At 40.3% G+C, this 72089-nt stretch overlaps 1 protein-coding gene across 1 annotated transcript; it reads left to right on the forward strand.

The window, feature by feature from the left end:
• The first annotated feature begins 15866 nt into the window (after positions 1-15866).
• On the forward strand, positions 15867-58831 carry cxxc4 (CXXC finger 4). Its single transcript, XM_079863722.1, has 3 exons — positions 15867-16101; positions 17380-18318; positions 58645-58831. The coding sequence occupies exons 2-3, from the start codon at positions 17494-17496 to the stop codon at positions 58687-58689; spliced, it is 870 nt and encodes a 289-aa protein (XP_079719848.1). The 5' UTR covers positions 15867-16101; positions 17380-17493; the 3' UTR covers positions 58690-58831.
• The last annotated feature ends 13258 nt before the right edge of the window (positions 58832-72089 follow it).

The following is a 72089-nucleotide window of genomic DNA, read 5'->3' on the forward strand; positions in this document are numbered from 1 at the left end:
CCGGTGATCGTGCCTTTTCTGTTGCTGCTCCACATCAGTGGAATGATTTGCCGGAGCACTTAAGGCTGTCTTCCAATGATGATAGCTTTAAATCCTCATTGAAGACTTCAATGTAATTTTAGGAATTTGTGTGTTCCTGTCAGTTTATGTATTTATGTATTTTGTCTAAAGTTGTTAAATTTTATAGCACTTTGGTCAGCAGTGGCTGTTTTAAATGTGCTCTAGAAATAAGTGCCTTGCCTTCCAACAGGACAACGACACTGGGCACACAGCCAAGATAACAAAGGAGTGGCTACGGGACAGCTCTGTGAATGTCCTTGAGTGGCCCAGCCAGAGCCCAGACTTGAACCCGATTGAACATCACTGGAGAGATCTGAAAATGGCTGTGCACCGACGCTCCCCATCCAACCTGATGGAGCTTGAGAGGTTCTGCAAAGAAGAATGGGAGAAATTGCTCAAATAGGTGTGCCAAGCTTGTAGCATCATACTCAAAAATACTTGAGGCTGTAATTGATGCCAAAGGTGCTTCAACAAAGTATTGAGCAAGGGCTGTGAATACTTGTTATTTTTAATAAATTTGCAAAGATTTCAAATTAACTTTTACGTTGTCATTATGGGGTATTGTTTGTAGAATTGAGAAATAATTTAATCCATTTTGGAAAAAGGCTGTAACATAACAAAGTGTGGAAAAAGTGAAGCGCTGTGAATACGGATGTACTGTATTTTTTCACAGACAAAAGAACATTGTTTATTTGAAATAACATTTTGGTAACAATGTAAAAGTCTTTATAATCATTTTTGATCAATTTAATGCATCATTGTTGAATAATTTTTTATTTAAAAATTAATAAATTAGTTATTTATTAAAAGCAAATCTTTCTGACATTTGAATGGTGGTAGTGTAAATTGTGTCGGCTGAGCATGTATGGCAGGAAGGCTGCAAGTTCCTTAAAAGGGCATTATAACAAAGTAAATTTGTTATAATGTGTTTATAACATATTTGTGCATATGTTTGTGGTCTTGGCATCCCCTACATTATGGGGACCAAATGTCCCCATGCACAATTATAGTGATACTAGTAAATTTTGACTTTGTGGGGACAAATTTTTTTTTATCCCCATGAGAATACAAGCTTATAAATCCTACAGAATTATCTTTTTTTTTGAAAATCCAAAATAGCAGAACATTTTTTTATGAGTAGGGTTAGTGTATAGGGATAGAATATACAGTTTGTACAGTATAACAACCATATTTTCAAGTCATATTTATTTATATAGCGCTTTTTACAATACATATTGTTTCAAAGCAGCTTTACAGAGATAACAGGAAAATAATGCAAAAAAGTTTGTTTCCAGAAGAAAATAGTGTCAAAGTCCAGCTTAAGTAAATTCAGTGGTGTTTTTTTTTTAAATTTTTTTTTTTAAGTTATTAATTTAGTTCAATTGTATATATGTATAGCCGCTCTGGAGTAAACCGTGGTGTCATCGTCCAGCTCAGCTCAGTTCTTGTATAATAGTGTCAATGCAGGCAGATCAGTATTATTGTTGAATATTAAATTAAATGTTAAATGTCCTCAACTAAGCAAGCCAAACCAATTTGCACAGCGCAACTCTGCCCCACCGCATGGGTATAAAAGGAGCAGCGCAGCAATCTTGCATCATGTTATGCTGAGGAGCCGAGACTGAACTCCCGGCTGTTCCAGCGGTACAGTGGCTGTGGCAGGGGGACGTAACGTCTCCATTCCCTCTTCAGGGAACGAGGGTTACATACGTAACCGAGATGTTCCCTTTCGTTCAGTCACTACGAGTTACGTCAGTGAATGACGAAATGGGGGTCCCAATTCAATCATGCCACAGCGGTTGTCTTCCAGTGCCCTGCACAAGTCTGAGCTCCCTGTCATGAGACTAGCATGGACAAAGGTCTAGGCTGAACGCAAGAACACCAAGGTACACTGGGTGGCATATCCCAGGTGGAATATGTAACACAGCACCTACCCATAGGGAGGACTTAAAATACACATATAACCCAAGAGCGGTCTCGTAGAACTCTCGTAGAAAGACGTGCAGAGGAGTGAAGAAAACTCTTGGGTCTGAAGCAAAAACATGATGCCAGATTACTGCGCTGCTCCTTTTATACCCACATGGTGCAAATTCCGCAGACCCATGGCATTGTTTTGCCTTTGGCTCATTTTCTAGAAGAATTCACCAAGAGGAAATGAATGACAATAAAATTATATTCACCATGACAATAAAATTATATTTGACAAATTCAAAAAAAATCTCAAACTTCACATTTTTTTCTGTTTCAATTAAGGCGAGACACCCCAGGTGAATAGGGTAAAAAAAAAAAAAAAAAAAAAATATCACTATACTTCACCAGTTGATTGATTGCATTAATAATTGCAAACATTTGTTGTATAGAGAGCCTAAGTCCCTCCCCTTCCGGTCGACCACCATGGGACCTTATTTCGGAAAAACATTGTATGGTAGTCAATGGCGAGAGACAACAAATATTTTGATCTCGTTTGAATTGTGCCCTGATTTACACATATGATGTTTGTCAATTTAAAAGATACATTTTAAAGTCAAGAAAGTCGCAGCTTGATATAAAACTGCTGAGGTATAAGACTGTGAAAACACGTAATTACAAAGACTACAAACCCAGAAGGCGCAGACGCGACGTCATACCTTTTCTCTCAATGAATGAAGCTAACTTTACTGAAGCTAACGTCAGTCATTGTTTCTATAGTCTTACATTATAATGGTAACGTTACGCCGTCATGCCTGAGTGTTTTGAGCCAGAATACATACATACGAGCAACGGATCTTGTGACGCACATAGTGCGAGACGAGAGATGTAGTTCATTGAGCGATTTTCACATAAAACTAAACGTTACTCTTCTGTTTTATGACAAACTGCGACTTTCTTTACTTTCATAATTACCTTTTAAATTGGCAAACATCATATGTGTAGTTCAGGGCACAGTTCAGACGGAATAAAAAGATAAGTTATCTCTCGCCATTGACTTCCATACATATTTTTTCCGAAATAAGGTCCCATGAGCCGGAAGCGGAGGGGCGGGACTTAGGCTCTCTATTACAAGTTTTCTGAAATGTTATGTTTAAATATGCAAATTAGGCGTTATCTAATCTGAACATTGGATGAAGTCAGATTTAAAATTCTTGTTTCATTTTTTGGAGTGAATATTAATACATATTAGTGCATTTTAGAGTCAAAGGTTTTTACAGAGGGGATTTTGGATATCTCTTTATTATGGAAGCCCGTTTCTATGGAAGCCCGTTTCCGCCACATTGAGTAAAAAAAATAAAGATTCTTTAAGTCATAATAATGAGAAACTTTCTCGTAATAATGACTTAACATCTCGTAATAATGAGAAACTTTCTCATAATTATGACTTAACATCTCGTAATAATGAGAAACTTTCTCGTAATTATGACTTAACATCTCGTAATAATGAGAAACTTTCTCGTAATAATGACTTAACATCTCGTAATAATGAGAAACTTTCTCGTAATAATGACTTAACATCTCATTGTTCGGTTCTTTGGGTCACTAGAAAAAATATATTGGTAAAATTCATGGTTATAAAAAATTCTGCTTAAAATATTGGGAATAGTAGGATTTAAATATATATATATATATATATATATATATATATGTATATATATATATATATATATATATATGTATATATATATATATATATATATACAAAAGGGATTTATTTAAGCAAATTATATTTAGTTCATAATGATTATTTGTTGCGTGATGGTTATTTGGGTATGAGTATGCGCAGTTTCGCCGTAAGCTTCATAAAAAACGTAAAGGGAGTAGCGACGCGTCCATTGTTTATTCACAACCCATCGTCAGGAGCACACAGCCCGTTGGTATGTAGCGAATTTAGAACCTTTTGAAATGTTTACCATGAGCTACGGTCTGCTGTACTTTAATTTAGGAATGTTTAAAGTTTCGTACTTGTGTAATTGTTGACATTGGCTGCGCTTAGTCCGTGCTGAGAGACTTAATTTGTAGTTTAAGTTAGCGCGTGTACTGTTCAGTTCTCTCGGTTTGCGATATGTTCGAATGCTGGATAATTAACAAATTACCAAGTAAACTAATGTAGCAGTCGGCTGTGTGGTAGGCGACGGAGTTGCATTTAGTAAAACATTGAATTGAAGTGTTATAATGATTATTGCACTTTGCCTGCTGACTCGTGTGATAGCTGTACTCTGCGCAGGTGCGCTGAAATGCATGATGGGAAATGTAGTTTCAGCGGTGTTCTGACGCAGCTCTGTAAGACTGTATAGGAGATTATATAATAGTGTATTCTTATTTACAGCAGAAATAGTTCTAGTTATTTTATTGTAACTACTTCGTTTGTTTATTTTGCATTATATTCAATGGATATATTTGTAACACTGGTTTATTTCTTATTTCAGGTTTATGACCTGTGGTCTGTTGTAAATAAAAACAAAAATACAAGACTAATGACAAACACGAGTCGTGCCATGTGTGCTGCCTGTCACTAGCCCATTCGGATGGCTGAAGAATTAAAAAGATCCGAACAGTCATAAACCATTAGGCCTGCCATTCAACATTGTGGCCCTGTTCTGAAGCCAAAACAAAGCCTGAAGACGAGAAAATAAATCAGTGACTGGTTACCTTATCTAGTTAAGTTAAAAGCCCATCTATACTGCCTATTCACTTGCTAGTCTGCAAACCTAAAAAGAAAGCAAATTAACAAGATGGCAGAAAAGGAGAAAATAGAGAGGTTACGGCAGAAGCGTTCAGCAGCCCAGACTGCGTTCACTAAAAGAGCCAACCATCTCACCTCCAGGGCCAATGCACTAGAAGAATGGGATCTAAAGGCTGAGTGGAGGGAGTTCAAAGGAGACCATACCAGAGTGGAAGATGCAGGATTTGAGTATGCTATGGCCCTACGAGAATTAGAAGATGAAGAGGCCACAAAAAAGGCAGATCAGGTTGACGAGAAAACATTGGAATGCGACCGCAAGTTTGATGCAGTTAAACACTTCATCCAAAACAGCTTCTGGACCAGATTTGCTGAGGAGCAAATCTCCACCCTCGTAAAAGAGGCTAACTCAGCGCTGGATCAGGCCGAAGCAACCGACCATCTGCAGCTGTCTAGGAAGGAGTGTGAACTGATGAATAGAAACCTTGAACGAGAGGTCTGTGAAGTCAACAGTCTAGTAACTGAGTGGACAGAAATGATCCCTCATGCCGAGCTAACGGAATCTAGAAACCGTAGCAGGATGATGAGAAAGCGTCAAGAGAGACTGAGGGATAAGTGGGCATGGCGATGCAGTACTTGGTCTGATGACGAAGAGGAGCAGAAAGAACTGGTGAAACTGAAAGTTACTGGAAAGAAAGACGAAGACGAGGAAAGCCAAACCGGCGAGCAAGCCGCGTCTATTAGTTCTTCTCCTAACCTGTCCTGTCCCGTAGACAGTCACACCCCTATAAGCGAAGTTCGGCATATCCCGCCCATCGCTCCCACCTATCTCAGTTATGGTGGACTTCAAAATGTTACAAGCACGCCATTGCAAGTCCAAGATGCTCCTAACATGTACCCAGGGCCATTCCATTTCAAGCCCCAAATCATGCTGGAACGTGCACGCCTGCCTACATTCTCTGGTAACATGAGAGATTACTACCGTTGGAAAGCTGAATGGGAGGACCTTCAACAGCTGGGGAACCCTCATGGTTTGGAAAATATAAGAAAGTTCCATCTTATAGGAAGTCTAGACGACAAAGTCAAAAGAGACCTCGTCTTGTCCAGCTGTGGATCTGCCACTGACGTGTTCAGGCTTCTAGACAACAAATATGGAAACAAGCCAAAAATAGTGCTACTTATCTCGAAAGAAGTACATGACCTACCGCCTGTAAGGGGAAACAGCCCTAGAAAGACGATCGAACTAATTCAAGCTGTGGAAAGAGCTCTTCGTGACCTCCAAGTCCTGGGGGAAGAAGATGCTGTGAAAAATCGGTTAGTAGCACAGTCGATTGAGAGTAAGTTACCAGACTCCCTGAAAGAAAAGTGGCTAACTCATAAGAACGACCCTGCAAGTGGCTTTTCACCCAGAAACCACTTCGATTGTCTAATGGAGTACCTGAAAAAACAGGAGGACATTCTTGAAGAGTTGGATCAACTGCAGCCTAGCTCTAAAGACTATACTGAGAGGTCACGGGAGAAGAGTAGAGAAAAGAAGGCATTTACCAAGGCTACATCTATCCAAAAGAGCTCTCATCCTAGTTCATGCATAACCTGTGGGGACGAAGGGCATGCAGGTAGATTGTTTGCTTGCAAAGCCTTCAAGAAGCTCAACCTGTCAAGCAAGAAAGCTCAGTTAAAGAAGTCAGGAGTATGCCCCAAATGTTTGCGCATCCATAATGAGGACGGCAGCTGCACTGAAAGGTTTCTATGCTCCAAAGAAGACTGTCAGAAAGGAGGGTCCTCAGACCACAACTACTTACTCTGCCCGTTGCCACAGACGAAAAAGAACGATAAAAAGAATGAAGAGCAATGCAAAGCCAAAGTAGAGAAGAAGAGACTTGGATTGACAGACAAACAAGAGGAGGTTCTTGCCAAACTCTCCCCTGAGCTGAAAGCAGAGGTCAAAGAAGCTTTTTCAAATAAGATTTCAACAACAGTGTGCACTAGTTCAGACAGTGAGCCACTAGAGTACCCCGTAGTAATGATGCTACTCTCCGTGACGACTAACTCGGGCCAGCTAATCGGTACACTTATCGATCTTGCGTCAGATACCAATTATATCTCAAATGAAGCCGCTGAGCGTCTTAAGCTGAAAGGCGAAAACATCAAGCTGATTGTGCAAGGAGTTGGAGGAATGGAGAAGATAGTTGCTACCAAAAGGTATACTCTGAAACTAAGAGTAAAAACACAGAAGGGTACAGTGGCGGAGCACAAGCTCCTATGTTACGGCCTGGAGAACATTGCAAAAGTGAACCAAGCAGTCACGCCACAGCAACTACTGAAATTCTTTCCTAACATCGCCGCTCACGACTTCGTCCGTCCAGAGAAGATTGACCTACTAATAAGTCATAGGGAAGGTCGCCTGGTCCCACAGCCAATCAAAGTGGAAGGAGACCTTGTTCTCTGGGACGGTCCTCTGGGAATAACGGTCGGTGGAGCTCATCCTGACCTCTTCGAGAAAGTAGACTTAGCGGTGCACAGGTCCAAAACTCATTTTGCACGTTCAATGAGATCAGCTTCGAAGGCTAATAAAGAAGTCCTTATTGACCCAACTGAACTTACCAAAGCTAAAGTGGTTGATGGAGAAACAATCCTCAGGAGTACTGCGGTCACCAACAAAGAAATTTTCGATTGGTTCAAGTGGGACAGCGTCGGCGCTGCCTGCGACCCTCTATGTGGTGGCTGCAAATGCGGTAGATGTCCCCCTGGTGGGAAAGAAATGACACTAGGAGAGGAAAGAGAAATAGAAAAGATCAAAGAATGCCTCACCTATGTGCAAGCAGACAAGCACAGCAGGTCTCCTCACTGGGACGCAGCTTATCCGTGGAAAGGAGACCCTGCGACACTGCCAGATAACAGACGTGCAGTGGAGGCGACTTTCCTCAACACTGAGAAACGCCTCGAGAGGGAGCCGGAGTGGAAGGCTGCATACGGGGAGCAAATCCACGAGATGATCTCAAGGGGAGCTGCAACCAAACTCACTCAAGAAGTACTTGATAGCTGGAAGGGACCGAAGTGGTACATCAGCCATTTAGTCGCACCCAATCCACACTCATCCTCTACCCCTGTAAGAATTGTATGGAACAGCAGCCAAGAATTCCACGGGGTGAGTTTGAATGACCTTTTGTACAAGGGACCAGACGTCCTAAATCAGATCAGAGGAGTCCTTCTAAGATTCAGGACTGGATTGTACGCAGCCTTAGGCGACGTGAAGAAAATGTATAATTCTGTCTGGCTTAAAGACAAAGAAGTTCATCTCCATCGATTCCTCTGGAGAGACAACCCAGAGGATGAGATTCAAACCTTCGCTGTCGTCAGGGTTAACATCGGGGATAGGCTTGCTGGCTGCATTGCCCAGGTCGCTATGAGGGAGACTGCTAATCTTCCACAGTTTGCAGCCATGGTTGAAGAACGCCGTGTTCTGGTAGAAGACAGCTATGTCGATGACATATTAACATCCCACAATGACATCAAAACACTGGAAAAGATCACCAACGGAGTTGAAAAGATCTTGGAGGCTGGAAGTTTCTCCCTAAAACCGTGGGTTTTGACAGGCCAAAGTGGGAGGTTAGAAACTGAAGCTAACTCCAGTAACAGTGAGACAACTTTGTTCATGCCAAAGACTCTGGTGTTGCCTAATCAGATGCGAGACGAAGAAAGTAAAGCACTGGGTGTCGGCTACGAACCAGAGACTGACAAACTTCGGGTGTTGACATCCATCAATTTCTCAAAGAAGCGAGGCAAAATGAGGACGGGAATTGATTTGAAAGAAGATGAAGTAAGAAGTGGAACTCCAAACCCCTTAACTCGTCGAGTACTTCTAAGTCAGGTCGCTGGGTTCTACGACCCTATCGGTCTTGGCACTCCAGCAAAGCAGAAAGGAGTAATGCTCATAAGGGAATCCTACCAAGAAGCAAGTATAGGCAATCCACCTAAAGATACTTGGGATGACCCACTGTCGCCAAAAATCCGGGAGGCTGCTATTAGACTCTTTGAAGAGTACGTGAGACTTGGCAAGATAAAGTTCGAAAGAAGTCTCACACCTTTTGGAGCCATGGGCCGCCCTATGGGCGTCACGTTTTCGGATGGGAGTGAGGCTTCCTACGGCGCTGTGCTTTATCTCCGCTGGGAAACGCAAGGAGGAGTTGTTGTGAGGTTTGTTGAATCGAAAGCCAAACTTACTCCTCTCAACCAAAAAGGGGACGTGATCAAGGCAGAGTTATGTGGCGCTGTCTTCGCAACCCGGTTGAAAAGGTACTTTGAGAAGCACTGCCGCCTTGAGGTCGAATGCTGGGTCCACTTTGTGGATAGCCTAACTATCTTAGGGGCGATCCAGAAGGATAGTTATGGCTACCAAACATTCTTCTCCAACCGAATCGGTGAAATACAGATGGCTGGGCCAGTGGATGACTGGAGGTGGGTTGACGGCAACCTCAACATTGCTGACATCGTCACTAGGGGAGCAACTCCTGAAGAGCTCGATGAAGAGTCAGAATGGCAACAAGGCCCCGAATTTCTAAAAAGACCTAAAGTTGAATGGCCTGTAAAGATGGCCAGCGAAATTGTGACCAAAGTTGCTGATAAGGTAAAAAAGTTACAAAGAAAGGCATTCTCAGCTGTAACCACCAGAGCTCAATCGCAAAAGATTTCAAGACCCTGCAGCGCTGATGATGGCGCTAGCGTGGGAGTTAATATACTCCAACCACTGCCAAAAGACCAAGGTCCAACTCAAGCAATAGAAAGGCAGAGAAAGAAACTTTGGGGCGTGGCTCTTGTGCGTCTGGTGGAGCCCAAACGGTTCAGTAGCTTATCAAAACTATGTGGAACTGTCGCTTGGGTTCGACGAGCTGCAGAATCTTGGCTAAGTGTGAAGTACCGAGCCTTGAATTCAGCAAAGTGGGAGGCAAAGAGTTCTAACCTGTCTGTAGAAGAGAGAACAGTTGCTTTTCAAGACTTAGCCCTTGCTGCCCAGGATGGCTTGAACTTTAAGACTACAGCCTTGAACCGCCTAGTTGTAACCAAAGATGAAAACACAGGACTCTTGCTTTGTGGTGGTAGAGTACAATCTTGGAGTGAAGACGGTAGAGCGGTACCGTTGATCCCTTTCCAGTCATGGTTGGGGACTTTGCTGGCTAGAGAAGCTCACGAGGCCAATCATGAAGGTGTTGCTGCTACACTGCTACGTACAAGAAGAAAAGCTTGGGTCATAGAAGGCCGAAGGATAGTCAAGAAGATTATTAACGAGTGCGTTGCTTGCAAGAAGCAAAGAGCAAAGCTATGCCAACAAGTAATGAGCGACCTTCCTCATGAGCGTACTAGCAGAGCAAACCCTTTTGAGTATACCACTTTGGACCTCTTCGGTCCCTTTGAGGTCAGAGATGCAGTAAAGAAACGGACTAAGAAAAAGGTTTGGGGAGTTGTATATTGTTGCATGGCTTCCAGAGCCATCCACGCGGACCTCGTTGACGACTTGTCTGCTGAGAGCTTTCTTCAAGCCTACTCCAGATTCACTGCCCTGAGGGGGCACCCTCGGAAGTTATGGTCCGACAGGGGCACAAATTTCGTGGTTGCCAAGTCTGCTCTGAGAGATCTACACAAGCACTTAGCATGCTTACAGAAGGTGGCTGTTGAGGACATAGCAGCCAAAAATGGAACCGAATGGCAGTGGGATTTCCATCCTGCGGACTCGCCCCACAGAAATGGAGCGGCCGAGGCAGCTGTTAAACTTATCAAAAGAGCTCTCAATAGCCTCGGCGGAACAACCGGCAGCTACACCTGGGGGGAGTTCCAAACTCTTCTCTACTCAGCAGCCAACCTAACTAACGAACGACCCATCGACGCCAAAGCGCAAGAGCAAGAGGATACAGTAGAGTACTTGACTCCTAACTCCCTCATCCTGGGACGCACCGGACAAAGAGGAGATATGCACAGTATCGACTTAGAAACCCACTCTTGGCGTAGGCTAAGGGCTGTTCAAGCGGGAGTTGACAAATTCTGGTCAAAGTGGAGTGAACTAGCGGGACCAAACTTGTTTATCCGGCATAAGTGGCATAGAGTGGAAAGAAGTGTCCAGGTTGGAGATCTGGTTTGGATCGCAGACCAAAATGCCCTGAGAGGACAGTTACGGCTCGGTCGAATCGTCGTCACCTATCCGGACAAGTCTGGAGTGGTCCGAGATGCTGACGTGGCAACCTGTATAGGCCTTCCTGCCTCCCTTGTTGCTAGGACCCGGGCAAAAGATTCTACCTTACCTTCTACTATCGTCCTTCGCAGGGATGTGCGGAGACTGGTCGTGTTGCTTCCTGTTGAAGACCAGCACAAAGTATAAAGTCCTTACCATTGGGTACCCAAGAGACATTTATTTTTTAGCTAGTGGGTAACCCTGGGAGGCGGCTGAGTGGTTCAAGGGCAAACCTACACTCAGTAGGAGGCAAGGTGGTGGGGCCTACCTCCTTAGTGAGCAAATGATAACATTGAAAAGCATTTTTTTTTTTTTTTTATTTTTTTTTTTTTTACTGAAAGACTCAAGTGACTTTGTAGTGGCCTCCTTGAATTTGCATCAGTCGGCCAAGTGGGAGGTGTTCGGTTCTTTGGGTCACTAGAAAAAATATATTGGTAAAATTCATGGTTATAAAAAATTCTGCTTAAAATATTGGGAATAGTAGGATTTAAATATATATATATATATATATATATATATATATATATATATATATATACAAAAGGGATTTATTTAAGCAAATTATATTTAGTTCATAATGATTATTTGTTGCGTGATGGTTATTTGGGTATGAGTATGCGCAGTTTCGCCGTAAGCTTCATAAAAAACGTAAAGGGAGTAGCGACGCGTCCATTGTTTATTCACAACCCATCGTCAGGAGCACACAGCCCGTTGGTATGTAGCGAATTTAGAACCTTTTGAAATGTTTACCATGAGCTACGGTCTGCTGTACTTTAATTTAGGAATGTTTAAAGTTTCGTACTTGTGTAATTGTTGACATTGGCTGCGCTTAGTCCGTGCTGAGAGACTTAATTTGTAGTTTAAGTTAGCGCGTGTACTGTTCAGTTCTCTCGGTTTGCGATATGTTCGAATGCTGGATAATTAACAAATTACCAAGTAAACTAATGTAGCAGTCGGCTGTGTGGTAGGCGACGGAGTTGCATTTAGTAAAACATTGAATTGAAGTGTTATAATGATTATTGCACTTTGCCTGCTGACTCGTGTGATAGCTGTACTCTGCGCAGGTGCGCTGAAATGCATGATGGGAAATGTAGTTTCAGCGGTGTTCTGACGCAGCTCTGTAAGACTGTATAGGAGATTATATAATAGTGTATTCTTATTTACAGCAGAAATAGTTCTAGTTATTTTATTGTAACTACTTCGTTTGTTTATTTTGCATTATATTCAATGGATATATTTGTAACACTGGTTTATTTCTTATTTCAGGTTTATGACCTGTGGTCTGTTGTAAATAAAAACAAAAATACAAGACTAATGACAAACACGAGTCGTGCCATGTGTGCTGCCTGTCACTAGCCCATTCGGATGGCTGAAGAATTAAAAAGATCCGAACACTCATAATAATGAGAAACTTTCTCGTAATAATTATTTTCTCGCACTTCTACGCATGCGCAAAGCAGTGGAGCAGAAGGGCGTGCCCACACTAGCGACATCCGCTGGTCAAAGCCGTGTAAATACATCCCAGCAAACATGGCACGCTCTGCAAAACAGTTGTTTTCATTAAAGTCAGTGTGATCTGCGAAGTGCAATCTGTAGTATCATTAAATAACATAAATTAAAAATCATCAGTAGGCCTATATCTTCCATACTTTTCCATGCGCACGAAAAGGTGTGAAATTGGAATGCAGAAGTAGCACGGTTACCATGGTAACAAAGGACGCCTGCTTGTGCACACCGATGGAAATTGTTACATGAATTTACAAAACTCTCAGATTAAAGTTGGAATATTACATTTATTCGTCAAGTTTAAGTGTAACATCTTCATAAAATACATGGGTATGTGTGTTAATATAACACGTATTGCAGATGCTTCAGGATATTTGATGTGCAGGTTCATCTGGAAGATATCAATACAGAAATCACCTTTAAGATGTTTATGACTTTGGGGACATTTACACATAAGTGGGCAGTGGAATGGGGGAAAACGCAAGGTCGAGACGTGCTTTTAAAAGCTGAACTTCTTTTCAATTGAGCGCCGCGTTTTTAGAATGCCTTGTCATGCGCGAGACGCTGCAGAAGAGCGAGCGCAACGTCCGTCTAGTGCGCGTATGCCTAGAAAAGCAATGAAAAAGCGTGTTCTGTATGAACGGACCCTTACACAGATTTCCAGATGAAGTGTTCTTAAACAGATTTGGAAAGATGTGCTGTCTTATCATTCCTCCATCTATTTCAAATCTATGGATCACCCTTCTGTGTTGCTGCTTGTTCATACACAAAAATACAAATGAATATTAAATGAATAAAAGACTATCTAGTATGGAAGCCTGTCTCATATACTGATCATTTATCATTAATGTTATTCACTGCAGAGTGTGCCATGTTTGCTGTGATGCATTTACACGGCTTTGACAAGGGGATGTCGCTATAGCATGGCACGCCCTTCTGCTCCGCTGCTTTACGCATGCGTAGAAGTGCGAGAAAATAAGTCATTATTACGAGAAAGTTTCTCATTATTACGAGATGTTAAGTCATTATTACGAGAAAGTTTCTCATTATTACAAGATGTTAAGTCATTATTACGAGAAAGTTTCTCATTATTATGAGATGTTAAGTCATTATTATGTGAAAGTTTCTCATTATTACGAGATGTTAAGTCATTATTACGAGAATGTTTCTCATTATTATGAGATGTTAAGTCATTATTATGAGAAAGTTTCTCATTATTACGAGAAAGGTTCTCATTATTACGAGATGTTAAGTCATTATTACGAGAAAGTTTCTCATTATTATGAGATGTTAAGTCATTATTATGAGAAAGTTTGTCATTATTACGAGATGTTAAGTCATTATTACGAGAAAGTTTCTCATTATTATGAGATGTTAAGTCATTATTATGAGAAAGTTTCTCATTATTACGAGATGTTAAGTCATTATTACAAGAAAGTTTCTCATTATTACGAGATGTTAAGTCATAATTATGAGAAAGTTTCTCATTATTATGAGATGTTGTAACGATGCAGGCAGGAATGAAGCGGAGAGTGAATCCAATCGCAAGCACTTTAATAAACAAACAGGTAATCCAGGGTACACGACGGTACACGACAGAACACTCAGAACAGGAACTGGGAACTCAGGACGGGAACAAGGAGACAACAGCAAACGTACAACATCAAGAACTCACAAGGACTGAACTAAAACACAGGGCTTAAATACAAGGGAACACAAGCTAAACAAGATAACAAGGGGGTGTGGTTAAACTGAAACACCTGGGAAGACTAATCAACATAACGGGGAACAGCTGAACATGGGACAAGACACATGGCAGGATCACATGACAAGGGAATTACATGACATATGTCAAGTCATTATTACGAGAAAGTTTCTCATTATTACGAGATGTTAAGTCATTATTACGAGAAAGTTTCTCATTATTACGAGATGTTAAGTCATAATTATGAGAAAGTTTCTCATTATTACGAGATGTTAAGTCATTATTACGAGAAAGTTTCTCATTATTACAAGATGTTAAATCATAATTACGAGAAAGTTTCTCATTATTATGAGATGTTAAGTCATAATTACGAGAAAGTTTCTCATTATTATGACTTAAAGAATCTTAATTTTTTTTACTCAATGTGGCGGAAACGGGCTTCCATACTTTTGAACACTACACAAATCAGAAAATACTGTCAAACAGCCAAAAAAATAAAATAAAATAAAAATCGCCATTTTTGGGGAATAGAATGTTGTGTAAAAACCTTCAGAATATAGATAAGAATAAAACTGTAAAGTTTGGTGTATGTAAGTGTTACTGAAGTGGATATTTCTGGCTCAAAAGGAAAAACTCATTTTGAGAAAACAGCTTTTAAAGATATACTGTAATTGAAATCTACAGACGCAAATAGATAAAGTGCTCTAAAAGATAGTTAAAAGTGTATTTTGGATGTTTTTTGTCCACTAGTCTAAAATACACTATGAAAAGCCAAAAAGCCCGAAATCTCAAAATTGATAGATGCATGAAAAAACACTGTTTTTGCCTGTAGTGTCTCACCGTAAGCCCCCAATTTTATTTCAATTGTCTACATGTTATCATAGATGTCTTCAGATAGAAGGCACTTTAACACCTCGTCAAGAAACTGAATAGAAAAGACTTTACACTGTCTATTGTAATTACACTAGAAATTACTAAGTACAAAATAACCTAGCATGAAAAAGTACACAATTAGTGATATTGTGCATTTGTTACCTTAAAGGGATAGTTTACCCATGTTGTTTCCAAACCTGCATTATTTATTCGGTGGAACATAAAATATATTCATAAAATATTCACTTTCATTTTTTCGGACCCTGATTTTCTTCATAATAGCTTCTTTTGAAAGCTATTCCACAGGTTTTAAAATACATGACTGTGGATTTTTCCTTTTCATTGAGTGAATGTTGCCTTGTATGGTACTGTTTATAACGTTACATTTAAAATGACTTTTGTTAGTGTAAATAAATGTCGCTGATTTCATTGAAGTCAAGAAAATTTTATTATAATTTTGACTTGAATAAAACCAGTTTGTTTATGTTTTTGTCACATGAAGCTCATTAGTGTATCAGACATTTCGTTTTAACCAGTGTACTTTGGCTAATTGTTGTGTCACACAACCTAGTGAGCTGATTGCCTTTTTGACAGTGTTATGAACCAGGGTGTCTAAAGCTTATATGAAAATATTTTGTGTAACTGCTTTTAAATACACTTAATATTGTAATTCATTAGATGTAATATCTGATACTGTAATGTAAAGAGTTACCAAACAGATAGCGAGAGAAAGCACGCTGTTTCCCGGTGGCGATTGATGAGCATCCCCCTCCCCAGAGCTCCTGGTGTTTCTATAGTAATTTCCAGCCAATGATCAGTTGGTGTCCACATCCCCATCCTCCTCACCTCAGCACCAATCAGCCACACACAGCGACAGGAGACACCTCACCTCCAGTCATCGCTCCACGGACAACAGCCTCAACCCGGACGCCATAACAAACATATACCTTTCCTTCTACTTTTCTTCGCATGAACAATGGCGTTTTGTGCGTAAAGATGGTGTTTGTGTAGTGATCACTCGGCGCGTGTTTATTGTGTATTCATCGCAGTAATGTGCTGCTCTAGTGTCTGGATTGTCTGGTAGGTGATGCTCTTTCATTTTTTTTTTCTGGCTTAGCGATAGTGGCGCATGCTTTCTGCATGTCCACTTTTTATTATTTATTTCGGGTGGTTTTGTAGGCACCAGAGTGATTAAATCCCATTATGCAATTTGATATGTGTCTCGGGCTGTAATCGAAGGCACAGTTGTCTACTCTCGACCTCTTTCTGTCTCCTCTGAGTATCGGATATTTCGTATTCTCTGAACTTTGTTTACAGCTTGAACATCGACGTTTTAAAAGCAACTTTTACTTATAACAATAGTAAACAAATAATTTGCATCATCAATACAGTGTGGATTGTTTCTCAGAACAGATAAAACTTATTGCGCTTGCAAGTGTAAAGTCATATTTGTTACTCAGTTTTGTTCTTTTTGCCTTTAATAAGGAAGTTATAAAAGAGCATGAGCCTCTTTAACAAACTTAATAAAGAAACATTACTTGCTTCATGTGAGGTCTCAAATGATTAATGACAGGGTCTTAGATGGGTTTCCAGTATTGTCTCTCAGGTGGAAATGTACTATTAAATTTAGATTCAGATGTTCACAGTGCTTTGAATTGCTGTAGTCTTCTTGCTGTGTAGTATAGACAGTCAGTGAGAGATTCTAGAGAAAGGTAATGCAAGAAGAGGAAGATGGGTCTAATGGGCTTTTATCTGTGGCAACAAAACCCAGCAAGACTGGGAGATCGGAAATGGATCCCCCTACACACTACAGTTGTCAAGGTCTGAGACTTGGTTGGAGAGAGCCCAACAAAGCATCTTTGTATCATTGGGTGAATCTTAACAATGTGATTCATTTTTCTACATATTTTCATAAGAACTTGCTTGATGCATGATTACATATATGATTTTGTGAAAATACAAGACTTCTATAGTTTGAGGCTGCTTATATTTAAGATATTATCGAAAAACTTTTTTTTTTACGTAAAATGTGCATGAATGTTTTTTTTTTTCTCTATTATGATGCTACTTATTTGTAGTGGTCCTATTCTAAAATTACTGTAATTTTACTGTACTCATCATATGATTTTCACATATGCAAATGTCTGTTTTCTGTTGTTATGCAACATTAAAGTTTCATAGCTACAATGGTAAGTCACAAGATTAGAATCCCAATTTTATGACTAAAGCAATCAGTAATTCACAATTTTGACGTGTGAATTAAAAAGCTTTCACTAGATTTGAGTGATTTTTAAGTGCCAGATGATGACCAGTAAATGTTTGTCACTTGTATCCGTAATTGTTGTTCTCTTGTTTTAGTGGAGAGGATAAACCAGGATGGTAACGTCTTGTGTCTAACAAGCTTCACCTTGACAAAAGCCAACTGCTACCCTCCCCCAAATATTTCTTGTGAGCGCTTGAAACTTAGCAGTCATGTCTAATCTTAACAACGCACTTTGCATTGAAAGTGGCCAAAGCACAGACGTGTCACTCTTGCAAAAGGATAATCTTCAGGACGGTGGATTAAGCCAGCTGTTGGATTACAATGCCGAAATGGAAAGGTACAGGTCGTTTGCAAACTTTTACAAAACTAATGGGGCATTTCCACAGACTGCTAAGATTGCCCGCATAACGACACCAATTTTTCCCAGCGCCAGAATCGGTGTGTCCCCTTGGAACTGTGATAACAGCATGCTCTGGGGAAGGAAATCAGCAGCAATAAACCCTAATAGGACCAGCATGCATAGAAATGACTCCCAAAGGCCGGGGAAACCTGGCGTGCCGCCAGAGACGCTGCAAATGGCAAATAATAATTTCCTCTCTAGCTTATCCCCTGAACACTGCAGACCTTTAGCAGGAGAATGCATGAACAAGCTGAAATGCGGTGCTGCTGAAGCAGAGATAATGAATCTCCCGGAACGTGTTGGAACTTTTTCCGCTATTCCGGCTTTAGGGGGCATCTCATTACCTCCCGGGGTCATCGTCATGACAGCCCTTCACTCCCCCGCAGCCTCAGCAGCCGTTACAGACAGTGCGTTTCAAATTGCCAATCTGGCAGACTGCCCACAGAATAATTCCTCTGCATCCAGCGGAAACCCAGCAAAAAAGAAAAGGAAAAGGTGTGGGGTCTGCGCGCCCTGCAGGAGGCTAATCAACTGTGGAGTGTGCAGCAGTTGTCGGAACCGTAAGACGGGCCACCAGATCTGCAAGTTTCGGAAATGCGAGGAGCTAAAAAAGAAGCCTGGCTCATCACTAGAGGTGAGACGACGGCTCAGACACCACACTCCCCCTCCCTCCCTCCCTCCCTCCCTCCGTGCACTCAAAAGCATTAACCTTTCCTTCTAGTCACGTTTCTAAGCCCTTGAAAATTGTTTCCATGCCCACCCATGCCTGAACATCCCCCCGGCTTCTCAAATCTGCCTACCCGCCTAGCCTAATTGGCAGTAATTAGGGGTGTTTGTGCGGAGCGCAAGCTGAGCTTGGCTCAGACACCCCTAATTGCTGCCAGTCAGGCTGGGGCTGGAACGCATCCGAACAACCCAGGGCTTGGCTCTGCTCCAAGCTGAGCTGGGAAATGGTTTTCAGCAGAGAGCCATCCTTCTCTGCTCTTGGTCATTTTAACCAATTATAGAAACTGTCTCCTGACGAGGCTAGTCGATCTCCCCCACAATGAGAGCAATAGGAAAATTCCTGCTACTGTTCTTCTATCACACTTGGGATGTGGAAAGTCTAGATTCTCTTCCTGATGTCCTTACACACTGAAAAGAAAATAGCAAAAACAATCAAACGGATTAACCACTTTTTATTATTTCTGACATGAAAGTTCTATAAAATGTTCTATTTTCAAGGGCTTACAGGCAGTGATTTATTCATAATTTTGGTCCAAGTAAAATACAAATATAACAATCCAACAAATACCTTAAAATACAAATTTGGGTGTATTGGTGTGTGTATGTTTGCATGAGAGTGGACAAATAGAGGATATATTTCTTGAAAGAATTTAGTTCAGCAAACAAAGGCTCTGTTTACACATGGCATGAACATTCGTCTTGTGTGAGGTGATGTGGACAGTGCAAAACACAAGTGTAAACAGGTTGCAATGCACCATTATCTGATCTTACACAATTACACATTGGGACACATATGGCCTCGTTTACACTGTCAGTGAAATGTGACCCATTTCCAATTTTTTGCTCATATTTGACACAAATTGGATGTGTTCTATGACAGTGTAAACAGGAAAAAAACGCATGCATTCGGATATTTCGAGATCCGTTTCAGGCCTCATTCATATGTGGAAATAAATCAGATATAAATCGAATATGTGCCAATGCGACTGTCATGTAAACAGGCAGATCGGATTTTCTGAGGCTATCTCCGTGGTTTAATGATGAGAGAAACCCAGATGCGCTTCTGCAAAGGGACGGATGACCCGACGAAACATTGTGTCGTCGTAGGAGAGGAATGTGGACAAACGTTGACACAACATATCAAGGTTGGCTTGCTCATCCTAAAATTTCGGACCCACTGCTTCTCATTAAAGCCCGCCACAATATGCTCCCACCAGTTCTGAGATCTCTCTCACACACAATAACTGAAGCATATGCACAGGCTGCAATGATGGCACTTTTCGTCCTCCACTTCATAATCACGGTGATGTTTGGCGAACTTTGCATATCGCAGAGCTAGCATCAATCATATTTTGTGTTCGTCCATCTGTGCCAGATAATTTAACCCTTTAAGCATGTGCAATATTTCAGATAGTATGGCAAGTGTAAACACATGAATCGGATATGGGTCACAATTGAAAGAACGTGTAAACGGACTGTCAACAAAATCGGATATAGGCAACAAATCAGAATTGGGCATCAAGACCTGCAGTGTAAACGAGGCCTAAAGGCACATATATTTGTAGTGTAAACGATAATGTGTCCTAATGCTAATCGGACATCATCGAATGACTGCCTTCTCACCTAATATGCAATTAATGCACAAAAACAAAGGATTAAAAATTGCACATTGACTTGTATGTCTGATGCCAACATTCAGTAACTTTCCATTCAATGAAATACAATCACAAGTGGTTACAGGAAATGCATTTGAGAGGAATTTAAAAACAGCACCTAAGCATATATTCATGTAGAAGTACTTCATGAAGTAATTCTCCACCTGCTAATTAAGTGCATGGAAAGATTTTTTAATAAAGGTTTCTTAAATGTGACCCTGGATCACAAAACCAGTCACAAGTCGCACGGGTATATTTGTGGCAATGACCAACAGTACATTGTATGGGTCAAACTTATCGAATATCCAAAAATCATTAAGATATTAAGTAAAGATCATGTTCCGTGAAGATATTTTGTAAATTTCCTACCATAAATATATAAAACATTTATTTTTGTGAGTGAATGCAGCACAATCGCAAACATAAATGGACAACTTTAAAGGCGATTTTCTCAATGTTTTGATTTTTTTGCACCCTCAGATTCCAGATTTTAAAATAGTTGTATCTCGACCAAACATTGTCCTGTCCTAACAAACCATACATCAACGGAAAGCTTATTTATTCAGCTTTCAGATGATGTATACATCTCAATTTAAAAAAATTTACCCAAGTGACTGGTTTTGTGGTCCAGGATCACAAATGTGTTGACTTGTGTGCAGGTTAAGGTTGCATGTGAATATACAGTTTGTTACATGTGTTTGGTGTTGTAACAGCTAGGATAAAGTAGTATATGTTGTTCTACTTTCTTCTCATTACTTTACCATGAATGTACAGGCCAAGTTGCTAATAACAAACTAGGCATTGTTGATGTAGTTTTCATGTGTGAAAGGTGAAGTGGATTTTTCGATTTTAAAATACTTAGCTTAATATGGAGAGACAATATGTAAACCATTCACAGTTTGATTTCCAATTAAAAGTTTAAGCAGTGCTCCTCTGTGGCACTTTCAAAATATTCAGTCTTTAAATATCCTGTCAGTTTGGCTGACCAGTGGCAGACGTGTTCTGGTATGAAAACCTGATTGAAAACTTTTTTTGCTTTTCCATTTGGTGCCTCTTATGGAACAGAGGTAACAGACTTCACCTTAAGTGTATTCATATGTCTTAAATTAAGAAATTATGGCAGTTTTTAATTTTTTTGTATGGGATTCTGGGTTGTGGAATATTGTTCTGTCCTGTAGAATACAGTTTTGAGTTCTGTAGCACAAACTTCCTTGGTGGAAGTTTTAATGAACATGTTACTTTAGGTGTAAATGGACTGATACAGAGATTAATCTATCTAGATCTAGAAGGGTACGAAGGTGTAGATATCATGTTCAGTGACCATTATTAGAAATATAGATTGGGGAGCTGTGGAAGACAAAGACAAAAAAACTATAATAACTGTATATATGTTCATATTTTAAGTAAATCCTTAAAATGCTAATCATTTAATCAAAAATGATAGTCAAGACTTTTACATTCTTATAAAGAAATATTTTTTAAATTAAGGACAACTGTTTTCAAAATTGACAATAAGCATATTTGAATGAGTTCTGAAGAATCATGTGACACTGAAGACAAGTAATGACTGTTGAAAATTACATAATCAAATAAAAAACAGTTATTTTAAATTGTAATAACACTTCATATTATTACTGTTTCTACTGTATTTTTGATCAATTAAATATAGGATCAATCAAGCCCCTGATGTTCTCAGACGACACATAGTCCCACTTCGATCAGTGGGCTCCATCACACGAGGAGCTGCTAATGGAAATGTGAAAGTGCCCGTTAGAAAAAAGACCTTCGGAGAGTAGGCCTTTACTGTCCAGGGTGCTAAACTCTGGAACTCCTTGTCTCCTGAGCTGAAACAGGACTTAGATCTGGGGGCTTTTAAAAATGAACTAAAGCGTATTTTAAAAAGAGATCAAGTGTGCAATCATTTTTAGTTTGCGCTCAAATGCACATTCTTTATGTAATGTCAGAATTAAGTAATGTTACTGTAAATGTAAATGTATTTTTTGTACTCTCTGTATGCATTTGAAAAGCCCTTCTAGGGACGGACATTGCAAATTAGCCTTGGCTATAAATGTTGTAGTGTGGTACAGGTTTATTGTTCACACGTGTCCTTATTAAATAAATTAAATAAATAAAAATAAAATAGGAGAAACCTGATCACATTTATTTATAATGCTAAGGTTATGTTTTTTTTCCCCCGTCCGTGATAGGTCTTTATAGACTCTTTGTTGTTGTATTCAATGTGTGAGGTATGATCAGAGTTTGCTGTAAGACTGATTTGCATCCTCTGCCCACACACAGTTCCTTCATTAATTTATACTGAGCCAACATGTGTAATGACCAGTATAGGAGAACCATGTGTCTTTACTAAGATACACTCTTTTTTTATTTAGAATTGACTTGCTCCCAATAAGCCGATACGAACAGATACATAACCCACAAACACACATATGTACTGTAGAACCAGCTGATTGGACCTTTTGCTGCTAACAAATGATAAACTCACAGTAAGCAGCTGGATGTTGCTGTCAGTGTTTTGCACCTGGGAATCACCCTGAACTAATTATATCTTAAGCGGCAGTGGAAAATGCAAATTAGAATTTTACTTACACCCCTGAAATCGGAGAGCCAATTTAATCTAATACCGCCTTTAATTTAGCACGCTAATGCAAGACCCCGGAGGATTACCCTGTGTCACTGCTCTGCTGTTTCTCTCTCTCTCTCTCTCTCTCTCTCTCTCTCTCTCTCTCTCTCTCTGCCACCAGAATGGATTAGTCTAGCAGAGTCATCTTATCTTTTCTAACATTTCCTGAGCTTGCTTTGGGTCCAGTAATGCTCCAGGTTAGTCAGACAGTTTGAGCATGGGTTTTGTGTTGGAATTTTTTTAAAGATGTTGATCAAGAGGCTGTGTGCTTACATAAACCAGGATCTATGTTGGAAATTGATTGGTTTTACTTTTATTTACAGTAATATGTCACATGTAATGTCTGTTTAGGACATGAAGCTACTGATAATTTTCTGTCATCGTGAAAACATGAACATTTCTGTATAGTGTGTAATGTAAGTAAAAATTGTTGTTTTTTATGGTAATGCGAGAGGAGAGATTTAGTAATACAACAGGGCTTTTCATCTTAGTGATTATGAGAGGTACCACAGCTTAAATGCTGCATAAATTATAGATTTTTTTGCTTGAGGAAATTAAAGAATTTTGTTTGTTCTATGAATTGGACCATTTTTGTATCATTTATTCACAAACATGTCATTAAAAACCAAACATATAGTATGCACAGTAAACGACACGTTCAAAATATCACAAATAACAGAAACAGACTAAAATTTAAAGTTATGGTTCACCCAAAAATCGGGGTCGCTATAATCGTTACAAACCTATAGAAAATAATAGAAGATATTTTGAGAAAGGCCTCAGTGTTTTTTCAATGATCACCAAACCAATATTCTTGTGTTCTGCAGAAGTATGACTAAGAGTGCATACAGGTTTGGAATGACATGAAGATGAGTAAATTATGACACTGAAATATGTACTATATTCAAACCAATGTGATTGATCAAGAGTACCAATGGTGTTTAGCATCACTGACAATACTTCTGGCATGGTTTTGAAGCAGTAGATTTGGAAGATAGCACAAAATGAAGTAAAATGTAAAGCTGGAAATGTTCCCCTCACCACAATTTTCAAATCTTACAAATACAAATTGTAATTCACGAGTTCACACGTACATGAAATCAGATGTAGTATTTTAAGCGTATTTGGCATGCTGTCCGGGGAGGGCTCCGAGCTCGGAATTTGGCCCGAACCCAAAGTACTCCCCCTTTTTACTGGGATAGAAACCAGCCGAGAGTGAGGTGATGGGGTGGTGGAGGGATGCTGTGAAACTTGTCATGAGACAGAGGTGAGGAAATGCTTCATTTATACCGGCTTCCTCTTGTGCTGATTGGTTGATTACCTGAACGTGCTCCTCCCGAACTTTGTTACATAAAACTTCATTTTGTGGAGACGTTTGCAGTGGTGGATACAAATCAAGTAGGCCCTACATGAAAAGGGTAAAAGTACAGATACCCCAAAAAAATATTACACCAGTAAAAGTATTAAGTACTCCTTTTCAGTTTTACTTGGGTGAAAAAATAAAAAGTACTGACTGATGAAAGTTGATTTGTTTTGAAATTTTATATACTCCATCCTACTGCGCAAAATGTGGGGGTATACTACTAGACACATAGATAGAGCTTAAATTGGTTACAGCTCAGTCTGACATCATTATGATTGATGGAGATGCCAAAACTAAGAAAGATTATTCAGACATTTGTTTACACATTAAATAAAACATTTAATTTTATTACCTGTCATTCACTGATACTACCCTACTGATAATTACATAATTCAAGTGTGCAAACAAGTGAAAATAATAAAATATACCATATAGTAGAAATGAGGAAAAACTAAATTTGTGTAAATGTATTTTGACAAATATAAACGTACAATATAAAAACATCAAAATGTGCTCATATTTTAAGAAGAACGCTATAAAAACATACTAGTTTAACATCATTTGAAATTGCTACGGCGGCGGGGAAGATGCATGGGCATTACAGTTTTTCTCAGTCGCTATGGTACATTTCTCAAATCATCCTCGACATTTGCAAAACAGTAAGTGCATTTCTCAAAACAATTCGTACAAATAGCAAAACACCATGGATTACCTGCAAAAGCCAGTCTCTTGCTCAAAATCCTTAGTTCATCTCTCAAAAGTAAATATCTGTGTCAATGAACATGTCAGTGCCATCAGAATGACAAGTCCTTGTGCCATTGTGTACGGATAAGACAGTCAAGTTGTCAATAAAACACTGCACTCTGTTAGTATTACCTGATGTAAACTATGGCAACAGTTTGGATGACAGTTACTGTATTGAAATGTACAAAGCTGCACTTCTTCTGTATGCCATATATCCATTTCAAAAGTACAAATTTGCACTACTGTACCTGAGTTATTGATTGAAAGAGACTGGATAGGATTCACACTTACACTTTTACTAGTGGTCTAACAAAAAAAAGAAAAAAAAAAAAAAAGAAAAAAAATGGTTTCTCATTGGTTGATCTACATTCTCTTCATTAGTGAAAGTATACGATGAACTAATGACTAGATGTTTTGAGGGGTAAGACTATTGCACAGAGAACTATTTAATACATTTTGAGCAACATGGCAGTAGCAACTGATAATGTAGGAAACCGCAGACAATTGTACATAATCAATTGCAAGAATGCACCAAAGCAATAACAGCTTGTTCAAAAGAATGAGAAACTGCTTTGATGATGTCCACAAATGACTAGATGATGTGGAGGTTGAACAAGTAGTTTAATTTCTGATCTGAGAAATGCACCAAAGCGACTGAGGAAAAACTGTAATTTGGATTTTTTGGATGGACATAAAATTCGGCATTAGTAACTTGCTTTTCACGCCATCACTCAAGCCCAATGTTCAGTGCGATTTGTGAACCGATTTAACAGATTAACTGAAAAGAATCAGGTCATTCAAGAATCGGACACCACTATCAAGTCGCAGAGCAGGTGGTGATTTCTTCAGTTTCAAATAACTAGGAACGAAATGTTATTATTAAATTTAGTGGAGTAAAAAGTACAATATTATGCACTGGAATGAAGTGAAGTAAAAGTTTATAAAAAAAAAAAAAAATACTTTGGTACTGTCCACCACTGGGTTTCTGTTTTTATTTTCGGCAAATATTTTCCACCAGTTCTGTCGCTCAAAATCCCAGCGCTCTACACAATGTGCTACAACATTGTTGCTGAATGTATTGTTTTTGCTTGTGCTACCAATTAAGACCGAAACGTAATCGGACATGCCTGGCCTGTGCCCTTACCGTGACGCCTGCCATCTCCTCTGACCTGGCTTGATTTAACATCTCCAGTTCACTGGCGAAAGCAACTCATTATCATGGGCCGTTTCTAGTATGGGGAGGGGTGGCGGATCATTGGAGGATGGTCAGGGTGAAAGTGTAGGTGCTGGGAACGTTAATGTGTGGCACTTTAAATTTTAAACAGGTGACTGTAAATAATTGATAGCTAGCTCTGGCTGAGAAGTTAAATGGTTCCCCCATCATTGCAGTGACCTGTTTGTGAGGAAAGTCAACACATTTACATTAAGGGCATAGATAATATGCCAACATTTCATATATTTTGTTCCACATTTCAGTAACATTTACTGATTCAGTTATTGGTACACTTAAAAAAACCCTAATGAAAGAAAAAATACTTTTTGACAAATTTGAAAAATTGTATCACATGAGATCAAGGCTCATATATACCCTGGTGAAAAAAAAGTACACTTTAGAATACTTTTAAAAAGAGTACTTGAGACAGAAATTATATACTTTAAAAATATATACTTAAATGCAAACTGAATGTTATGTTTTGGACATATTAATCGCAATTAAATGAAAATGTATTACAGTTTAAATTTATCTTAAATGCAATTTGTATTTAAGAATGTTAGAAATTTAGAATGTTTTTTTTTTAACAATTAAAGTAGGACTTAAGTATATCTTTATGTAATTTCATTAATACTTCTTTTGTCTTTGAAACATGGTTAAAGTGTTCTGCTGAATGTACTGATAAGCATTTATGGTAAACTAAAATTACATAAAATTTTCTCATTCTGAACTGAAATCTTTTGCATTACTTGATGCTGAATCCAACACTACTGTTGCTCAATAACCATTTACTCATTTTATCATTTTAATCACACTATATCTCAGCACACTACAGCATGGAAGACTGTGATATGGTCAAATTACTTGAGTCTCCTCTGAATTTCCGTATTACATATTTGGGTATGAACAATGCACTTAAAAATAGGATGTGCAGGATTTACTTTGAAACAGTTTTCACTCAGAAAATACTAGCAACTTTCACAAATAATTACAAAGAAATGGCAAGTAAGACATTTTTAAGTATTTTTACAGTATGGGGACAAATTAAAAGAATATTGCTTTGGCGTATTTCCGATTGAAATAAGAAGTCTGGGCGAGGCATATTAAAGAGCTCGTTCCTTTTTTTAAATTGCCAGTCACATTTCGTTTGCATTACAGACCAGAAAATCTGCATTTGACAGCTTGTAACAGCCAGAATTGTATTAAAAATTAAGTTGTATTTAATATGAAACTGATATTACAGCAAAATGGTGATAATCTTTAGTAATAGTTATGATGTGCAGTTTGAAAATCTTATAATTCAGGCTGGTGGGTGGCACCAGTGTTGTTTAATCTGCTCATTAGCACTGTTTGTAATGGCTGTCTAACCATTTCTCCTTATTCACCTCCATAACTTAATAAAATACAGCACTCTGTGTAGAATTCAAATGGGTCAGATAAGTTTTGTGGCACCTGTTGATGTCATTAAAACTGTCGATCTGTATTGCTGGCTGAGAGAAACTGTACATTTTTAGTTCACATATCTTGTAAATGATAGAGTTGTCATTGTTTTGGAGCAAACCAGTTTATGGTTAATCTTAAAGCTAACATACTAATAATAAAAGCACCAAAACATCAGTTTCATGGTGTCTTTAACTGATTTTTTGGTTGTCTTTTATTTGTCCTAGTGGTCTATACTGAAATATACTGGTGTATATTTTTTTTGTTCCTTTTTGTCAAATGAGTGGCAAAAAGTGTAATTCAACTTGTGTTGTTGTGTCATGTCTTATCTTTATTTCTGAGTGTCTGTTAAATACAGTATAAGGTTCTGATTGCATGTGCTGATTCTGTAAAACTTCATTGAATGGGACAGTGATGGGACTATACAAAGGATGTTTGGGTCTTTAATGTTTATGTATTGTGTTTTTGTTGTTGTTGCTTAGACTACATATTGTATGTAAGGAATCCCCTATTTGTATTCTTAGTCTTCTTGATTCTGTAAGAGGTAAAATAAATAAATGTCATGAATGTTTTGTTGCTTTTTAGCGCATCATTGTCTATGTTTTTTTCTGGTCTCTGAAAACATAAATTAAAATGACATTCTTGGATTCAATCCCAACAAACTTTTGAATGATGTTAGTGGTTCATGCTGGACTGTAACTGACTGGCTCAAGAAATTTATCTTCTTCCGTGTATGGTTGCTCTGTCTTTAACAGAAACATTTCGTGGTGTGATGTCTGTGGCTGTTATGTCATGTATTCATGCTCAGCACTTGAGGTCATGCCATTTTTCCCTGGGGAAAAAAGTAGTGCAACATATTACTATAATACATAATGTATATTATTTTTAGGTCTGGAAAAGTTAACACATTAATGCATTGCAAATATGTACCTCTTTAGTATGTAATATTGTATTTCTTTAGAATTGTTATGAATTCTGTAAAATATAGAATCTTTGTTTGCTGTTGATGTTGAACTTCGATGTTGATTTTTGTAATTTGTGATGGAAGGACTATATATATATATATATATATATATATATATATATATATATATATATATATATACACTACCATTCAAAAGTTTGGGGTCAGTAAGATTTTTAATGTTTTTAAAAGAAGTATCTTCTGCTCACCAAGGCTGTATTTATTTGATTAAAAATACAAACAAAAACAGTAATATTGTGAAAATTATTCCAGTGTAAATCAGCTATTTTCTATGTGAATATACAGTAAAGTGTAATTTATCCCTGTGATCAAAGCTGAATTTTCAGCATCATTACTCCAGTCTTCAGTGTCACATGATCCTTCAGAAATCATTCTAATATGATGATTTGATGCTCAAGAAACATTTATGATTATTATCAATGTTGAAAACAGTTATTTACATTTTTATTTCATGATGCTATGATGAATATGAAGTTCAAAAGAACAGCATTTATCTGAAATCTAAAGCTTTTGTAACATTAAACACTACCGTTCAAAAGTTTGGGGTCAGTAAGAATTTTAATTTTATTTTGGGGGGAAAGAAATAAAATAAATCAATACTTTTATTCATCAAGGATGAGTTAAACTGATCAAAAGTTACAGTAAAGACATTTATAATGTTAGAAAATATTCTATTTTAAATAAATGCTGTTCTTTTGAACTTTCTATTCATCAAAGAATTTTGAAAAATTATTGTACACAATTGTTTTCAACATTGATAATAATAATGAATGTTTCTTGAGCATCAAATCATCATATTAGAATGATTTCTGAAGGATCATGTGACACTGAAGACTGGAGTAATGATGCTGAAAATTCAGCTTTGATCACAGGAATAAATTACAGTTTCAAATATATTAAAATAGAAAACAGTCATTTTAAATTATCATAATATTTCACAAATTACTGTTTTTTTTTTTTTTATTGTTTTTTATCAAATAATGGCAGCCTTGGTGACCAGAAGATACTTCTTTTAAAAACTTAAAAAAATCTTACTGACCCCAAACTTTTGAATGGTAGTATATATATATATATATGCAGAGTTCAGATGCAAAAGCCTCTAAGTGCCATCTGAATTTTCTTATAGAATGATCATTTTTATCAAGCCTGTATATTTAAGTTCAGTCATTTCACTTAAATGACAATTAATAGGTAATCTTCATTGCCATTTAAGTAAAATTATTGAATTTAAATGTATGAGCTTGATAAAAATGATCATTATATATATATATATAGGATAGGATAGCCCTATTGACGGGATTAACTTTACAAGGGTAGATGGAGTAATGTAATTTTACCACAGGACGTCTGTAATATTAATGGCCAATTCACAGGGGATAATATATCTCAGTAAAACTAGCAGAAGTGGGAGGGCTAACTCGATTTGCGCGTCGCCGTCACCCTCCTGTCGTCATGTGCATATTACGTTGCTTCCTGATATCACGTGCGCAAACACATAACCTATATTTATTTATATAAAACAGTTAAGTTCCGGTCGAACAATGTATTAATTAACTTTAGATTGGATTGTCTTGATAATAGGCACTTACCTAACGCTAAAATATGTTTCGTGCCTCTAACAAGTGCTTTAGATCTTCTTTCTAATCTGAATGGTATGCGGAAAACACTTGAGTTTTGCCACAGACTTGTCCCAGCGTCTAGAACGCAACTGAATGCTTTTTCAAGCGTCTCCATACTTGATAAACCGCGGAAAAATACTTTTAAACAGGAAATGACAAAATATTTACTTACAAATATTTACTTACAGCGGTCTATTCGCACAGGATTAGTATTACCTGAGGTAATTTTTACGGACCTTTTTACTGAAGTTAAAAGTCGCCGTAATCTTAATCCGTAAGCGGTCTATTCACACGGGATTAGTATTACCTGAGGTAATTTTTACGGACCTTTTTACTGTAGTTAAAAGTCGCCGTAATCTTAATCCGTAATCTACTAACATTGTCCGTAATGATTACTGAGATGACACATTCGGACGGGACTAAAATCACAGAGAAGCTCTGGTAATTATTACTTTACCCCACCTTTCCATGTTAAACTAGTCCCGTCCGAATAGGGCTCTAGACACATACAATACAGTGTCTGCTGTTGTACAAGTAATATAATACATACACACAGTACATACACAGGCTGTCACCTATACACACACATGTACACACACACAATACTTACAGTACATACACAGACTACCATCAACCAACCAATTGCACACTGCCCATCGTAAAACACACATGTAATCATCATAATGGTAAAAATTAAAGTTCCCGGGGAAAGGAGACTGCACCCTGAGGTGGTGGAGTCGATCTGGAGGGAATTCGGAGAACACACACTGTCCGCTCTGGTTTTCACTCACGCATCCAGCTCTTCTAGGGCTGGATGCCATGGTACAGGCATGGCCGAGGCGGCGTCTGTAGGCATTTCCCCCGATCGCTCTGGGGGGGGGGTTCTAGAGAGGTTCCGTACTGGCCGGCCCGAGTTTGGTTTTCAGACATAACAGTGCTTTTAGCAGGCCCTCCATGGCAGATTCCAATCAGGAGAGACCTTCTATCTCAGGCCGAGGGCTAAATACAGCTGTGGGAGCTATGGGTCTGGCCCCTGAGGGGGACCAACTCGTAAGTGCTGGTCTCTCAACTGAGGTTCTTAAACTCTAGAGCTCCATCCACATGGAAACGTTACGCTTTAAAGTGGAATGTGTTCACTTTATGGTGCAGAGAACATCAGCTGGACCCAGTTAACTGCCCAGTGGCTTCAGTGCTGGAGTTCCTCCAAGGTCGTTTCTCTGATGGGCTCTCCCCATTCACACTTAAGGTCTATGTGGCGGCCATAGCTGCCTTCCACACGCCTTTAAGTGAGGGCCCTATGGGGAGGCACCAACTAATCATTTCCTTCGTGGTGCTCAGAGGATGAGGCCTGTCGTCCTGTTTGGGACCAGAAAGTGGTCTTCCTGCTAGCTATCACATCCCTCAAAAGAGTTGGGGACTTACAGGCGCTATCTGTTGCTCCCTCTTGCCTTGAGTTCGCTCCGGGAAGAGTAAAGGCCATTTTCCACCTTAGACTAGGCTACATGCCTAAGGTGCCATCTAATGTGGCATGGTCTGTGATTCTGCAGGTTTTTCATCCTCCACCACATGTGTCGGCTGATCAAGAGAGGCTACATTTACTGTGTCCTGTCTGAGCCTTGGAGGCCTATGTACATAGGTCCTCGGGGGAAGTTGGACCAGCTGCTTGTGTGGTTTAGGTCACATAAGAAGGGTTCCCCTGCCTCCCCACCATTAGCAGGTGGATTGTGGAGGCTATTTCTTCAGCACATGAGATGCACGATTTTCCTTCGCAGATTGGCATCTTCTAAAGCCCTGCTATCAGGAGTTTCCCTTCAAGAGGTCTGCAATGCTGCTGGCTGTGCCTCCCCACACACTTTTATAAGATATTATAGCCTGGATCTGCCCTCCACGCCATGTTCTCATGTATTTCGTTCCTCGACACAGCGTGAGAAGGGAACGAGACGTTCCGTCCCTTTGCCACACCTCCTGAGTGCCTGAGAACGACTTGCTTTGACCAATCAGAAGCTGACGCTGTTATGAGCCGGCATCCCTTTATAGCTCCGCTCCGTCATGAGCAACACCAATCGAGATTGGACTAGTTCCATACGTGCTTCAGGCGCTATCCCCAAAGTGTCGTCTTCGCTGCAGCGTCTCGTTCCCTTCTCAGGGACCGAGGGTTACAGTAACCCAAGACCTTTTTTGACCTTTTTTTTTTAATAGGCGTTTTTCACATATTTTGATTTTTTTCACTGTAAAATTCTAAAAGAATGTGCTATCTTCATGTGTAAGGTGTCATATTTTTTTCAGAATAAAATTAGCTTTCAACAAATTACAGTAATTGACCATTACTGTGAGTGGTGAGTTTGTAAATAGAATTTAAATAGACAAATATAAAACAAATGAGAATAAATTCACTGATTTTTATTTTTTAAAAAACCTGAAAAATCACGAATGAAAGAAACTAACACTTTAAAGTTGAAAAATTACCTATAATGCATATATACAAGTATTTTTTGTGACATGGGGTTGCAAAGTTTTCATTTAGGACACTTTTTTTCATACACACACACATACAAATGCATGCATACATAGGCACGCACACATACACATGCACACACCACATGCTAAAATACGTGAAAGAGTAACGGCCAATCGCCTCCCAAGTTTCATTAAAAATAATCCCAATCCCCTCTTTTGCTGTATACCACTTTTCGCCATATATTTGTTCATTTCTTTTATTATTTTATGCAATCCAAAACACTCTAACCTGCCTCGCTTCGTATCTCTCTGTTCAAATCCTTCCTTCCCGCTCTACCAGAAAGCTGCTGTCATTTGCTGACGGAAAGCATGAAATTACCGTAATAAGCCATATATTGCCAAAAAGCGCATGCTGTCTACTGTCAGGGGCAATTTGAATGGTTTTGATAGTGCAAACGGTTGAAGAGTTACGGTAAAATTAATACAGCTTGCTGGTATGTGTGGGCAACGACATATCCGTTTTAAAAGGGTTAAGTATTCACTTTGTTACAATAAATACAAGTCTTGCTCAAGCAGGTTTGCAGTGTCAAATATACTTTCCCACATGCAAGTGGCTACAAACAAAAGGAAGCCACCACAATATAGTATATGTGACCTGTGCTGGGAAAATGAGTCAGAATGCACACGGACTAATTAAGAGCTACAGGCAAAACAAGTGAAATATGTCAATTTTGGTCGAATTTAAGATTTTCACAAAAATGAGTTCATTAAGCCCTATATTAGCGATCCCAATGTTCCAAATAGTAATTAAACATCTTTATATCTTTATTTGTATGTTTTTTGAAAGTTGTACCTTCCTAAATCTTTATAATCCATGAAAAAGTGCAGTTTTTTCTGCTACTGGTGCTTCTCCTCAGCACAAGTTTGGTATCATTGTAAAGCGCACCATTCCAACTTTGTGAATATTCGTAGCGAATTCTCGATAGCATGAGTCTGAACCAACGAATTGTGATTTTCAAATCCATGCTTATGTAAACAGCTTGTTCCAATAACACCTTCAAAACACCCTGTGCGGTAGCGCATTGTGGTATCATGGAAGTGTGAAACACAAAAAGTAAACACGGCAGAAATTTAAAATTTTCAAGCTTTAAATTTTATATCTCGTCGATATATGCCTGTTTTGTAATGGAGTAAGAGTGCTCAGTCAGTGGCTAATGCTTTAAATGGACTGTGGTTTGCAAATCTTGTCTGAGCAATTGACATGGCACATTTTGCTCAACTTATTAATGACTAGTCAAGTCAAGTCACCTTCATTTATATAGCGCTTTTAACAAAATGAATTGTTTCAAATCAGCTTTACAGTGATAATAGGAAATTACAGTAACAGAGATTGTTTTGGCTTTACAGCAGCTCTAGGATAAAGCTAAAGTTAGTTTTGATTAATTGATTCACTTCCATTGCGAAGATCATTAGTTATTAACTTTGGGGCCGCTAACACAACACCGTTTTAACAGAAAACCCTCAATGTGCTCCGGCCGCCCATCCGCACAAAACAGTGCCTGGTGGCTCGAGAACTTGGAATAGGTTCCAAGGTGCAAACAATTATCAGATATCTCTGCGCAAACCTACGCAACCTCAGCGCAAACCTCTGCACAAACACCGACGTCGCGCACATGCGCATCACGTGTTCAGTCCATAGGTAAGCGCGTTTGAATATATATGTGCGCAGGCGTGTAGTCCTTCTTTACAAATCAACCCTCAACAAACTACTTGTCTGGCCTTAAAAATGTATAATACAGAATTATTTATCGTGTCCACGTAGCCACGTGGTGACTCTGTACAGATAAAATGACAGTTTTATCTATACAGAGGTAAAGGGAAGGGAAGGAGGCCTTCACAGGGGAGAGCCTAGTTGACACTTCAGGACTGCGTTGTCGTGTTCAGGTCGCTGGTCCTTCATCAGATCTGGATACAGCCTGAATCCGGCAGACTGCGGTAAACCTCGGTATAAACAAAGAGACTAATATTAGCGTAAACGCCATCCTTCTTATAATGTGACAAGTACATTAGGATTTATGTGAAGTGTTCCCGGTTCCAGCTGACCTAAACTAGAGTGCGGATCAGGCCGAATTTTTCTATCCGATCGCGGCCCGCGTCCGACAGAGCAGTAACCGAACCCGACCCGAGCCGAGCCCGACAGGCATAAAGATATTTATGTCCGAGCCCGACCCGAGACCGACAGTTAAAATCCCATTTTTTTCTCATGCTAATGACACATGTACGTTTGTTTGTGTGGAAAGCCCGCTTTTATTAAGCAACTGTAGGAAGGCATTTGGAAATATCAACAGGATGAGTGCATCAGCACGCACGGAGCAACAAGCGCACTTAACACAGGTGGATGCACGTGTTTCGTTGTCACGGCTACATAAACAAATTTCCGCACACAGCTAATGCTTTAAATGGACTGTGGTTTGCGAATTTATAGTTTTCAGTATTTATCATTATAAAATAAATGCTTTTCTCCAAAACATGCTGGCCACAATTATTGGCTCCCTGTTATTAAATACGTTTTGCAACCTCCTTTTGCCAAGATAATAGATCTGAGTTTTCTCCTATAATGCCTAATGTGTTTGGAGAATAACTGACAAGAGATCAGAGACCATTCCTCCATACAGAATCTCTCCAGATCCTTCAGATTCACAAGTTCATGTTGGTGCTTCTTCTGTTCAGTTCACCCCACTCATTTTCTATAGAGTTCAGTTTAGAGGACTGGGTCGGTCATGGCAGTAGCTTCATTTTTGTGCTCAGTTACCCATTTTTGTGTTGATTTTGATGTTTGTTTTGGACTGTTGTCCTGATGGAAGATCCAACCATGGCCCATTATAAGATTTCTAGCAGAGGCAGTCAGGTTTTGATTTTTGATCTGTTGGTATTTGCTAGAATCCCATGTATCTGAACAAGATGTCCAGGACCTCCAGCAAAAAAAATAGGCCCACAACAGGATCCAGCAGTATATTTAATCGTAGGCATGGGGTACTTTTTATCCCTGTTTGCACCAAACACATCTGGTGGGTTTGCTGCCAAAAAGCCCTTTTTTTTGTTTCATCTGACCATAGAATCTGGTCCCTTTTGAAGTTCCAGTCATGTCTGACAACTGAATATGCTGGAGTTTATTTCTGGAGGAGCGAGGAGGATTTTTCTTGAAACCCTCCCAAACAACATGTGGTTGTGTAGGGGTTTGATGTTTTTTTAGGCTTTCTGACCCCCAAGACTCAAGTAATCTCTGCAATTCTCCATATGTGATCCTTGGAGAGTCTTTGGCCACTCAAACTTTCCTCCTCACTGTGCATTAAGACAATATAGACACACGTCCTCTTCCTGGCAGATTCGTCACATCTTTAGTTGATTGGAACTTCTTAATTATTGCCCTGATGGTCAAAATGGGGATTTTCAATTTTTTAGCTATTTTCTTACAGCCACTTTCTATTTTGTGATGCTCAACAATCTTTTGATGCACATCAGAACTATATTCTTTGGTTTTACTCATTGTGATGGATGATTCAAATTTGGCCTTTTTGTATTCGTCATATTTAAACTGCTGTGAAACAAGAAGTCATAGCTAGACAATTTCATGTTCCTAGTCACCCTGGTGTGCTAAATAAAGGTAAATATTAATGGGAATATACTTCAGAGATATTTTACTCGTAAAAAATTCTAGGGGAATAATTGTGGCCGACGTGTTTTGGAGAAAAACATTTATTTCATAATGTGATCTCCTTCCCACTTTCAATTCTTTTACTTCAATGAAAGGTTAGATTTTTGCTAATTTGTTTGAATGAAAGATCAAAAGGATGAACAATGTAGATTTATTTTTTTACAGCCATTTTTGATCATATTTACCAGGGGTGCCATTAATTCTGACCACCACTGTATTAGGAAATATATTTTCTTACATTACATTATTCCTCCTAGATGAGTATGTTTGGTCAAAATGTATTTAAGGCCGTAATTTCACAAGTACAGTACAAAAGGTTTAGATCACTCAAATATGGAAATTCTTGAAAAATTCATTTTCACACCCTCATGTCGTTCCCAACATGTACTGTATAACTTTTTTTTATAATCTTTTTGATTATCTCAAAAACGTTTTTTCACATGTGTATGTTTAAACTTTTTTGGCTTTTACCCAAGGTCATTTTGTGCAGTCTGACAAACACCAATCGTAAACAGAAGAAAATCACAGTGTATACACCTGGTGTTACAGACAGTGTGCATTTCAAAATACATAGATATTTCTGCTAAATTAGATTATCTCTATCAACCAAATTAGTTTTTTTCAGAATATATCTTATAATCAAAATTATGGTTAAGATAGAGAAGAACTTAAATACAGAATTGGCTTGACTTAGATAATTATTATACTAAGTACAAAATAGCACAGACCTATTCTTCTGTCCTGAAGATGGCTAGAATAACATTGCAAACAGAGAAGCCTGAGGGCTTCTCAGGCAGTTGGAGGTTCAGCTTAATTACCTTAAATATTAGTGATCCACAAGAAGCTGTCCACACATATGCTGGTGAATCTGTTAAGAGAGGAAGACCAGTCAACTCCTGTTTTGCATTTTGATTTAACATTTCTGAGAACAGGCAATCTGTTCAGATCGCTTAGCCCTCGTACTGATATACCCACATGACTCATCGCTCTGCTGCACTCACTCACTCTCCTGTGCTGATGCCAGTGACTGACGTCCCGCTGCCATTCTTTAAAAGCCTGCGGGCCGCCACAGGGAGGGAAGCCACAAAATGTCCCCTGAGAGCCCTTAGAAAGCACCCTGCTGCCACTGTGTTCCTCTCACTCTTTCACCATCCTCTTTTGAACCTTCTCTACTTGTGTCACTTCTCCTTCTAAAAATCTTAATTTTCTTGATGTAGATCAACAGCTTACAGTGACGTCAACCCCATTTCCATGTATTATCTCTGTTTATGGGGTTGTGGTCTGTAAGAAATTATAATATCTTATAAATATCTTAGAAGTGCTCTTACAGAAAGCTTACTTACATGGAGGATGGCCTTCTTCAGGGAAGACTGAGTTTAGAGACACTGAATGCTGTGCAACTTAAAATTATAATAGAGATGTATTCATCAGAAAACTGAAATTTTGGTTGGAAGATATTGAAAATATTTATGGGTTTTTATAAAATGTGGTGCCACTTTGGAATGCAGTGTTTATTTAATTAAATTTTTTTAAATATATTAATTAAATTTTATTTTATCTTATTGCCACTTTTAATAGAGAGGATGAGATGGATGGGAATGCTTAAGAGATGACACAAACCAGAATTGATATTGTGTCACTAGCATGATAGCAAGCACTTAACACTTGGCCAACACTGTTTTTTTTCTGGACGCATTTATTGTAAGAAACAATTTGATCGTGCCCCTTTAGGCACATGTGCAGTGTACATTCATTGGAGATCAACAAATAAATACATTAAAACTAAAACTAAATCGTTTTTGTTATTATTTATTTGCTTTGTGCTAATTGCATAGGTCATGTACCTACCCAGTCTGTGTAAAATTAAACTGGTAAACGCATTTAATGAATTCTCCAGCTTGATTGTAACAGTTCTCCTAGATTTCTATCTTTGTAGAGTATTGTGTGAGGGAAACATGGACCATGATGTACTTTATGTTTTTCTAGGTCTTTATTTTTCTTACAAGGTAAAATATGTACTCAGAACACAACATGGATATTGAATTTCCTAACTGCTCTCTTCAACATTTCTTTCTCTGTCCTTGTCTGAAGACATGTTTTCTTGCAGTAAATAAGTCATTCCAATTTTCTTTCATTGCTCTGTGGTCTGATAAATGTGGTAAACTCCTAAAGCTATCAAAAGCTATCAACCATTATGTATTATAAGTAAATAAGACATTGCTTCAAGTTCAAGTTAAAGGTGTTGTAAGGAATTTGCATTTGAAATTCAACACAGAATATTCCTACTACTTGACAGTTATCACTGACATAGGTGTGCTGTCTCTGTGACAAGCCCAGGCTCTGTAAACAGAAGATAGATAGATAGATAGATAGATAGATAGATAGATAGATAGATAGATAGACAGACAGACAGACAGACAGACAGACAGACAGACAGAGTGTTGGGGTGCGTTTCCTGATTCAGCATAGTTCAACGAGTCTGTGTTTACCGAAACCATAGTTTCAACGAACATTCGCAAACAGCATCACAAAGTTGTGTGGTTGGTTAGAAGCATAATTCCTTGTTTGAATAACACGTGGACTTAATAAATCCTTATCTTGAGCAAGATAAGCAAGCTGACATTCAGTACAATATATCTATTTTATTTAGAATACATGCAAACGTTGTTTATGTCTTTTAGTTTGTCAAGAGATTTAATGTGCGTCCGTGCTCTAGTAGGCTATAAGAAGGAGCCTATGACTGAATCTGGACATAAAGCAAAATAACTGAGATATATGAGAAATAGTCCTCATATGCCATGTCCGTAATTTATAGCAAAAATAATCTATAGCATTAATTCAATCTGAAACTGATTCATTAAAATGAAAGTTATTACTCACGTGCGTAACATCAACCAACGTGGTTGAATGACAAATTTGCGACAATATGGTTTCGGGAAACGGTCCGTGACTAGCTATTTGATTTCTTCAACGATGCATCGTGCTATGGCTATGATTTATGCTGGTATAATGCTGGTCTAGCATATTCATGCTGTTCTCAAGCAAAACGGAGCTTTTGCATGGTCTTGCAGGGTTGAGTGTGCGTAGGCCAGCTGTCTGTCTGCAAGCAGTGTTTTGGGGACAAGCATTGTTTTCGCTTGCATATTTATATAATTAACACATTAATGATGGAAATTAAAAAACACTATAAGGTTAATATGATTTATTGAATTATATGATAATGACTTTGTAATTTCTTTTGCTTCCTCTGCTGAAAGTATAACTGATTTTTTAAAAATTGTTTAGTTATCCATCCATCCATCCATCTTCTACCGCTTATCCGGGACCGGGTCGCGGGGGCAGCAGTCTAAGCAGGGATGCCCAGACTTCCCTCTCCCTAGACACTTTCTCCAGCTCTTCCGGGGGGACACCGAGGCGTTCCCAGGCCAGCTGGGAGACATAGTCTCTCCAGCGTGTCCTAGGTCTTCCCCGGGGTCTCCTCCCGGTGGGACATGCCCGGAACACCTTCCCGGGAAGGCGTCCAGGAGGCATCCGGAAAAGATGCCCGAGCCACCTCAACTGACCCCTCTCGATGTGGAGGAGCAGCGGCTCTACTCTGAGCTCCTCCCGAGTGACCGAGCTTCTCACCCTATCTCTAAGAGATCGCCCAGCCACCCTGCGGAGAAAGCTCATTTCGGCCGCTTGTATCCGGGATCTTGTCCTTTCGGTCATGACCCACAGCTCATGACCATAGGTGAGAGTAGGAACGTAGATTGACCGGTAAATCGAGAGCTTCGCCTTGCGGCTCAGCTCCTTCTTCACCACGAAAGACCGGTACAGGGACCGCATTACTGCAGAAGCTGCACCGATCCGCCTGTCAATCTCCCGTTCCATCCTTCCCTCACTCGTGAACAAGACCCCAAGATACTTGAACTCCTCCACTTGAGGCAGGAGCTCTCCACCAACCTGAAGCGGGCAAACCACCCTTTTCCGACTGAGAACCATGGCCTCGGATTTGGAGGTGCTGATTCTCATCCCAGCCGCTTCACACTCGGCTGCAAACCGTCCCAGTGCATGCTGGAGGTCCTGGTTTGATGAGGCCAGCACGACAACATCATCCGCAAAAAGCAGAGATGAAATCGTGTGGTCCCCAAACCTGACCCCCTCCGGCCCCTGGCTGCGCCTAGAAATTCTGTCCATAAAAATTATGAACAGAACCGGCAACAAAGGGCAGCCCTGCCGGAGTCCAACATGCACCGGGAACAAGTCTGACTTACTGCCGGCAATGCGAACCAAGCTCCTGCTCCAGTCGTACAGGGACCGGATAGCCCTTAGCAAAGGGCCCCGAACCCCATACTCCCAGAGCACCCTCCTCAAGATGCCGCGAGGGACACAGTCGAATGCCTTCTCCAAATCCACAAAGCACATGTGGATTGGTTGGGCAAACTCCCATGAGCCCTCCAGCACCCTGTAAAGGGTATAGAGCTGGTCCAGTGTTCCACGACCGGGACAAAAAACACACTTTTCCTCCTGAATCCGAGGTTCTACTATGGGCCGGATTCTCCTCTCCAGTACCCTGGCATAGACTTTCCCAGGGAGGCTGAGAAGTGTGATCCCCCTATAGTTGGAGCACACCCTCCGGTCCCCCTTCTTGAAAAGAGGGACCACCACCCCGGTCTGCCAGAGGAGTTTCTTGACTACCTCGGTGACTTCAGCTTGGGTGATGGACGAGTCCGCCTCCGAGCTCTCAGCCTCTGCTTCCTCAATGGAAGACGTGACGGCGGGATTGAGGAGATCCTCGAAGTATTCCTTCCACCGTCCGGTGATATCCCCAGTCGAGGTCAACAGCTGCCCACCTCCACTGTAAACAGCGTTGGTAGGGCACTGCTTCCCCCTCCTGAGGCGCCGGACGGTTTGCCAGAATCTCTTCGAGGCCGACCGATAGTCCTTCTCCATGGCCTCACCGAACTCCTCCCAGGCCCGAGTTTTTGCCTCCACAACCACCCGGGCTGCAGTCCGCTTGGCCTGTCGGTGCCCATCAGCTGCCTCAGGAGTCCCACAAGCCAGCCAGGCCCGATAGGACTCCTTCTTCAGCTTGACGGCATCCCTTACTTCCGGTGTCCACCACCGGGTTCGGGGATTGCCGCCTCGACAGGCACCGGAGACCTTATGGCCACAGCTCCGAGTGGCCGCGTTGACAATGGAGGTGGAGAACATGGTTCACTCGGACTCGATATCTCCAGACTCCCTCGGGATCTGGTCGAAGCTCTACCGGAGGTGGGAGTTGAAGATCTCTCTGACAGGAGATTCAGCCAAACGTTCCCAACAGACCCTCACAGTACGTTTGGGTCTGCCGAGTCTGTCCAGCTTCCTCCCCTGCCATCGGATCCAACTCACCACCAGGTGGTGATCAGTTGACAGCTCCGCCCCTCTCTTCACCCGAGTGTCCAAGACATACGGCCGGAGGTCGGATGAAACGACCACAAAGTCGATCATCGACCTCCGGCCTAGGGTGTCCTGGTGCCATGTGCACTGATGGACACCCTTATGCTTGAACATGGTGTTCGTTATGGACAAGCTGTAACTAGCACAGAAGTCCAATAACAGAGCACCGCTCGGGTTCAGATCAGGGGGGCGGTTCCTCCCAATCACGCCCCTCCAGGTGTCACTGTCGCTGCCCACGTGGGTGTTGAAGTCCCCCAGTAGAACGACAGAGTCCCCAGTCGGAGCACTTTCCAGCACCCCTCCCAGAGACTCCAAGAAGGCCGGGTACTCTGCACTGCCGTTCGGCCCGTAGGCACAAACGACAGTGAGAGACCTATCCCCGACCCGAAGGCGCAGGGAAGCGACCCTCTCGTTCACCGGGGTTAACTCCAACACATGGCGGCTGAGCTGGGGGGCTATAAGCAAACCCACACCAGCCCGCCGCCTCTCACCATGGGCAACTCCAGAGTGGTGAAGAGTCCATCCTCTCTCGAGGAGTGTAGTTCCAGAGCCCAAGCCGTGCGTAGAGGTGATCCCAACTATCTCTAGTCGGAATCTCTGAACCTCACGCACAACCTCAGGCTCCTTCCCCGCCAGAGAGGTGACGTTCCATGTCCCTAGAGCTAGATTCCGCGTCCAGGGATCGGGTTGTTTAGGCCCCCGCCTTCGACTGCCGCCCGATCCACTTAGCACCGGCCCCTTACGGTCCCTCCTGCAGGTGGTGGGTCCACGGGAGGGTGGCCCCACGTCGCTCCTTCGGGCTGAGCCCGGCCGGACCCCATGGGGGGAGGCCCGACCACCAGGCGCTCGCATACGAGCCCCAACACCGGGCCTGGCTCCAGGGTGGGGCCCTGGCTGCGCCATACCGGGCGACGTCACGGTCCTCGTTTTTTTTTGCATCATAAGGGTTTTTGAACCGCTCTTAGTCTGACCCGTCACCTAGGACCTGTTTGCCTTGGGAGCATATAGCCCCAGACAACATAGCTCCTAGGGTCATTCGGGTACTCAAACCCCTCCACCACGGTAAGGTGGCAGTTCAAGGAGGGGTTGTTTAGTTATGATTACATTATTCAATGTCACTGGTAAACTGTGGAAAAACATTTCAAAGCATCAAATGAAATGTCTCCTGTTTCAAAAGATCTGTACACAAATCAGTTAAGATCAGTTTAAAAGAGTTTGTGTAATTGCAAAACATATGAAAACCAAGACAAATGCTTAATAAAAGCATAATCATAAGCAGTTTGTTCACACTAAGAAAAGTGATATTTAACACATAAGAAAGTTTTGTTGTGGTCTTGCTGGGATCATACCAGCACCCAAAAGACAACATATGCTGGTCCACCAGCATCCAAACCTGGTCCCAGCATGCAAAACATACCTTATGCTGGTCCACTAGCACACCAGCATCTGATGCTAGGGACCCGCAAACCAGCAACCAGCATCCCATGTTGCTGAAAATGTTGGATTTTTCAGCAGGGATGAGATAAAAAAAAGAAAGAAATAAGTTATTTTAGTACAAGCAATGTTTTCGAATATTGTCTTTATTTTTAATCATTCTTTCTGTTTGTATGAAGGCGTTGCAATGTAAGGCTAAAGCAATCAACTGCAGAATGTGGAAAGTATAGATGAGCGGTGTTTGAAACAGCCTTGAACCGGGTCCCTATTATGTGGCATTCAAGCGGCTGGGATATTGGCTACCAAGACTGAGATGAGATCTCCTCCTGTGAATGTTGGTGATGGATTGCTGTTCCTTCCAGGTTTAAGCTAGGCAACGCCCCAATATTCCTGTAGAATAGAGTGACAGGCAATATATAACACATCAGTTTGGGCTGACTGCACCAGAGAAACTTTACTTTTCTCTGTCTGGAGAGCAGCCCTGAACTGCTTGAATCTGTTGAATTTTTCCTCTCTTTCTGTGATTATGTCATCCTCTGTTTTTTTTTTTGCCTGCAATAAAGAATCAGGGTTACTTGCTGGGAGTGTTTAATTTGAACACAGATATATTTTGTCATTACAAAGAGATTGATTAATCTTTTCTGCTGTTTTGACTAACAGTAAGACAATGCGACGTTAGAGTGTGATTGAGTAGCGATATTTAGAGAGCAGCGTGGTTGATGGACAGCTTAATAATGATAAAAATACAGTTTGAAAAAATAAATACATTATAAATACATACTAACATAATACAGTTTAATGATAGGCTGGGCAGTATGACATGACATAGGCCCCGTTTACACTGCCAGTGAAATGTGACCCAATTCCGATTTTTTGCTCACATGTGACACAGATCGGATGTGTTCTATGACAGTGTAAACAGGAAAAAAACGCATGCATTCGGATATTTCCAGATCGGTTTCAGGCCTCATTCATATGTGGAAATAAATCGGATATGTGCCAATGCGACTGTCATGTAAACAGGCAGATCGGATTTTCTGAGGCATTAGGCAACGTCTCCGCGGTTTAATGACGAGAGAAACCCCGACGCACATCTGCAAAGGGACGGATGGCCCGACGAAACGTGTCATCGTAGGAGAGGAATGTGGAGAGGGGCACGGGAAGTGTTTTCACATGATTGTAAATTTAACGAAAATTTTTGTTCATTTACATTTATTCATTTTAAGCAATTAATAATTTATTTGTAATAAACACTTTAAGTGGGCTATTTAAATTTAAAAAGTGCTAGGACTATTTACATTTTCAATTATATTTTTAAAACATGCGCGCAGATTGTGATGTAATATTGTGTGTGCATAGAAAGAATTTGTCCGCAGCCGCTCAAAAAAGAAAAAGAAAATTGTCCATAGCTGCTCTACTCCTGAGCGCAACTCCACTGTCAGTGTTGTGTAAGTAGTAAAGGCTCTAGACAGTTTTTTTGTGTTAATTTCTATTTCTTGTCGCTGTGCGGGCTCTTTATTGTATAACAGTGAACAGCCCTTAATGTATGTGCCGTAGATCGGTCCGTTGCATTACGAATGAAAGCAGTATCAGTAATCTCAAATATGTGATGTGCAGTCAAGTTCGGGTGTGTGTATGTTGTTTTAACGAGTGTTCTCACCGATACGCTTGTGATTCGTGGTAGTTTTATAGACATTGTTTCTTATTCAAAAGTGGTGTTTGGCAACTTTGCATATCGCAGAGCATGAAACATATTTTGTATTCGTCCATTTGTGCAAGAGAATTTAACCCTTTAAGCATGCGCGATATGTTTCAGATAGTAGCCTAGGCTACTAGCCATGGCAAGTGTAAACATATGAATCGGATATGGGTCACAATTTAAAGAACGTGTAAACAGACAGTCAAAAAAATCGGATTTAGGCAACAAATCAGAATTGGGCATCAAGACCTGCAGTGTAAACGAGGCCATATACATTACCTTTGCATAGTACTGATACGATCATACTGGAGATTTTGCTACTTTTTATCCCATAATAGATAGTAATGCAGATCTGCATATCAGAGAGAAGGACTGCTTTACGTTATTAATACATGGATTAATGTGAAAATACAGAGCATTTAACATTTAACAACCCGTTGATGCACTAATTGTTATATGTATGATCTGTGTTTCCTCCCTTCATTGTGTTTTTGGTTCAGTCCTGTGACCTAGTGTCCCATGATTGTTTAGGGTGCTTTCACATCTGTAGTTCGGTTCATTTGGTCCGGACCAAGGGCGAAAAATGATACTTTGTAGCATTTTTAAGGCGTTTTGGTTCCTTTTCACACCACACTGATCGCTCTGGTCCGAGTTGATAAAACGAACCAAAATACAGTCACGTGACCAACATCCACATCACTCGGAACCCATTTCCATGACTGCACTTCGTTTGGTCAGAATTACCGTGCGGGAAAATTCCAACAGAACTCCCGGAAGTAAACAAAGAGGAGGAAAATCCGGCAGACAACACACCGCTGTTTACTATGGAGAGACGACTGCGTGGGCTGATTGTATCCTTGGTCATATTTAATTATATAGTTTGTCTACACCACTTTAGACAAACAATAATATTTGAGAATGAACCGAGGATGCGGAAAATAATGTTAATAATAATTTCTATCAGGCTCCGCACCTCCTCACAACTCCCAAGTTTGTCCGCGAGCTGCAAACTGTCAACAAACATTTCTACTCACCATATAATGCACAGCGCAGCTGACTACGGCAACTGGCTTAGTCCAAAAATGCGCAGTTCTTTGGCAGTTGGTTCTGTTCGAGGTCGGATCACGTTCTCACCACAAACGAACCGCTCCAGAGTTCGTTTCAAAGCGTACAGAGACCACCTCTTCCAGGAGGTCTCGGTACGCTTGTTTGGTCCGCTTTTGGTGCGCACCCGAGTGCGATTGCCGCATTCACACCTGCCCAAACGAACCGCACCAAGGGGGAAAACGAACTCTAGTGCGATTCAACCGAACTAAATGAGGCAGGTGTGAAAGCACCCTTAGTCATGTCTTTCACCTGTGCATTGTCAATCACCTCATTAGTTATCTTGTCCCTGTGTATTTATACCTTGTGTTCTCCTTCAGTCTTTGTCCGTTATCGTCAATGTAAGCGTGAGTTTTTGGTGTTTCCCCTGAGAGTTTGATTATTAAATGTTATTTCTACATATTCCTCGTCTCCATGAGCTTTGTCCTACATGTAATGTGACACTGATATGTGACCCTGGATCACAAAACCAGTCACATGTCACACAGGTATATTTGTGGCAATAGCCAACAATACATTGTATGGGACAAAATTATTGATTTTTCTTTTATGCCAAAAATCATTAGGATATTAAGTAAAGATCATGTTCCATTAAGACATTTTGTACATTTCCAACCATACATATATAAAACATTTATTATTGTGAGTGAATGCAGCACAATCGTAAACATAAATGGACAACTTTAAAGGTGATTTTCTCAATGTTTTGATTTTTTTGCACCCTTAGATTCCAGATTTTTCTGATTTTTCATATTTTTCATATTTCAGATATTTTTCTATCCTAAATAATTCTCTATTTCAAAAAATTGACCTATGTGACTGGTTTTGTGGTCCAGGGTCACATATAGTATTCAAATAATGTGTTCATGTGTGCTTATTTTGTGTGCATATATTTACTATTTGACTGGCTTCAAATGCAGCTCATCCAATTGGAATTACAGTTGAAAACACCAATTTTTTATAAATTGCAATAAGCCCAGTTAATTTAGAACTCCGCTCTGCATCGTGCCTAACAACGCCCCTTAGCTGTTCTAAATTCACTGTAAAACATGGCTTCAATGGGCTTATTGGTTTTATAAAACGGTTATTCCATAAAAATATTCATTTTAATATTTATTTTATTCATAAAATAAACACCAGCAACAAAAAATATAACTTTATAACTAGTGGTGGGCCGTTATCGGCGTTAACGCGCTGCGTTAACGCGAGACTCTTATCGCGCGATAAAAAAAATATCGCCGTTAATCTATTCTCCAAGTTGGGTTGGGAGCTGACTCAAGCTACACAAGCTATGATGACGCAATCTACCCGCGGCCGCGAGGAACACCCGGCTGCAACGCATCATATTCGTCGTCATCTTAAGTAAACACGGCTGAAAGTGAAAGCTGGTGAAAAAGATCCGTGCAACATCCATTATTTGGACTTGGTTCGGATTTAAGCCGTCCGACGTAGACTGTGTGGTGTAACAGTTCGGTAAGTAAACACACGACTAATCCGTTCTACCACCTCAAATTCAAAACGAAACATATCACTGAATACCAGCGCGCGCGTATTATTCCCAATATATCTTAGTGAGTGGTGTAAGTTAGCACATAATCTCTTTTTATTAAAAGCGCCCGATTTTAAGAATCGTTGTTGTGTTTCTTTTTAACTGAAAAGACATCAGTTAGACAATATTCTAATTTTAAATTTGGGGTTTCATAAGCTTCAAGCCATAATAAACATTAGACCTACTTAAGTCTCTGCAGCTAGCGTACTTAAATTTTATTTATCTGCAAAATTATGTTGTATACTTACAGTTTTGCACAATATATGTTCTCAAAAAAAAAACAAAAAAAAAAAACATTTAGCAGTTGTTTAGCAGGGTCTGTGTAACCTGTTCTGAAATGGTTTTATTATAATATATATCGTTATCGCAAGAGGCTGCAATGTATATCACAATATGGATTTTAGGTCATATCGCCCATCCCTAATTTATAGCCTATAGTAGTTGATAATAACATAGGCCTACCTAATGCCTACGGACGGTAGTAACCTTTTACAGTCTATGAGTAGAACAGCTTTCTCAAGCAGTTTGTGATGCATTTTGGAAACAGGAGATGAGCCCCTGGTCTAATGCGCCACCTGGCTTGAGAAACCCGTTCTCAAAGACTTACTTTTATAGTCATTATTTGGGTAGCACACATATTCTGAATGCCTTCGGCAGAATTCAAATGAGCCATTTTAATCTAGATTAATCTAGATTAATTTCAAAATTAATCTAGATTAATCTAGATTAAAAAAATTAATCTATGCCCACCTCTATTTATAACACATTTATTCGTCCACCAAGCAATGTAGTTCCAAAGAGGTTGTCAAGCAATACATGTATGGAATGCCAAAGCTGACTTAATTATAAATAAATAAATACATAAATAAATATACGAAGAAATGTAAAAAAGCAAAAATACATAAATAAATAAATATACAAAGAAATGTAAAAAAGTACAAATAAATGAGTATTTATACTTTTATTTCCTTATTTATGTATAATTGTATTTTTTCACACATTTATTTATTTTTTTATTTATACATTTATACATTTATTTATTTCCACTTTTATTTATTTCCACATGTATTTATGTATATATGTTTTTATGTCTACATTTATTTATTTTCACATTTATTTATTTCTACATTTATTTATTCCCACATTTATTTATTTCTACATTTCTTTGTCCGTATGCTAAAGAGGGGGGAGTGTTTTACATCAGCAATCGAGCTCAGAGTCGCAGTGCTGAAGCTTTGAGGCCACAGTGACACCTTGTGGTGTGACCAAACGAAACGCAAGAGGTGTGCGGACAATATCACATTTTAAGTCATGTAATATCACCCTAACTGTATGTAGGGTAGGCTATATAGGGTTAACACACATAGCACACATGAACAGAAACTGCACTTCAACGGGTCATGGGTCCAGACACTTGGACATGGAAGCGCATGAAAGTATCCACTATTAACTCCTACGCAAGCATATTGATCAATGAGTTTGAAACGCGACCGCCACCTACTGGCTGTTTTAGTTTCATATTTAAACGTACAATTTAATTGATTCCATCATTTCATATTTCTATATTCAAATGTTTTATTTTTAACATTAATCTCATAACGACTTTTATGCAATTGTAATTGCAGTGTAAAAGCATTCTCCTCTGTATTAAGATTTTGACTTTTAATGACTTAATGACTTTTGTTAATTTTATTTTACTGATAACAGCCATAGTGCCTTATTATTATATTAACTGAGTAGTTTATCGATTAATATTAAGAACTTGACATATATGATGATGTATACCTAATGTTTGGGGGAAAAAACACCCCTGGAAATCAATTTATAGGGGGAAATATCACCACGACCATGGGCACGACAGGTGCTGTTTGAATGGGCATGATGATGCTTCTGTGCTCCAATGCATGGCGTGAGATGCGTGGCTCACTAGCTGCGTTTACATGAGTCCCTAGCTTTTGTTTGATTTAAGAATAATTCCAAATTGATGACTTGTGATTAATCAGTATCTAAACGCAGCATCTATGACATATGGGTTGTGTTTTAAGCATTTGAATTGTCACCTGTTATGCATACGAAATTAGGAAACGCGAATGTAAACTGTGTATTGAGTCGCGTTTCAAACTCATTGATCATATGCTTGCGTACAGTAGGAGTGAAATGTGTGCTGGTTTCTCTCCGCGTTCTGCGCTGGTGTGCAAGTCTCATCGACAATAAACGCAAGCTCTTATCAGCCCTATCCACCGCATTTACATTGTTATTAATAGTGGATACTTTCATGCGCTTCCATGTCCAAGTGTCTGCTATCAGACCCGTTGAAGTGCAGTTTCTGTTCATGTGTGCTATGTGTGTTAGTAAGTAAGTAAGTAAGTAAATTTTATTTATATAGCACATTTAAACATAGCAGGGCTATTCAAAGTGCTGAACAAAGTAAAAACAAATAGAATAAAACATAGAAACAACCAAACAGAACAGACAGAAACAGCATCAGGAGATAATTAAAATGCCAGGGAATAAGAACAAGTTTTCAATTTAGATTTAGCAATTGAAGGTGCAAGGCGGATGTCCAGAGGCAATTGGTTCCAAAGACGTGGGGCGGCAACAGCAAAGGCTCTATCTCCCTTAGATTTTAGACGGGAGCGAGGGATAGATAAAAGAGCCTTGTCTGAAGATCTTAAAGATCTAGTGTGTGCAAGAGGAGTAAGAAGATCTCTAATATATAAGGGAGCTTGATCATTAAGAGCTTTAAAAACAAACAACAGAATTTTAAACTGAATTCTAAAATGGATCGGGAGCCAATGAAGCGAGGCTAAAATTGGGGTGACATGTTAACCCTATATAGCCTACCCTACATACAGTTAGGGTGATATTACATGACTTAAAATGTGATATTGTCCGCACACCTCTTGCGTTTCGTTTGGTCACACCGCAAGGTGTCACTGTGGCCTCAAAGCTTCAGCACTGCCACTCTGAGCTCGATTGCTGATGTCTGAGGTAAAACACGCCCCCCTCATTAGCATACGGACAAAGAAATGTATAAATAAATAAATGTAGAAACAAATAAATGTGGAAATAAATAAATGTAGAAATAAATAAATGTGAAAATAAATAAATGTAGACATAAAAACATATATACATAAATAAATGTGGAAATAAATAAAAGTGGAAATAAATAAATGTATAAATGTATAAATAAAAAAATAAATAAATGTGTGAAAAAATACAATTATACATAAATAAGGAAATAAAAGTATAAATACTCATTTATTTGTATTTTTTTACATTTCTTTGTATATTTATTTATGTATTTATTTATTTATAATTAAGTCAGCTTTGGCATTCCATATACATGCAGCAAAAAAAGAATCACAAACGGCAGTTGCACAGTAATACTAATGTAATGCGTCACAGCAGGTGTATGTTTGTTGAGTAATTTACAACGGCTTCGAACGCGGCTCAACCGATCAGATATCGGGCCCTATCTTGCACCCAGCGCAATTGACTTTGTACACCGACGCATGTATCATTCCTATTTTGCACCCGCGCAAAGCGCGTTTTTCCCTCCACAGAAGCACGTCGCTAAACTAGGGAATGAACTTGCGCTCCCTGGGCGGTTCAGCGCAAAACAGGAGGCGTGTTCCAGCGCAAACGTTCCTTCATGCTATTTTGCAGGTTTAGAAAACAATTGCGCTACTAACCAGGAAAAAATAGTTTAAAGTCAGTGGCGCGTTGCGCATGTTATTAATATGCTATTTTTAGGGCGCATGCTTGGCCATAATCAATGAAGCGTGTGCACAATGCGCATACACTTTGATTCTCTCATCTACACAGAAGCAGCAGTTTTCATTTTTGCAAATCATACATTATTACGATAGATAGATAGATAGATAGATAGATAGACAATTTATTATAAAAGCATACATCTAGCTTACACATTTACCCAAATTATCATACGCCTTTTTAACCGAAGTTAATTTGGGTGTGTTTCTCCATCCCCAACGTCCCTGACGAGAGTGTTGCTCTCCTTGTCTGTGAACCGCTCCTGGCGCGCGCCTGGCAAATCCGCCGTTATAATAGCAATACGCCAAGGAAAAAGCGCGCCTGCTCTTAAAGGGAATGTGAGATGACGCTCTGATTGGTTTATTTCACGTTACGCCCAAACCACACCTATGAGTAATGAAGCTACTTCAGACCAACCCATTTTAGATTTGCGCCTGGCGCAAGAGTCATTTATCCCGCCGGGAAAATAGCAACAGCGCCAAGACCCGCCCACAAAGTTACTTGCGCTTTGCGCTTTGACACTTGCGTTTCAGATCGTTAAAATAGGGCCCATCATGATTATATGATTAGTTGCATCTGATTATTTGCATTTTACATCGTTTGTAATCCTAGTGTCAGAACACACCTGCAATATATTTTTGGGTCACAACCCACCATTTGAGAATGAATAATATATGATTTAAACTATTTTCTAGAATTTACAGTATAAATAACTGTAGCATCGTAAATATAGTTACCATAATAAAATACTGAAGGGTAAAATACTTACCATGCCTTGTTTAATAATTGCATGTGAGATGTACACAAATCTGCTGAAATAAACAACATTTATTATGCATGATATTTATTCAAAATATGAGTTGGATTAATCGGCCTGGACAATATAACGGTCTGTCACAATTCTAGGGATTTTATGTTGAGCAGTGAATGCATGTGAAATATGTTTACAGGTTCCGCGGCAGAAACAGTCTGAGCATATGAGCTATTCTTGTGTTGGGCACATAAGCCATGAAGGAAGGAAGAAGTGAAGGATTATTTATTTATTTCTGAAAGAACCTGTCAGAATTGCCTCCAAAGGATTGCAGTCATGAATGGTGGCCTGGTTCCCTAGTCCATACGTTAATAAATAATGGATATGTCAGGGCAACGTATGGGCTGTGCGTTATAATGAGCGTTCTGGAGCACATCAGCACACTGCCTGGACTGGTATTCATCTCGTGAAGAGACAAGGGTCTCAGCCACTGTCAGTGAACCCCCAACCCCCCTTGTTTCCCCGTCAGCCTTCTGTTTCTTAAACTTTACCCTCTTTTTTTAACCCACAGAAAACTTTCTAGCAATGTAGAGGACATTCCTGCATATTTTTAGAAAATATACAAAGAAAAAAGAGAAAATATACAGAACTGGTCAAATGTTTGGAAACATTGTGTTTTTGAAATTAGTTTCTTAATTTCACCAAGGCTGCATTTATTTGCTAAAAATATTATAAAATTAACTGGTTTCTGTTGTAATATATTTTAAAATGTAATTTATTCCTCTGATGGCAAAGCTGAATTTTAAGCAGCCATTATTCCAGTCTTCAGTGTCACATGATCTTTCAGAAATCATTCTAATATGCTGATTTTGTGCTAAAGAAACATTTCTTATTATTGTTAATGTTAAACACAGTTGTGCTTCTTATTTTTGTGGAAAATTAGATTTTTTTTTTCCAGGATTCTTTAATGAATATAAAGTTCAAAAGAACAGCATTCATTATAAATATAACTTTTTTGTAATATTTATTAATTTCATAAATTACTTTTTTGATCAATTTAATGTTAAATGCTAAATAAACGTTATATATATATATATATATATAATATTTTTTTATCCTAAATTTTTGATTGGCAGGATGTCATGATTAGGCAAACTGTCCCTTTCATCCAAGGCTGTTTTTGTTTTACTTCAGCTGATGTGTCTTTAATGTACGTCAGCGAGCGTGTTTCACTCTTAAACTCATCCACGTTGACAGCCCACTGCTGATTGAATTTGAGTCTAAGCAGCATCTGCCATTATCACCCTCATGGTCTTGAGTGGTTTATCTGCGGCCTCCACGAATCACCATATCAGGGCTGCTGGGGGTGGGGGAGAAGGGATGGGATTGGATTGGATGCGTGTATGTCTGTTTGTGTACGTGAGACAGAGAAAAAATCTGTGTGCGTGTTTTTGCGTGAAAAATTTGCATGTGTTTCAGTGCATATATATGTCTGTGTGTGTTTTTTTGCCATTTGATTAGGGTTTGATTATGAGTCAGCACTCATCTCTCCTCTCTTTCCTTCTACTCTCTCTCACCTCAATCAGAACAGGACATACACGGCCCATGTCATTAACTGCACCTGCCATCCCCAATCAGTGTCAATGGCTGTTAGGACCCCCACTGCATCCAGAACTCTCTTTCATTCAGCTTGCCTGATTTTGGCTCTGATGTGTCTTCCTTTTGTGAGCAGGACATCGGACTGTATTCTTTATTCAGTACATCTCAATCACATAAATACATCCATGCTGATTATTGAAGGCTTTAGGTAAGAATAGAGGATTAATAGAATTAAAGCGATTTTACAGTGTAACTTTCGGTAATTATAGTGTACCTAATACCTATAAAGTACTTACATGTAAGTATAAGGGAACAATATGCAAAAGTTGGGTAATAAAGGGGTAACAACCAGGAGAATAAAAAATTATCTATACTGTAAGTATTATAGAAGGGGTACTTATTCTACTATTATGATACAACAATCTTACATTTGGGAGCAATTTAGCAAGAACAATAAACTGCGTACCTTTTTGTAATGATGTACCAATACATACTATATTGGCTTTTTAAAAATTACAGGTTACATACCTATGCATTTATACAGTAATCTTTTTAACAAAAGTGCACTGAAAACTAAAAATATTGCAACTTTTGCTTAAATATTGGGGAAAGATACTCTTATTTTATGTAGCTTGTTATAATAACTGTAGTAATCCATACAACCCCAATGGATGGATCGGTGTCTTCTGAAGTGAAACGATGGGTGTTTGTAAGAAAAATTATAATATTTTAAACTTTTTAAACTGTAGACTATTGCTTCAGACCAATTGTAATAAGTTGTTTTTCAAATAAAGGTTTCCTAATCAGTGATATTAGATGTGTGCATGTATTTTTATTGTACTTAACCTGTAACTTCATGGAACAAGATGGTAACAAGCACCACTTTAATTTACGGCCCACAATGTCACACTTACCCTGTAACTACATGGAACAAGAGTATATTTCCCTGTATTTTTTAAAAAAATGCAATAGTTTTAGCTTTACTTGCCTTTAAACATGTAAACCCAAACTTAAACATCGACACTTTTGCTATAAAAAAACAAAATCAAAGAAAAAAAAAAAAAACAGCTGTATAAATGCATAGATATGTGCCCTGTACTTTTTAAAAAGCCTATATGTATTGGAACACAATTATTACAAAAAGGTCATAATAGTAGAATAAGTACACCTTAGTTCTATAATACTTAAAGTATAAATATTTTTTTTATTCTCCTGGTTGTTACACCTTTATTCCCCAAACTTTACATATTGTTCCCTTATACTTACATGCAAGTACTTTATACGTACTGTATAATTACCGAAAGTTACACTGTAAATTCGTCTTAATTACACAGTACTTTCCGGGCTGTAATCTAAAGCGTTACCCAAATCCTTAATATAATAAATATATTCATAGAGTTATATTTTTAGTATTTCAAATATATATTTTAGATCCTTTTTAACTGTATCCCCAAACCCCCAAACACAGCCACTTTTCTTTATAATGTTAAAGTTTTTTATTGTGTGTGTGTGTGTGTGTGTGTGTGTGTGTGTGTGTGTGTGTGTGTGTGTGTGTGTCATCCTGGTAATAAAAGAAAAGATGGCAATATCCAAAATCTATGTCCTCGAATATACAGATTGTTCAGTATAAAAATCATTATGTCCATGGAAATGTCCTCATAAAACATATACACACACACACACATTATAAAGAAAAATGGTAACACTTTACAATAAGGTCTCATTAGTTAGCATCAGTGGTTAACATCAGTTATCAGTGGCTACATTAGTTAACATGAACTAATAATGAACTGCACTTCCCTTTCGTGGTCACTACGAGTTACGTTGTCGTCGTCTCAACGTAACATCTCTGTTCCCTACTCAGGGAACGAGGGTTACATACGTAACCGAGACGTTCTACATAATTCATTAGTCTTTGTAATGTTAATGTTAATTTTAACATTGACTAATACATTATTAAAATCCAAAGTTGTATTTGTTAACATTAGTTCTTGCACTAAAGTAACATGAAGAAACTGTGAACAGCAGTATTTTTAACTAACACTAACAAAACAAATGCAGTAACAAATGCATTGCTCGTGGTTAATACATTTACTAATGTAGCAAATGAAACCTTGTTGGGTAACACTTTATAATAACGGTCAGTTGTAAGTCATTTATAAGTGGTTAGTTAATGATGAACTAATCATTTACAAAACATTCATAAATGATAAGCAAGGGATATACTAACATTTTATGTATGTTTTGTAAATTCCGTTACAAGTCATTTACAAGTGATTAGTAAATGATTAACTAATTATTTACGAAACATGACTATGTGTTCATAAATGATTAATAAATGATATGTTAATTATTTTATGTATGTTTTGTAGATTCAGTTATACTGTACGTCGTTTACAATTGATTAGTTAATGACTAACTAATCATTTACAAAACATGAATATGCTTTTCATAAATGTTTAATAAATTACGTTACTTTTTTTGTATGTATGTAGCAATTAGAGGGTGCAGAAAGTGTTGTAAATGCCTTGAATACACGTACCGATCATTTGTAACAGGTAAGAAAGATCTACCAATGATATGTAACACATTAACTATTCATAACACAAGTGATGAATAGTTTACACTTTAGATTAGGGGATGCAGAAAGTGTTGTAAATTATTTATTCATGCGTTTACACATCATCTATAACAGGTGTTGAACATTGTAGTGTGTACTGTGGTGAGGGTATAGACCGCTCTCTTCTCTGAAACACATGGAGTCTTTAACCACTGCACCTGATGTGAGCAAAACATACAAAAAAATGTAACATAATTTATGAAACATTTATGAAACGCATAGTCATGTTTTGTAAATGATTAGTTAATCATTAACTAACCACTTATAAATGACTTACAACTGAACGTTATTATAAAGTGTTACCAAAAGATAAGCTCTGATATTATCTGATTCTGGACCAAATCAGACCAGTTTTACAAAATAGGCCTACTAATATTAGCTGACTTTAGAACAAATAGAATCTCTGTATTCTTGACAAAGGCTAAGCTTTGAATGCAGGATTATATACATGTATACCCATGTATTTGTCCTGACATCTTTTGATTGGAAATAAAACCTCAAAGTTACTTGCATTCCCGGTTGTATCACTACCCCCCAATCTCCTGTTCTCTTCTCCCTCCCTCTCTCTGGGTGGTTTGATGGAGTGATTTTGATGGAGTGCGCAGGCGGGAGAGAGCCGTCATCGAGCTGTGCTAATTGAGCTCTCTTTGTGCCTGGTCACAGCAGTGAGGCGAGGAGAGACGGCTGGAAGTGAATTTGAGCAGCACTCAGGAAGCCTCAACCAGATCAATAGTGCGAGACTTAACAAAACGCAGACATGCCGGCCACGCACATCAGGGTCATTACTGTCTACAGCGAGCCACATTTCCACCAGGGACTGATCAATGGGGGAATATAAGCCACAACTTATTTCAGTGGTTTCTCATTCAAAAAAAAAAAAAAAAAAAATTTTTTTTTTTTTTTTTTTTTTTTTTCGTTTTTAGAAAAATCTCAACACTGGGATTATTTTTTTGTGTGTGTGTGTGTGGTTGGCAGCTATACAACATAGGCTATATGTGAGAAGAAAATTACTCTACTTTGTCCCTGTCTCTTTCTGTTTCTCTCCTGCTCTTACTGAAGATATCATCGTCCTGCACCCTTGGGCTAGGACTTTGGATGATTTTTTGCTTTACCCCCTATGATTCAGAACATTCATTAAAATACGTTTTTGCTGCTCATCGTGAAAAATAGTTATCCTTATTTTCTGACTGGAACTTTGAGGTTAAGGGAGCTCAGCTCCTTCAGAATAAGATCTGTGTTGGTCTAGTCGTATCTTTATTACTCTTAAAGTAAGAGGTCAAAAGTTTAAATGTCATTTTTCATTAAGCACAACAAAGACTCGAATAACCACAGAGTAGGTTTTTTTTTTTTTTTTTGCATTGAGTGCAAACTGGAATGTCAAGTGTGAACATGAATGTTGAGTGCAAACATAAGCAGTTTTTAGGAAAGTGTGGAGTTTCAATAAATCTGGAATGCCTTCAGTGATAGATGCAGTTCTCAATTTCCCAGCAATGCACCCAGGTTTGAATAAAATGTGTAGGTTACTTTATTATTTTACTGTTTACTGATTTTATTGATATTATTGATGTTCTTGTGTTTCTTGTCATTTTAATTCATTTGTGGTGATTATTATTGATTTAGATGAATATATATGCTTTTTGAAAAAAGGTTCTTTTGACACTCATACCTATTTTGATTTATGTTACATTCTTTTGCTTATTAAAATCTGTTGAATGCTCCATTGCTTTGAGCTTTTAAGCTTATATGTCCATTATCCTAGACCACTGGCTCAAATTTTGTCTCAAAGGCTTTCTTATTTATTTATTTATTTATGTTGTTGTTGTTGTTGTTGTTAGGTAATTAGACACATCATACAGTAGATTATGAGAGAACCAAACAGTACTCTCTGGACATGAAATAGAAAAGAAAAAGGGAAAAAAAATTGAACATGTGTGACATACTGTAAATTACATAATTACTACACTGAACATGTGCTTTACTTTAACACAGAAAAAAAATTGAAATCATTGTTTCTGTCACATGCTCTATTTTCTGTATGGTTCACCTAAAAACAAAATCTTTACCCTTCACTCTTTCTATCCTGTGGTCTTCCCTACCCAGTACAATTGGGAAGTGTGGTTCATTGTGCAGTTGTGGAGGGAATCTAAAAATAATTTTGAAATGTATTTGTTACTGTATGCCCTGTTTTGAGAAAGAAATGTATTTGTTCATATGAATACTCAAGCAGGAGACATCATGACAAAAACCTAATAAGATGCAGGATTTATTGTCTTCTTTTATGTCAGTTGCAGATTGAATAAACTAATAAGCAAAGAGACTTATTTGACTTTTGACTTTCTGGTAAACATTTGGATTAATGTAGCGATAGGGTGAAATGTAGCAACGTTTAATGCTTTAACTAATGTGGGGCTGATTCTCTATACTTTCCTTTTGTGTTTTCTCTAGAGAACACCGGTAAACAACGGGGAAGCATTTCGATGGTTCTTTTAGGACTCTGAACCAAGTGACATCATATGCAGTGGTCACAGACTTACTACAAAAGGAACTTGCAGGGCAACAGGGACCCAAAATGAAACCCAGACTGTGGATGACAGAGCATGAGAGAAGGCGGGACAAAAAAAAAAAAAAAAAGAAAAACAAAAACAAACACCTTTGTAATTTTATTTCCTGTGTAATTAATATTGTAATTTTGGCAGCATTATAATGTATATTTTTCAGTGTCTATCAATGTGTTTCAGTGTCTTGGCTGTGCAAGTTGCAACCATTCTTGTAAAGAACTGAGTAGACAATCATTACAAACAGGAGAAAATAATGTCAACCGATGGGCTATTGGCCAAAGGGATCACAAACCTCTTTAAAACACAACATAAATCTTTAGATCTGGAGCAATAATCATGAAGGTAATTGTTCTCTGCCATCATATTCCATCTTTCTCTGGAATGATCTTAAGAATACCTCTTTTCACCTAAACCAGTTTGAGAGTTATTAATGTGATATTTTGTAATTGACACACTATACGAATAGTAAACAAAAGCCAGTTTCTTTATTTTCAGCTGTGTTGATTTTGTGTGGCATATTGCAGGGCAAATTATCTTGTTGCCATGGCATACTTTTAAAAGTCTGGTAAGACTGAGAGAAGGTGTTTTAAGGTTGTTTGTATAGTCTCTCAAAGTTCGATTGCATTCCACTTAATTTTGGTTGAAACTGTTTAAAAAGCTGCCTAAAGGTAGGTAGAGAACCAGTAAATAACTTTTGTGAACATCACAGTAAGATTTGTGACTTGCATTTTTAATTCTCATAACACAGTAAACGACACATTCCGAATGAATTATCCAATAAGTTGCTCATTGTCTTTACCCTAATGTTGCATGTGTAAATGTGTTTTTAATTAAAAAATTTGTATATTGTTGTTGTGATGCTTTTATGTGTTAAAACAATAAAGGGAAAAAAAAAGTGTGATAAACCTAATTTGATGCCAGGAAAGATTAACATTCTTAATTATTTTTTAACCACACATGTGCAGTTAAATGTCATTTGTATATATTTCTTGTCTTTCTCTTATCCTATTACAATCATACATTTCACTGTGTCTCTGTGTACATAATTGTAATGCAAACCCTCACATGTGATAAAAAGTGGGAAGAAAATGCAGGGGGGGAAACAGGCATTGTCATTGCCATCTTCCCCTGGAATGCAAAAATGTCACATGGAAAAGAGAGTGGCTCCCAGAGGCGTTAAGCTTTAAAGAGAGACTGAAATCTTATGTGGTTGCAAAGGCTGGGTTTTGGGGGGATGGTTTGGGTGGATGGAATACTGACGTTTGATGGCTAGACGAGTGTTTTGGTAAATCAAGCTTTGGATATTGTGAGGATGGAATCATTATTTCAATAGTTGGAAAAAGGAAAAAAAATACTTTTTTTTTCTTTTTTTTTTTTGCTGGGGAGATTGAAGGGAAACAATTTATGGCAAATATAACATTATCAATAAATATACACTAACACCTGGTTTCAAACTAGCTAGCCTCTACTGGGCGACAGCATAGGTTAAAATGCAAACTACAACTACTGGCAAAAATATAGGCTACAACAACTCTTTATATACAAGCTGAATCAACCAAATCAACCCATGGAAAAACGTGCATTTGACGTAATTTATGCAATATAATATTATGGTGCTTCTTGCAAATTTCATGACACTTTCAAAGTGAAATGTCCAGTGAGTGTCACTAAAAGAGCGTTCAGTTTCATCTGAAATAGATGAATGTAAATTTGGCAATGTTTTGTTACATTGGTTGTTGTACATATCGTGACAGTTCGGAAATGAAATGTCCAGTGAATGGCTCTGACAGGTTAATGTTCTATTGCGTTTGAAATTAACATACACCTTCACTAAGCTCTACCTTAAGCCTAATCGATAGTGTTACCAAAAGCAAATGTGAGATAACAAATACATTTTTCTGAAGTAACCATGCCAATTTAGTTCAGTTCAGTTTAGTTTAGTTCTACAGGTCTTGAGAGCTCTTTTATTGTGATTCATGTTTCACAGGATTCATACCCAAACACTCAGAATCACAAATGCAAATGCAATGCTGTACCAGTTGAGCAACCGAACAAGTTTACTACATCAGAAAAATTAACACATATTGATCTATATGTGATGCAAACGTCAAAATGTATAAGTTTGAAAATCATGCACAAAGTGTTTTGAGGTCATAGAATTGTGAAAAGAACAGCATGAAAATAAATCTTTATTAATCTATAATCTTCCCAATCATTCATAATTTGTATGAAAAGAAATTAAACTGATTGGTGTTGCCACCAGTGGTCATTTTAGCTGGAGACTGCTGTGAATTGCATGTATGTGTAAGTTTTTGGAGTTTAACAAAAATGTATGTAGAGGCACGTTTTTCCAGTGAACGTATTGACAACCAAAGAAAATGTCTCGGTTACATAACGCCTCGGTTACGACTGTAACCTCGGTTCCCTGAAGAGGGAACGAGCGTTGCGTCGAGAATGACGCTATGGGGAACGCTTTGCGTGATGACGTCTTGAAGCACATGTAAAATCAGTCCAATGGTGTGGCGGAACGTCAGAGGCGGGTGACGTCACGTACCAGGAAGCTATAAAAGCCGGCCTGAAACAGAAAACGAAAGCTTCGTAAAAGTCTGAAGTCGAGCTGACAGGCATGAAGGAGATATGGCAAGGCGACGCAACGCTCGTTCCCTCTTCAGGGAACCGAGGTTACAGTCGTAACCGAGGCGTTCCCTTTCAAGGGAACTCCCGTTGCGTCGAGAATGACGCTATGGGGAACGTCTATACCAACGCCTCCATAGCTACGAATGTCTGTCCTGTGTGTAATCTGGAGAGCAGCACTAGGAAGACAAAACATGAGACCCTGGAGCAGAGTCTAGATCCAGAGAGTAAAACCTGACGAAAGTGTGCGGTGAGGACCAGCCTGCCGCATCACAGACGTCCTGTAAAGAAACTCCTGAAATAAGGGCCTTAGAGGCCGCCATACTCCTCGTCGAGTGCGACCGGACAGCCAAAGGAGAAGGCTGCCCAGCCGCTTCATAAGCAAGTGAGATAGCCTCGACCACCCACTTGCTCATCCTTTGCTTAGACACTGGACCTCCTTTGTTAGGGGACCCAAAGCACACAAATAATTGATCACTTTTTCGCCACAGGGCAGCTCTGTGGACATATGCGTCTAACGCCCGCACAGGGCAAAGCAAATTATTAGCCTCCTGGTCCGCATTTTGAAAGGGAGGAGGACAGAAGGCCTGCAGAACAATAGGTCTGACCACATTAGTGGGGACCTTGGGGATATAGCCCGGTCTCGGATGAAGAAATGCTTTGATCATACCCGGAGCAAACTCCAAGCATGACGGAGCAACCGACAACGCTTGGAGATCCCCTATTCTCTTGAGAGAGGAAATAGCAAGAAGGAAAAGAGCTTTCAGCGTTAAAAACTTCTCAGGAACCTCCTCAATTGGCTCAAAGGGGGCCAGGGACAAGCCTTGTAACGCAATGGACAAGTCCCATGGTGGCACCCTAGAGCGAACTGCAGGCCTCAGCCTCCAAGTGCCACGAAGGAAACGAGATATCAAAGGGTCTTTCCCCACAGACATTCCACCCAAAGGAATGTGGTAAGCACCTATGGCCGCCACATAAACCTTTAAAGTGGACGGGGTTAGACCTGCTGTGAACCGGTCCTGCAGGAACTCCAGCACTGTACCAATTGGGCAGTTAACTGGGTCCAACCGACGGTCACTACACCAAGAAGTGAAGACTCTCCACTTCAGGGCATAAAGTTTCCTCGTGGAGGGAGCTCTGGACTGTAGAATGGTCTCAACAACCTCAGTTGAGAGACCTGACTCTATGAGCTGGGCCCCCTCAGAGGCCAAGCCCACAGGTTCCACAGTTCTGGGCGGGGGTGAAATATTGAGCCCCCTGCCTGGGACAGAAGGTCTCTCCTGACGGGTAACTCCAGAGGATGCCCGTCGAGGAGGGAGACCAGATCGGGAAACCATACTCTGCCCGGCCAACGCGGGGCTATAAGAAGCAGGCAAACCCGGTCCCTGCGAACTCTCTCCAGAACTCCCGGGAGCAGAGCAACTGGGGGAAAGGCGTACAGACGCAGCCTCGGCCACGTCTGAACCATAGCATCCAGTCCCAGAGGAGCTGGATGCGTGAGGGAGAACCAAAGTGGACAGTGAGACGTCTCTCGAGACGCAAACAGATCCACTTGTGCTTGGCCGAACTCCCTCCATATAAGCTCCACCACCTCGGGGTGGAGCCTCCATTCCCCGGGCCTCGGCCCCTGCCTCGACAGAGTGTCTGCTCCTATATTCTGGACCCCGGGGATGTAAGCTGCCCTGAGTGACAGTAACTTCCCCTGGGACCACAAGAGGATATGGCGTGCCAAGTTGGATAACGGGCGCGAGCGCAAACCCCCTTGGTGGTTGATATAGGCGACTACCGACGTGTTGTCCGTATGTACTAGCACATGGTGTCCCCTGAGATCTGTGATAAAGCTCCTCAGAGCCCGGAGGACAGCTAACATCTCTAGGCGATTGATATGCCAGGAACGATGATGGTCTTCCCACAGACCTTGAGCTGAGCGACCCTCCAGGATCGCTCCCCAACCCGTGAGGGAAGCATCCGTCGTTAGCAGTTTGCGACGACAAGGAGCTCCCAACACTGGGCCCTGGGACAGGAACCAAGGTTTCTTCCACATAACCAGGGCACGTAAGCATCGCCGCGTGACCCTGATTGTGCGAAATGGGTTGCCCCTCGGGGAAAACCCCCTGGTCCTGAGCCACCACTGCAGGGGCCTCATGTGCAGCAGTCCAAAAGGTATCACGTTGGAAGCTGCTGCCATGAGACCCAACAGTCTCTGGAACTGTTTGACAGTGAGTAGCTGGCCTAGCTTTACACTTTTCACAGCTGCAAGGATGGACTCTATACGTGGCGGTGACAGGCGCGCCTGCATCGACACTGAATCCCAAACCACGCCTAAGAAAGTGGTCCTCTGGAGTGGAGAAAGCACACTCTTCTTGGCGTTCAGCCGTAACCCCAACTCTTTCATATGGGCGAGAACAACATCTCGATGTTGAACCGCCATCTGATGCGACTGAGCTAAAATCAACCAATCGTCGATGTAGTTCATGATGCGAATACCCTGGAGGCGCAGGGGTGCCAGAGCTGCATCCACGCATTTGGTGAAAGTGCGGGGTGATAAAGCCAGGCCGAATGGAAGAACTCGATATTGGTATGCTTTGCCCCCGAAAGCAAACCTCAGGAACTTCCAATGACACGGACGGATGGAAATATGGAAATATGCGTCCTTGAGGTCTATCGTGACAAACCAGTCCTCGGACCTGATCTGTGGCACGATCTGTCTCAATGTTAACATTTTGAACTTGAGCTGCATGACTGACTCGTTCAGAACTCGAAGATCTAAAATGGGACGCAATCCCCCGTCCTTTTTCGGAACTATGAAATACCGGCTGTAAAACCCGGTTTCCCTGTTGGAGGGAGGTACATATTCTATGGCCCCTTTCTCTAACAGAGTGTTTACTTCCTGTTCCATAACCAGAACCTGCTCGGGGCCCACCACTGTGGGCAGGACCCCCATAAACCGAGGTGGGCATTTTTTGAATTGAATCTGATACCCTTTTTCCACGGTCTGCAGGACCCAACGAGAAACATTTGACAGTAGCTTCCACGCTGTCAAAGATTCTACTAGAGGTACCAGCCTCTCGAGACTGGTTTCTGGATTTTGTTGTTGTTGAGTAGTCAATTCGTCGCCCTGTAACGGCGCACCGGCAGGGAACGACCGAACAGACTGCTCTAACACCCTCCTCAGAGGGGGCGGGCATCCCGAGGCCACTACGTTTCCGGGTGGTCCTTGAGATATGTGCTCGCCGGAGACCGCTGCGCCCTGTAACACCGGAGGCGGCAGGGTTGGCAGAACGGTCCCCTGAGGGTACCGAAGAGAGACGGGCACCGTAAAAAGAGGTGTTAACCGCTCTGCTTCGGGGGGGACTACCCTCATTTGTCCTGAGCCCTCGGACGTCAGGACTTTTTCCCAGCAGCCTTCTTGGCGGTAATGACGGTCCTGCATATGATTTATGAACCAGTGATGAAGTAAATTTTACTGGTTTAGAGGGAAGTGAGGGAGCCTTCAAGGAAGATGCCGTTGCTGGAGAGAGATAGCTCGCAAGCGTCTCTTCCACCTTCGGCATCTCCCCATAACCATACTCTTTATAATTATGAATGGAAGAGTAGTGTGATGTCTGTGGTGTGTACACTCTGTATGACATAGGTTTCCCCCACGATCTCGACACCTCGGTGTGGAGATCGGGGAAAAACGGAAGACAGATTTCAACACAGAGCGCAACTGAAGACTCAGAAAGCTTTCGTTTTCTGTTTCGGGCCGGCTTTTATAGTTTCCTGGTACGTGACGTCACCCGCCTCTGACGTTCCGCCACACCATTGGACTGATTTTACATGTGCTTCAAGACGTCATCACGCAAAGCGTTCCCCATAGCGTCATTCTCGACGCAACGGGAGTTCCCTTGAAAGGGAACCCTAGTTCCCTGAAGAGGGAACGAGACCACTGCGTCGAAACGCTGTGGGAACGCTTCTGCGTGATTGCATCATAAAGCACTTATGAAACCAGTCCAATGGCGTGACGGATGTGACGTGTGACGTCATCGACCAGGAAACTATAAATTATGTTGTTTTTTTTTTTAACAAGGTTCGGGAGGAGCAGGTGTAGATAATTAACCCAATCAGTACAAGTGGAGATCAATCAGTAATCAACTCAGGACAAGATAAATAACAGCAGAACCCACCTCTGTTCCTTGACAGTTTATCAGCATCTTGGCTCGCCTTCTTGCTACCATGTCTCAAAGCTTTTCATCCGACGACGAAGCAAACATCCCTATGAATCCGCCGCAGTTTGCCGGACCCGGGATAATTCCTCCTACGCCTGACATCGCACCCGAGCCCCAGGCTTCTTCTCGTGGCCGCATGCCAGCCCGAACAACTTCACGCTCGCCAAGACACCAAGGCCAGTCTTATTGATTAAACCCTGATTGATTAAAATTTCCGTCCAGCGAGCCTTAGTCTCCCAGCGGACGCAGCACATGTCTATCTTTTCCTCTTTTCCGTTCAGCGAGCATTGGTTTCTCAGCGGACACAGTATGCATCTATCTCTTCTCTGTTTTCTGTCCAGCGAGCATTGGTCTCCCAGCAGACGTACTATGTACTTATCTCTACTCTCTCCCGTCCAGCGAGCAATGGTCTCCCAGCAGACGTACTTTGTACTTATCTCTACTTTCTCCCGTCCAGCGAGCATTGGTCTCCCACCGGACGTACTATGTACCTATCTCTACTCTCTCCCGTCCAGCGAGCATTGGTCTCCCAGCAGACATACTATGTACCTATCTCTACTCTCTCCCGTCCAGCGAGCATTGGTCTCCCAGCGGATGTACTATGTACTTATCTCTACTCTCTCCTGTCCAGCGAGCATTGGTCTCCCAGCGGACGTACTATGTACTTATCTCTACTCTCTCCCATCCAGTGGACGTACTTTGTACTTATCTCTACTCTCTTCTTGGTCTCCCAGCAGACGTACTATGTACTTATCTCTACTCTCTTCCGTCCAGCGAGCATTGGTCTCTCAGCGGACACAGCATGTATCTATCTTTCTATTACCACTGTCCAGTGAGCATTGGTCTCTCATCGGACAGCATGTATCTACCTTTTTCATATTTCTGTCCAGCGAGCATTGATCTCTCAGCGGACTCGACACGTATCTATCTTTTCTGCCCAGCCAGCATTTTCAAATTCATTCCACCTCGCAGGCGGCCAGTAGAGCCCAATATCCTGATGCCGTTGAGCCGCTCACGTCAGAAGCTACATGGGCCCTCCCGGTCAGCCGTTTTTCCGAATCCCACCGCTCCCCGTCCATCGGTCGGCAGGACTCACCTGTCAATGCCATGGAGATATCCCGGTCAAGTGATCAAGCTTATTGAAACGCCAGCCTGCCAAATTCGCTGCGTCTTTGGGGGGTCTGTAGTCTGGCGGCTGTCCTTTTGTTCTTTTGCTTTTGGGGGGAGTACTCTGGGTTCGGGCAGAAATTCCGAGCTCGGAGCCCTCCACCCGGACAGCACGCCAAATACGCATAACCTTTACCGTAATAATTATATGTAGATGTGAACTCATGAAATTATGTTTTATTAACAAGGTTCGGGAGGAGCAGGTGCAGATAATTAACCCAATCAGCACAAGTGGAGATCAATCAGTAATCAACTCAGGACAAGATAAATAACAGCAGAACCCACCTCTGTTCCTTGACAGTTTACCAGCATCCCACCTCCACCCCATCCCCTCCCTTTTAGTTCCATCTCCTCACTTCTAGTTCCATCTACTCTTACCAACGGGGGGAGTACTCTGGGTTCGGGCAGAAATTCCGAGCTCGGAGCCCTCCACTCGGACAGCACGCCAAATACGCATAACCTTTACCGTAATAATTTTATGTAGATGTGAACTCATGAAAGCACACCTGAACCAAACAGCGTCAGCTTCAGATAGGCTGAAGCAAGTTGATTACGGGCATGCCAAGAGTATGGCAGGGTGACATAGTATCTCGTTCCCTCTTCAGGGAACTAAGGTTACATACGTAACTGAGACGTTCCCTTTCAAGGGAACTCGATCTGCGTCGAAACGCTATGGGAACGCTAATACCCATGTCGCCATAAAGTGTCCGTCTGTGTGAAATCAATGCGCACATCTAGGCGAAAGCACCTGCGCCCCTGGATTGGAGCTGAGGTCCAGGTAGTAAAACCTCACAAATGTATGCAGTGAGGACTAGCTTGCTGCATCACAAACATCTTGGAGGGAAACACCTGACAGTAATGCTTTGGAAGCAGCCATACTCCTAGTGGAGTGGGCCCATACAGCCAAAGGTGAAGGCTGACTGGCCGACTCATAAGCTAGTGAGATGGCCTAGACCACCCACTTGCTCATCCTCTGCTTAGATGCCGGGCACCCCTTTGTGGGTACCCCAAAGCAAACGAACAGTGTTCAGACTTTCTCCACAGTTCTGTGGACATAAGCATATAAGGCCCTAACTGGGCAGAGCAGATAAAGTTACTCTAGGTCTGATGTTCAGAGGAGGACAGAAGGCCTGCAGTACTCTAGGTCTTACAGTATTAGTAGGAACCTTAAGAACGTAACCTGGTCTTAGGGTGAAGAAAACCCTTTACCATACCAGGAGCAAATTCCATGCACGAGGGAGATACCGAAAGTGCTTGAATGTCTCCAATTCTCTTGAGAGACGAAAATAGTTAGGAGAAAGTCTTTAGAGAGATATTCTCAGAAACTTCCTCAGTGGGCTCAAATGGAGCTAGGGAGAGGCCTTCTAGTACAACAACCAAGTCCCATGTCGGCACCCTCGTGCGGACTGCTGGCCTCAGCCTCAAAGTGCCACAAAGGAAACGAGTCATTAGTCGGTGTCTCCCCGTAGATACTCCACTCAAAGGGACGTGGTAAGCGGTCACAGACCCCTGAGGGCACTGAGGGTAGACGGGCACCGTATAATGAGGTGGAAACCATCTTCCCCACGGAGGGGTGCACCCTCAGAAGCCTGACACTGGCGTCAGGGCCTCTTGGCCTACTTAGAGATAATAATGGTCCTCAGAAGCGTTTTACCATAAGTACGGATTGTAGAAAGGGCACGAAGCATTCGGCGCGTGCCTTTACCATAAACATGGATTTAGAAAGTAGCATAGTATTTTATGCAGCTAAAAAGCCAGAAAGATATTTAATTTAATTTCTCAAAATTAAATAAAACCATAAACATGGATTTTAGAAAGGGCATGAAGCACTCAGTGCGTGCCCTTACCATAAACATGGATTTTAGAAAGTGCATTAGTATTTTATGCAGCAAAAAGGCCATACATATATTTTGTTTAATTTCTCAAATTTAAATGCAGTCAATAACAATCAGAAAAGTATTTCATAGTCTGAATTACAGGCTGAATATTCATATTTGAATACAAAAAAAATCATAGCTCGCAAACACACGTTTTAGTTGTGATAATAGGAAAAAGAGAGAAAGGGGAACTCCTTGAGCTCAGTTTCCTCCGCATTATACAGGTAAATATATTGCGGACCCATAATCTATGTGAAACTGTCAGCCCACACTGACGTGCATGCACCGCCCCCAAACAAACACTTTAACCGCGTGTATTACCACTCGTAATGTAGTAAGGGCAGGGAGGGACACAATTCAAAAGGCTGTTTGCTTCACATGAAGTGGCAAGTCTGTTTCGATAGACACAGCATTTGGCTCCGCAGAACTGGATAACTGCGGCACCGGTGCCTCATTAGGGGTGGATGTAACCGTAAAGCGTTCTTCCGACCCCGAGATGAGACACTGGACCTGGCAGGTGAAGGCAGAGAAAGGGCGAAGCCCGTCTCTAACCCCTCTGCCAGATCCATTTGTGAACCCCACGACTCAAGCCACGAGCGCAACACGAGCCGAGTCGCCCTCCTTAAAGAGCGATCAGCGGGAGCACAGCATTCTCAACTGTCTCACAACAATGCTCATATTCAGCACCCTCGAGGGCTGACTGACTGTGCTGCACTCCCAAACGAACAACACACAATACATGTGTATCCCCACCCGTGATGTAGATTGGGTAGGTATGAACACACTATTGAAATGTTGTTCACTCGCCATTATAAAGTTTTATATATATATGGGTGAAAACTCCTGCCTAGCAAATTCTAAGAGACAGACAAAAAACACCAGGGACATAGATTCACATAGAGCGCTTGCTGAAGACACAGAAGCTGACGCTGTTTGGTTCAGGTGTGCTTTATAGTTTCAAGTCAAGTTTATTTATATAGCGCTTTTCACAATACAGATTGTATCAAAGCAGCTTCACAGTATTAAATTAAAATAATACAACAAGTTTGTTTCTAGTGAGATTTATTGATTGATAAAATTTAATTAAATATTCCCAAAATATCCCCAACTGAGCAAGCCAAAGGCAACAGTGGCAAGGAATCGAAAAAACTCCATCAGGTGACCTAATGGTGAGCTGAAACTCCATCAGGTGACCTAATGGAGAAAAAAAAAACCTTGGGAGAACCCAGGCTCAGTCGGGGGCCAGTTCTCCTCTGGTGTTTATGAACTAGAGGCCGGATTGTAGTTTAACCCCCTGGGGTCGGCGGTATCGCCGGCGATACCAGCTCGCTTTTTTTTTTATCAGTGTAAAAGAGACTCACAAATACTCTGTTGACTTTGATTTTCCATAGGAGTTTCATACATCAATCGATTCTGTTAAATGTGTATTATTTTTGTGTATACTCACAATAAAAACAAAGTGTTGTGCTTTTTGCCAAATAAAGAAAAATAAACACGAAGCGAGTTCTGCCTTCTCTCTGTCAGTGTAGTCCATTCTGAAACGCGTCCGAAAATGAACAATAACTCAGCGAATACTCAGTCAAACAGACATACAGACACACAGGCATGAAGCTTGAATTCTCTTCTTTTAAAAGAAGTAATTTATATAAAAAACAAATATTCTCAGTTCATGTAATCTGTAAGAAAAGAGCGAGATGTCAGTCGTTCTCATCTCATCTAATTATTTTTAATGTGACTCCGCCCACGGAGAGAGCGCGCTATTCAAACGCAAATGACTGAGGTAATCCTGCAAACTTGTGAACGCCTCCATATCAGCTCGAGAAAACACAAGTTTAATCAGATCATTGTAGCCTACTTGTTTACACCGTCTCGCAGCGCTGTGAGGAATAATAATAATGGAAAATGTACCTCAGAAGTGCGGGTATTTCGAGGAGCAACGGATCTGACTGAGCTGAGGAATACTGTAGTCAAGTCAAGTCAAGTCAAAATTTATTTATATAGCACCATTTATACAGACAAGCTGACCAATGTGCTTTACAAAGCAATATAATATCACACAACAGACAGAGCAAGAAAAATTAAAATACAAATTACAAGTTATTAAAAGCAATTGAATAGAAGTGTGTTTTCAAGCGTGACTTGAAAACTGACAAGTCAGATGCAGAACGATCATGATTAGGCAAGCTATTCCATAATGTCGGGCCCGCAATGACAAAGGCACGATGACCTCTGTGTTGTAACCTGTACCGTGGTACAGATAAAAGTTTCTGTGTACCTGACCTAAGATCTCTGGAAGGATTGTATTGCTCTAAGAGCTCAGATAGATAGAGGGGAGCTAGATTATTTAGGCACTTATAAACAAATAAAATAATTTTAAAATTTTAAAACCCTAAAACGAACCGGCAACCAGTGAAGGGATGCTAAAATCGGGGTAATATGTTCGCGTTTGCGAATGCCTTTTAAAAGTCTCGCTGCTGCATTTTGGACTATTTGAAGACGTGTTAGAGTAGTTGAATTTATTCCATAGTATAAAGAATTACAATAGTCCAATCGAGATGACAGGAATGCATGCATCACCCATTCAAAAGCTTGAGGAAATAGAAAAGGCTTAACTTTAGTCAGCATACGTAGATGGAAAAAACAAGATCTGACAACAGAATTTACTTGCTTATCCAGTTTCAGGGAACTATCTAATGAAACACCAAGATTTTTCACACAGGTATTTACTGGCAAAGAGAGTGTATATGCTTCAGGGAGGTGGTTTAAACTACTTTTAGAAGGACCAAAGAGTATAAGTGTGACGAGGACGCTGAGGCAGCATTAGAATCCATATGCGGAAGTTTATTGCAAATATCAAACAACAAACACGTGGAAACAGGCAGAGGGTCGATAACAGTAAAGCAGTCCGATCTTTCGACAATCCAAGGAATAATCCAAGAGACGTTAGTGAGAAACCAGGCAGAGAAGTCAAACCTTGAGATCAGTCCACACAAGCAAACAATCCAGAAAGTGAAATCCGTAAAATCAATGGTCAGAGAACTAGGCAGAATCATACACATGCAGACAATCAGAATATCAGGAAAAACGCTTGGTAAGGCAGGTTAAACTGCCAATACTTCGCGATGTGGAAGCACATGGTCACAGCTTAAGTAGTCCCAAACAGGAAGTGAATGTAGAAGCAGCAGAGGGAGCGCTCAGTCAGTACTCGGGTGATGGCTCCCTCTGCTGGCTTGGCATTACAGAACCCCTCCCTCTAGGAGCGACTCCTGGAGCTCGGCGAGGACGTCCCCGCGGTCGGGGTGCTGGACGGTCAGGTCTGGCTCGATGGAACTCCTCCGTGAGCGATGGATCCAAAAGAAGCAGAAGAGGGAGCGCTCAGTCAGTACTCGGGTGATGGCTCCCTCTGCTGGCTTGGCATTACAATAAGTTCTGTTTTGTTTTCATTT

The sequence above is a fragment of the Squalius cephalus genome (genome assembly GCF_949319135.1).
Source record: "Squalius cephalus genome assembly, chromosome: 2".
Classification (NCBI taxonomy): Eukaryota; Metazoa; Chordata; class Actinopteri; order Cypriniformes; family Leuciscidae; genus Squalius; species Squalius cephalus.

Bases quoted from the DNA above. Each gene is read 5' to 3' on its own strand.
- cxxc4 (XM_079863722.1), top strand. From the start codon at position 17,494: ATGTCTAATCTTAACAACGCACTTTGCATTGAAAGTGGCCAAAGCACA. The intron at 18,319-58,644 runs GTGAGACGACGG...TGTTTTCTCTAG, and splicing joins AGCCTGGCTCATCACTAGAG to AGAACACCGGTAAACAACGG.